Source organism: Prosopis cineraria, unplaced genomic scaffold, assembly GCF_029017545.1.
Source record: "Prosopis cineraria cultivar Desert tree isolate PC_DT_omini unplaced genomic scaffold, ASM2901754v1 PC14, whole genome shotgun sequence".
Lineage (NCBI taxonomy): Eukaryota > Viridiplantae > Streptophyta > Magnoliopsida > Fabales > Fabaceae > Prosopis > Prosopis cineraria.
The window spans coordinates 2,486,410-2,546,100 of NW_026555345.1; the positions used below are offsets into that span (position 1 = coordinate 2,486,410).

General features: G+C 31.7%; 7 protein-coding genes across 8 annotated transcripts in view; all 7 read right to left on the reverse strand.

The window, feature by feature from the left end:
- Window positions 1-2,798, reverse strand: part of LOC129292705 (CDPK-related kinase 5-like) — a 5,746-nt gene extending 2,948 nt beyond the window's left edge. The window contains exons 1-4 of one of the 2 annotated variants that reach the window (XM_054930315.1): window positions 1,848-2,785; window positions 682-812; window positions 393-434; window positions 179-287 (exon numbers count right to left, since the gene is read on the reverse strand). In XM_054930315.1, the coding sequence (XP_054786290.1) occupies window positions 179-287; window positions 393-434; window positions 682-812; window positions 1,848-2,402 (837 nt within the window). In that variant the 5' untranslated portion in view covers window positions 2,403-2,785. Of the gene's footprint in view, window positions 1-178; window positions 288-392; window positions 435-681; window positions 813-1,847 lie in introns of both variants that reach the window. The other variant, XM_054930316.1, reaches the window with a different exon arrangement.
- Window positions 2,799-15,508: 12,710 nt separating this feature from the next.
- On the reverse strand, window positions 15,509-16,495 carry LOC129293874 (uncharacterized). The gene is made up of 2 exons (XM_054931994.1): window positions 16,122-16,495; window positions 15,509-15,995 (listed from the first exon to the last, which is right to left on the reverse strand). Exons 1-2 carry the CDS (start codon window positions 16,372-16,374, stop codon window positions 15,727-15,729), a joined length of 522 nt encoding a protein of 173 aa, XP_054787969.1. The 5' UTR covers window positions 16,375-16,495; the 3' UTR covers window positions 15,509-15,726.
- A 3,256-nt stretch (window positions 16,496-19,751) lies between these two features.
- On the reverse strand, window positions 19,752-20,796 carry LOC129294004 (uncharacterized). Its single transcript, XM_054932177.1, has 2 exons — window positions 20,429-20,796; window positions 19,752-20,299 (listed from the first exon to the last, which is right to left on the reverse strand). The coding sequence occupies exons 1-2, from the start codon at window positions 20,685-20,687 to the stop codon at window positions 20,031-20,033; spliced, it is 528 nt and encodes a 175-aa protein (XP_054788152.1). The 5' UTR covers window positions 20,688-20,796; the 3' UTR covers window positions 19,752-20,030.
- Window positions 20,797-23,360: 2,564 nt separating this feature from the next.
- Window positions 23,361-27,734, reverse strand: LOC129293161 (peptidyl-prolyl cis-trans isomerase CYP40-like). Its single transcript, XM_054930961.1, has 9 exons — window positions 27,244-27,734; window positions 25,596-26,096; window positions 25,261-25,348; window positions 25,090-25,142; window positions 24,807-24,911; window positions 24,148-24,223; window positions 23,940-23,977; window positions 23,784-23,845; window positions 23,361-23,613 (listed from the first exon to the last, which is right to left on the reverse strand). The coding sequence occupies exons 1-8, from the start codon at window positions 27,412-27,414 to the stop codon at window positions 23,792-23,794; spliced, it is 1,086 nt and encodes a 361-aa protein (XP_054786936.1). The 5' UTR covers window positions 27,415-27,734; the 3' UTR covers window positions 23,361-23,613; window positions 23,784-23,791.
- A 6,855-nt stretch (window positions 27,735-34,589) lies between these two features.
- LOC129293163 (uncharacterized) lies at window positions 34,590-35,540 on the reverse strand. The gene has a single exon (XM_054930962.1). The coding sequence runs from the start codon at window positions 35,286-35,288 to the stop codon at window positions 34,896-34,898; it is 393 nt and encodes a 130-aa protein (XP_054786937.1). The 5' UTR covers window positions 35,289-35,540; the 3' UTR covers window positions 34,590-34,895.
- A 3,741-nt stretch (window positions 35,541-39,281) lies between these two features.
- Window positions 39,282-41,807, reverse strand: LOC129292588 (peroxidase 10-like). The gene is made up of 3 exons (XM_054930162.1): window positions 41,474-41,807; window positions 40,254-40,445; window positions 39,282-40,156 (listed from the first exon to the last, which is right to left on the reverse strand). Exons 1-3 carry the CDS (start codon window positions 41,747-41,749, stop codon window positions 39,575-39,577), a joined length of 1,050 nt encoding a protein of 349 aa, XP_054786137.1. The 5' UTR covers window positions 41,750-41,807; the 3' UTR covers window positions 39,282-39,574.
- A 3,633-nt stretch (window positions 41,808-45,440) lies between these two features.
- Window positions 45,441-49,428, reverse strand: LOC129293809 (la-related protein 6C). The gene is made up of 10 exons (XM_054931919.1): window positions 48,826-49,428; window positions 47,914-47,995; window positions 47,731-47,825; window positions 47,570-47,641; window positions 47,408-47,487; window positions 47,228-47,306; window positions 46,930-46,977; window positions 46,775-46,843; window positions 46,551-46,682; window positions 45,441-45,927 (listed from the first exon to the last, which is right to left on the reverse strand). The coding sequence occupies exons 1-10, from the start codon at window positions 49,126-49,128 to the stop codon at window positions 45,676-45,678; spliced, it is 1,212 nt and encodes a 403-aa protein (XP_054787894.1). The 5' UTR covers window positions 49,129-49,428; the 3' UTR covers window positions 45,441-45,675.
- Window positions 49,429-59,691: the final 10,263 nt, after the last annotated feature.

The following is a 59,691-nucleotide window of genomic DNA, read 5'->3' on the forward strand; positions in this document are numbered from 1 at the left end:
TATTCCTGACTCTATCTAGTGCCCTCTCAAAATTCCAAAATCCAGTCAGCCAAAAACAAGATATAAAGCTATGACTCATTGAATATTCTAGCATCCAAACAGATATGGTATTTGCAACTCCATCCTATGTAGACTAATGCTTCAGTTACAGAAGAGAAAGGCCAATGTACATGCTAACCTCCGGCTTAAGATCTCTGTGCACCACGCCCTGAAGATGACAGAATGCAACAACATTCAGTATTTGTATTATGACAGCTTTTGCATCATCTTCTGAGTATTTCCCTCCTCTACAGAAAGATTAAACCATGTCAATTAGGGAAAAGGTACATCCCCAAAGATAAAGGTTTTTTAAACCAAAAGTTAAAGCTGATGTAATAAGAGATTAGAATCACCTTGAAAGAATTCGATCTAAAAGCTCACCTCCTTCACATAACCTAAAACACAAAAGCACCTAGTTCATATCCAAAACCTAGAAAACTCCTAAGTAAAGTGCAGAGTGAACTCAGGTTGATAGAATATTCAAAATTGCCATAAAAGAAACTTAGAATCAAGACCATTGAGTGAATACAGATAGATTATAGTATCCCATCAAAAAGTCCGTAAAAAAAAGTCTCCACTAAAATACCATCAATGCTGCTATTATGATAAAATCTGAAAGCGCAGAAAATGTGCCAAACTTACTCCATTACAATGTAGACATTATCTTGGTCTTCAAATGCATCGTAGAATTGTACCAGATTGTTGTGTCCAGTCAAGGCTCGTAATATTTTCACCTCCCTTCTAACATCTTCAACTGCAATTGCTGTTGACATCTGGCAACAAAAAAGGTGATATCATAAGTAAGTTGTAATATTAGTCATCCCATATATGAATATCATGTATCATGCTTTGTTGAAAAGTGGTATAGACAAAAGTGACATAAAGAAGTGACAACTTAAAAAACAGTTCTATGATTGAATTCAAAAATTGAAATTAGCCCCATAATGTAGGAATAGAATTGAATATCCGTTTTTATTTTATAGCTACATTTTCTTAAAATAGATTAATAAAATTATTCGTATCTATGGTTTCAACCCAATTGCAACTTAGTTCCAATCACTTAAAAAGTTTGCGACTAGATCCTTATAGTTTTTTAACTTCTTTTTTGGCTAACTTCGATAGTCATAAGGCATGAGATGTGACAATATGTCACAATTCCTATAACGGTTGTTTTCGGGCAAAAGCTATACAAGTAGTTATTGACCAACTAACCCCTTACATGACAACCATTCAATCCAATCGTGAGCAATCAACTAGCTAGAAAATCCATCTTTGCATTTTTACATTCAAATGCCAAGGATTGAAAATCTTCACACACGAGTCAATGATTTGCAGCTGCTAATCATCGACTTGGGATTTGGATATGCTAAGTCAATGCTCTATTAACATATTTGTCGTAGATTGTCATTGCGGAGACTCAGCAGCAAGGTCTCAAAGTGTAATAAAATATTAGAAATTGATAAAATTAAAAGAACTGATTGAGTAATTCAACCAAAGAAATAAAGTTAACCACTTTCTCTGCAACCCAATCAAAATTTCATCGAAGGAAGTTTTTTATCAGGCAAAATTAGACGGTTGGACCATTCTGACATTAACTAGCCAGAAGAATCTTCAACAGTAACCCTTGAAATGACTAAAATAAGACTTCAAAATCTCAAGCTTTATCCACAAAGTACCCACAATTCCGACACCAACACCGTTTGATCAAAATGATTCATAGTCCTCAGTATAACTTTCAGCAAAAGCAATTATAAGGGAATGTGAGATAGAGAAAGAACAATATATACGATGAGAACGGTATAGTTGACCTTAGCTTTAGGAATGACCTTCACCGCCACCTCCTGACCCTTACGTTCACCTTTCTTGAACCTAGCAGAGCATGTATACCCAAAATGCCCTCTTCCCACCTCTTCTCCAACCTCCAATCTACTGGTAAACTCCTTCGAGAACCCAAACCTCTTGTCCAAATCTCTCGATTCATCATCCTCCCCCTCTTCGGGTATCGCCGTCGCGGCCTTCCTTCCCTGCCTCCTCGCCAGTACAGCCTTTATGTGCTTGGCCGGCGACGGCGGAGGAAAGGGCCGCCGGAAAAACCTCCTTGGCGTGGAACTCGTACTCTTGCTCCCTCCCGGCGTCGACAAGGGAGAATTTTTGAGAAAATGAGCTGGACTGGGACTGTGGAAGGGGAATAACGGAGACTGCTTCCCTGTAGTGACGTCATCTTTCCGGTGGTAGTTGTTGGGGACGGGCGAAAGAGGAGATTTCGGGATTTGAGAAGAAGCTTCATACGGATCGTGGTCTTCTTCTCTTTGCCTAACCCCATACGGGTTCGGCTTCGATGGCTTGGAGACACAAACTCCCATGCTGGGTTCGATCAAAGAAGCCGGGCTACCATATCACTGATAATTCATTCATGGCATTGCGTAGAAAGTCCAGAATCGATGGCATGAGAATCATTTCGGGGCTTCATCAGCGAAAGGTTCAGACAAATGCAGAGGAGCATGGAGAGAGAGAGAAGAAAAGTAAGAGGAGAAGACTGAGAAGTGAAAAATAAATGCAGCAAGAGAAGAGAAGATCAGAGTAGATAGAAAAGGTGGATTAATGGAGAAGATGAAGGTGGGACAATCCGAGTGGCCACGTGGCATGCAGAGGATTGTGGAATTGTGGGGGTGTTTAACTGTTGATGGAATAATAATGTGAAGAGATGAGATGAAAAGAAAAAGAAAAAGGGAGAGAAATTGAGAAATGCAGGAAGTTGGATAAGGACAAGAGGAAGAAGATGCATGGGAAGATGGTGAAGGAGGATTGTTGTATTGGTTGGCATGGCTTTGGCTACATGGTGCCGCCTCTCTTCCTTGTTTCCCTGGTCATCGACAAGGCAACAATGCGCAATCCCTTCACCATAATTTTACATCATACAAAATAGACATTTCTCATAGAGCTTAAATTGCAGGTAAAGAGCCTCTTTTTTTTTTTTTTTTAATTTGAAATGCGTTTTCTTTCAAAACCACCCTTATTTTGCTTCTCATAACGTCTGTATCGTATATTGATGATTTGAGTTAAAAGAATATTTGAAGTTCTAAAAGTGCCATAAAATTAACTAACTATGCAGTTTTTAAGAAAGTAGTTAATATATTTACATTTAAAAAAATTTGACTTTTAAATTCTATCCTTCATTCAAACTAATAACAGCAATAGGGTGGGTCAATAAATTTAAATTTAAAGTCGACCGACAACTTAGTGTAATTAAGTAAGAATAATATTTTTAAAAAAATTAACTACTACTTACTTTATTTTAAATTATAAAATATTTTTGAATGAGATTTAACATGTTAAAATATAAAATATTTTTGACGAAAACAATATTTTATTATTAATATTTTTTTAATATTATCCTTTTTATTATATATTTTTTTAAATGAAGTAATAAATGAAGAGTATTTTTAAAAATTTATATTTATATTTTAAAAAATAAAGTTTTAAAGTGTATTTAATAAACTTTATTTATATATGTAATTTTGTTCGAAAACATATTATAAATTGAGATAGAAGAAATACATTTTTATCATATATTTAGGACTAATCAAGGCTTCAAAACTTTATTACATAATTAAGATCACCAGAGTAAATTAATAGGGTTAAAGTGTTAGTTTTCCTATCAATTTTTTTTTTCTAGTGGACTAGGTACCTTCAAGTCAAAGGTGATACAATTTTGCCCCTCATGTATTAAAAAAAGGAATAATTTTGCCTCTCTGTTGAATCTCTATTAATTTAACTGTTAATTGATCCAAAATATTATAAAGAATGACTTAAAAAATTTTCATAAAAGAATGTTATAAGAAAAATACTAATAGACTAATGTTATTTCCTACTTTTATAAAAGACCAAATTATCATTTTAATTAGTTATTGGTAATTATCATATCACTACTGCTCGCAACAAGGATGAGTAATTAAAAATATTATCTTTATAAATAACATCTTATTACAATATGAATAATTTAATATCATGATGTTGTTTTTTTTATAATTTTTTTAGATCATTCTCTATATTTTTTTTTAACTCAATTAACAATTAAATTAACGGATATTTAACAAAAAGAATTTTTCGACATATTGGGACAACATTGCGCTATCCTTGACTTGAGAATATCCAGCACATAGATCAGAGGCAAATTAAGATTTTAGCCCAGTTAATAATGATATCAAGGAATGAAGCTGGCAACACAAAATACAAAAGTGGTGCGCTTTGTTACCTAGGACGCAAGTACTAATGATTGATTGTTAGGAGTTCAATACGAATAAAAAATGAGATCCAACGAGTAAACAAGAACACGCAATGTTGATGATATCCTTCTTGCAAATTTCCAATTGACAGAGTAGATGATGTTATCATGTCTAGGGAAATAATTTCATACTGCGAGTGCCATTTGTTTTCTTCATCGAAAGAGAAGTTAGAAAATGAGGCAATCAACACACAACAAGATAACGATAAGAATGAAGTGTAGATATAAAATAACTTAGAGTAAGGTGGAGTTAATGATATATGTTAAATTCAAATAAGAAGCAATAGATCAAATATTTGAAAATATATTGTGTTTGAATTAACGGGACCTAGATCAAATTCCTTTTCAAATACATAAAAAATATTTAAATTTGAATCAAATTTACTTTGTACCTAATTCTTTTGAAATTTTAGACACTTCCACTATCTTGTTCTCTTTGATTGTCCGTGTTTCTTGCCATTCTTGTCTTTTACTCTTGTCTATTATCAATTGAATATAAAAACAATCTTGCCATTCTTAATATTTTGTTTTGGCTTTGAATCTTAGCTTGCATTCCTTATTTTTGCAAAAGGTAAAGAGAAAATCTTTTATGCTATCCAAACAAAAAATTTAAATATATAAACTTTAAATTTTCCAAATCTATGAATGTAAACACTGCATAAAAAGTTTTTAAAAAATATAATTAGAATGAAAAGTCTGTATGAAGACACTGATACATAAGTAAAATGTTGGACACCAACAAAGCCTAGACGTTGCAAACCCATGTGCAGGCGTGTAGATAAAATTATCCCAGCCACTAGGGCAGAGTAACTCACAAGCAATCCCTGCGTTTCTCCATCATGATCCATCCTTTTTTCCATTAAAGGAAATAATGTTATTTTGATCAGTTTTTAAACTCTCCTTGTAGTATTTAATAAGTAATATAAAAACAGCTAAGAGAGCAGGCTGTCAGAAGCCGAGCGTTAAACGGCTTCGATAACTTGGCTTGCACTTCTTAGTCCGTATTTCCAAAGACAAGATATAGAAATATGTACAGATGACTCTTTCAAAATCATGGCCGGGCAAGTTTTTAACTTTCCCGAATAGGACTTGTTTGTGCGCGCACACATATGGTAAGCTTATCAAACATGGTGTTAGATATTGAGTCATCCTGATCAACTAAACCAGTATCTGATTCAATAAATATTTTCCTTATGGCCAGTCTAATCAATTATGGTTTGACTATAATTGTAACGGGTGAATCAATGTTTTAATCATTCTGATAATTAATCCAATCTTTGCAATCTGAGAAAGAGTGTAATGATACTGATACATGAATGAGTGCTGGAAAAGTAACCAGCCTCGGATGGGGTGTGGTTAAACTGTAGGGTCATATCAACAAGGACATAGATACAAAAGCATTGGTACGTAGGCTGTACAGCAATAATAATTGGAGATGGTGGAGATCCGTAATTATATTATTGGATTAGTTAACGTTTTGCGAAGAAGGTGTTGTATTTCAAGACCCACGGGGAACAAGGATCCGTGGATTTGTTCTATGCCACAGCCACACACACTCCTCTGTCATGCACAACCATTGCAGGTCTTTTTGTCCGGAGGTGCATGAAGGATTGGACTCAAAATATGATCACTTTTGTAAAATAGATTGGATTAAATAACTTGTAGTTCGATATGATTCAATTGTAATTAAAAAATTAACGAGACTGAACTTGATTTATAAAATTAAGAAATTGATCTTAATAATTCAATACTTAGCGTTTTTTTTTCCTTTATGAAAGATAATAATTATCATTTTGATAAATTTAATTAAGATAATAAAAATATTTATAATCATAAAAAATTCATAATAATATCCAACAACAGCAATAGAAGTTACAATTTAAATTGTTCAAATTCATAACTTCAACAACAACATCAATAACATTCAACAAACTTCAGCGACATATCTAATCTACATTACAATAATAATTTAGCAACAAGTTAAATTAAAATTATATTAAATAGAAGGATGAAATGTGAATGAAGGAATGACTGTATTTAAACTTCAAACTATTCAAATATATTAAGATATTTTATAGGACTGGATTAGATCAAATGATTTGAAAACTTGCTTTTTTATTTGTTCCAACTCGAGTAGTTAGTCTAGTTTCTTTGATTTCTTTAGTCCTTTGGACCAATTTTTTTTACTGTACTGAGTTTATCCAATTTGAATTGGGTTAGCCAAGACAACCGAACTTTTACAAAGCTTTACTTTTGGCCCCCTGCCATCCTCCACCGTTTTCTTCAATAACAACAATCTTTGGTATTAAGGGCATTTTGGTCTTTCTAGTATGTTTAATTTTCTATTTTATCATTAAGATATTCATAATTTCATTACTTTTTTAATTATATACTTTGCATGTTTTTATTAAAAACAGGGTGAACTTGTTTGATAATTGAACCAATACTTTGATCTGTTCAATAGGACTAATTTGACTACAATTCAAATATAATCTTAATCATTAATTTGCAAACTATTATCTTGACTAGCTCAGGCACAGGTTGATTTAATTTTCCGTCCCTTAGTTCTTAAAGCTCATCCATATTCTCTTTCCAATTCTCAATCCTTGAAAACTATTATATATGCCAAACCAAATGAAGCTTTACCCCAATATTATATCTAGAGGATTGGATTTGGCGGGAGCCATGGTTATGAAGCTTTCATACATTTCATATTATTATATAGATATTACACATTTTCAGTTGTTCAAAATTTATACAAATAAAACTTTAATTTGTATTATGTATACGTTTGTCAATCCCGAGCCCTTTTGTGTATATAAATTTGCATATTCGTCGCATGCGATCACTTGTTGGAAGCTCTCACGGGGAAGATTGGCAGGTTTGCGTTGGAATGGTTCAACTTTTCTCAATTTTTGTTCAGTCCAATTTTTAACGGAAAGGGATTACTATCTCAATACTATCTTTTGACTTTTTTCTCCCTCCAATCCAACATTAATTGGGACCAACCTAGAGAGAATTCGTTTCTTTCCTCTCTTTTTTCCATTTCTATTTATCACTTAGGATCGTTAATTAGAGCTAGCTCGACCTTAAAAAATTAATTCTTGAAGGATTAAGATATAAAGTGGTTAGCCCTGTTAAGTCTGATTACATTTTAGGACTCCATTTTGGCTATACCAGCCCTAACCCTCAAGGCGGCCCTTTTTTCCTTTTTTTTTTAATTTAAAAATTTAAAAAGTATATTTAAAATTACAAAAAAAGTTACTATGCATTAGATTAGGTCCAGAAAAATAAATTTAAAACAATCTACATAATAATAAATTGAAGCTTGATAAAAAAAACAACACTACAAAACCAGCACCAATAACAATTAAACTTTGCTAACATCATTGTCATCAACATCGATGCAACTTGATTCTTCTCCTTGGGTTGAATCCTGAGAATCGATTGAAAGGAGAAGGAACGACAACACACTTGAAAACAATGAAATGAAACTAGGGTTTTAGACTTTTAGTGGTGTTTGATTTTTTTCATATTAAAATTAATATATATACGTAAGAGCTTAAAAAGGTTAGTCCTTTTAAACTCGATTTATCATTTTACATATTAAAGTAGCGACCTTGCCTTAAATTTTTTGATCTTAAAAAGGCAAAGCCTATTCCTAATTGACGACTCTATTTATTAATCAAATTTATTAGTGGTTTTCAACTAACTAGTAACCTGGTAAGCTCGGTCTTACTTGGGAGATGGGGTTGTTGGTCATGGTAACCAAGCCGAGCTAGATCTCGACTTTAGTCTAAACCCACTCCTACCCGGCTTGCTCTGTATGTGTATATATGTAATTATAAATATTTATTAGTATTAACTGATTTTATGATATTATTTTTTTCTTCATAGGTCATACCTAATAAATTACTTTGTTGTTATTATGAAATATTTTAAGAAATCAATATATTATTTTTATTTAAAATCTTAATTTTATTTCTTAACTTAATATTCTGTAAGAACAATCTATGTTATTTAAAAAAAATATTGCTTTCAATCATAATATTATTTTACTGGGGGATATTTTAAATGGACATAATTTAATATATAAAATTTATTTGTTATTTTATTTTTAAATTTATTTATTTTTTCAATACAAGACCAAAACTAATCTTTTAATATCGGGTTGTCTTGGTCTTAGTACATAAGGACCAAGCATCGAGTTGATCACTAACCTGATATTGCTTAATCTTTGTGCACCCCTAAAAGCTATTGACTAGCTCTAATTAAGCTAGTCAATTTACAATATATTTTGAAATCATATTATGATCTATTTGGCTCAGATTTAATTTTCGAAACATTCGATGAATGTGAGGGCTAATTAATTCATTGACATGCATTAATAAAATTAGTCAAGTTAGTTACTTGTAAAAAAAAAAAGTGTGCCGGTTTTTCTAAAATAATTTTTCTTTTTAACCATTTACTTTGAAGTATTAATATCAATAAAAAAACTTATACATTATACAAGATCTAACCACAGACATATAGCTTGGGAAAATGTCTAAATAAACATGGAAGACAAAAGGTGATTGAGACCTTAATTTAATACTTACTACTATAAAATAAACTCCCGTAAGTAAAAATAGCTCCTACATTTAGCATGGGAAGAAGCATTTTTTTTATGCATTCTACCATCTTTAAAATTAATTAGGTGAAATAGGATAATTTTTTGGAGACTCAAATTTCAACGAGTTACAAAAACTAACTATCATTAAATTAATTTTTATCAAATAAATTTTTGACATGAGCTTTTGCAGACAAAAAATCATATAAGCACTAAAATTATGCTAGCGTGAGTGTGTACCCCACAAAACGACATTGTGACGGCATAAAACACACTTTTGCATTCACTGTTAGGCAGCACTTTGTGGTGGGTTTAATCAATTAATTAATGCATTCATTCATATAATCTTAAGTCTGCAGTCAAGCTACTTCAAGGAATAAAAAGACGTGTGATCCCACATGCATTCTCAATTAATTCCCTCCCCTACTTTACTTATTCAAAAAGCTAAGGGATGAGCTTTCCATGTAAAACGTAGTACAAACAAAAGGCTTAATTTATGGAAATATTTATGGTAGTACTTCTTCAGTACCATTATAAAGTTGAATATTATTAACCCTTTCTCCATGAAGAAATATATTTGGGAGGGTGATAAAGAAATTTAAAAAAAATCAATTAATTCAAGTTAAGTCATAAGTATTAAGGTTTAAAAATTTATAAATTCATATTTTAATTTTGTAACTATGTTATTATGAATCTATAATTTATTTTTTAAATTTTAATGTGATTAAAGAATAAAAAATATTTATTTTTCATGTTAAATTTTAAAATATAAGTTATAAATTTATCATAATAGAGTTACAAAATTAAAAGAATGAGTTATAAATTTCTGAAATTTAATATTTGAGACATAACTTAAATTAATTGATCCTTTTAGAATCTCTCTATCATTCTTTTAATGTTTGTTAAAAAATATAATTCAATTATAATTTTGATATATTCTTATAATTAAGTCGTGTGCAATAATTTTAGTTCAAACTCGAGTCCCCCCTTCAGTCAAGTCTAAAAAAAATTCATTTGTTTGAAATCTACCCTATTATTTCTAATAAACTCAATACAGTCAAAAATACTTTTACGAATAAAATAAATAGCCAAGATTTTAATTTTTTTTTAAATTTTACCTCTAATATAACCAATTTTGTAGCAAAGAGATTCACACATGCACACAAATATGTTAATAATTAGTTATCTTAGTGGTAGCACTGTCTCCATCACTTGGAAGAAGTCAATGTTTCATTAACATATTAAGTTGTTTTAATGATCAATTTAGTCCATATACTTTAATTTGTAACAATTTAGTTTCTATAATTTTTTTGACTCAAAAACAATTTAGTCCTTATTGTTTTTGATTCGATACAATCTAATATATTTCTATAATTTATTAATTTAATAAACTACAAGAATTAAGTTATATAAAATCAAAATTCAATGGCTAAATCGAAAATTGAGTAAAACTTTAGGAATTAAAAATTTTGCTATCCCAAAATTTCAAACTCCGTTTAATTCAGTTGATTGGTGCGAAATAAAAAGAAATGAGTTGAATCCAGTTTAAAGGCTAAATTTGAATGGTTGGATGAATTAACTCTTCATTTCTATTGTTAGATTCAAGACTTATTAATATATTAAACATTTGGTTAGATAATTGTAATGATCAATTAACAATCAATTGCATACACGCATCTTTTTATTGGTAGCCGCTGCTTTCAAAACAAATAATGAAATCCAGAAACAGAATTTACGGGCACAGCTTTATCATATTGCTGAGTCCACTAGTTTGCAAATTTCTTTAAAATTAATAATCAACCTGACATAGAGAGAGAGGAACTTATATATATGTACACAAGTTATTAGAAATTTTCAATTTTTCTCTTGCTTGGTTAGGTATATAAAACACTAACGATTTAGATTTGTCATGAATTTCCAATGAGGATAAGTACCCACCTCCCGCACGTAATTGAAAACGACGCTTATCTACGTTGATGGGGACGCCCAATAACCAAATTTAGGGGAAACCATACCTGTAGTCCAAGAAAAATTATTAAATATAAATAGGGACCATAGTCTTTGCATTTTAGAAATTAATTATTATCAAATTAAAGGCCCTGGTATTTAAAAAATAAAATAAAATATTTGTCATTCCATGCAACTTGTGATAACCCAAAAAAAAAAAAAAATCACCACCGCCAATCATACACTTGTGTACGTCAATTTCAGAAGGTGGGGCTGAAAATTTCATACAAAGCTTACAAGTATTACAGAAGAGATTCACAATTGTCATCCTCAAAATCAGTAGTCGATATTTTAGGGTTAGGGGCTGAAGATCCATATAATTTTTTTAAAAAATATTTACAAGTGTTATAGTACCTCACTCTAAGTGAATTTGAAATGTGGAATTGAAAATTTCAAACAAGTTTTTTCAAAATAAAAAAAATTAAAAGTTGAAACAACTGAGGTTCACAAATCATGTGCAACTGCCATTTCGATATCCACAAGTCTATTTTAGGTGTGGATTTTCAGCCACCCACCCCTAAAATTGACTTGTAAATTTGAGAGTAACAATTGAATCTCAATTATGACGCTTATAATGAAATTCGAAAACCGCCATGAAAAATATAATGAATACATGTATTCTCTTCATTTAAAAATATAATGTATTTTTAATTAAATTTTACTTCTAATAAAATTATTATATACTTTTCAACTAACCTTATCTTATCATATTTATTCTTATTAAACACTCTATAAAAAATATAAAATTATTATTAATAGGGATACTTTTGAAAAAAAATAATAATTACATATCAAAAGACTAAAAATGCCTTATATTTGTGAACATTCAATTTCTCAAAAACTGTCTTATATTTTTAAATGGAGGGAGTATACATTTTTAAAATAGGTTTTAGACGGTAATTTTCAAAATTTGAGATCCTTTTATTTAATATTATTTCTAGTCTTGCAAGTGTCATTTTCTCCAAAATTAACAATTGGAGGTGGTCGTCATTATTGGGAGTAGGAAAGGGAGCGATAATTACTAATTAATGTCCCAAAGTGTGGAGCACTATTGCATGTGCCCACATTGAGAGGGCTATTTGTGATGTTCAAGTCCTGAGAACACAAGTCTCACTCCCTTACATCATAACTCGTATTTTGTTTCCATTCTCCACTTGCTTATCTCCCTGTCCTTTTCAACTTACTTGCCTTTGATGAAACTCTCCCATGTCCATGCCCTCCGTTGTTTATTCATTGTGTGCCCACTGATTTTTTCACTCACATATGCATCCCGACTCTGGCTTTGCTCCACAATAATTGTCAATTTGTCTTCATTATGTAAATCACTAATCACGTTTAAGATTTTTAATTAGCTATATTGCAATTGTTGTACAACTTTTTGCCTTCTAGTACTGCAACGTTTACTCCGCTCTTCTTAAGAATTAGAGAGGAGCAAATATTAACGTAACATCCTGAATTTTTAATACAAATCAATTTATAAGCTAATTAAAGATAATTTAGTAAAATTAGTGAATTTATTAAAGTTAACTATGTTTTGGATTACTAATTAATAAACCTATTGGATTACTTGAACAGCTTTAAAATAAGCCAAGATGGTAATTGGGCAGACCAAGCCTTAATGGAGGCTTAAAATTTGGAGGTAGGGTTGATAAGTGATCTGTTGTGGTGATGGACGAGGCCAAATTTCATTAAATCAAATGCAATCAGCATTTGAAAACAAAAGGAAAGGAAGGGAAGAGAAAGAGGAGTGACGAAGAAGGGTTGTGGGTTTGTTAGGATTTTAATCCATGGCTTTGGACATCTAATCTTCTAGCTAAGCTTCATATCTTCCTCCTTGTCTTTCTACGTGAATTTCTTTTGGTTTTGTGAATATGATGATGGTTTTCAAGTTAGAGGAAGGTTTGGCTTGAACCCTTGGCTTATATGGAGCCATTAGAAGCTGATTTAAGTTTCTATACCTAAAATTTATGGTTTTTTAGAGTTTTAAGGTTGGGGCTTTAATGTTGGACGAACCCTATCCTTGAAATGAGAGTTTTGAACTTATGGAAAATCATAATTGATATTATTTAACTTAATGGAAGTTAAATAGAGTAAATGGAATGTTGTTTTGATTTTAGTTATGATAAAGAAAGTATTATGGCTTTAGGTCAGCTAAATTAAGTTAAGAAGCGCTTATGTTAGAGTTGGATTTGATAGGTTAATGTCTAAATGTGTAGATTGTCATTGCTTGGAACCTCTTTGAGCTAGAAGAGGGTAAGGAGCATTGAAATATTCATATGTAACCTTTTTTGATAATAAAATGATTGAGTTAACTAGATAATCTATCATGTTTACTTGCATGTTAGATTGTTTACAAGTCTTTGTGAAGGAAATGATTATTTTATTTTCCCTCCAAGAATATAAAATATATTGTTTGAGCTGATTTTAAAATGGGATCCGAGTTTCAAATATTTTTATCTATAAATGTTTAGCCTTTTTTATTATAGTAGCCAAAAGAGGATTAAACAAAAGCTTATTTCCACAATAGCATGTTTATGTGTGGTATGTGTTGATAATATCATGTAAGACATTACACTTAACAATTTGAGGTTATAAGTAAGATTAAACTCCCAATCTCTCACTTATAAGGAGTTTAAATATTATTAAACTACAAGGCCATTGACACCCTGCATGCTAAATAATGGTTTTTTTACTAAGGGAAATTTGATTGAAATAAACATGCAGGTGGCTTCAGCCGAGTAGGACATATTTTGTGAGGAGGAGGAAGAAATCAAAGATACCCTCTTTAAAGTGAAGCTAAATGGTGAGGCTTCGGATATTTGGCAGCTAATAACATGATAACATGATATTATGCTTGGGGATTAATATGAATTGATGCATCAGAAAGGTGAATAGATAGGCCACCAAATATGCATAAGACGCACTGTACTAGCAACTCTTTCCAACCATCAATATGTTTATAAAGACAGTGTGATAGGCCACCAACTGGGAGCTTTACAAAGATTTGGTACCTTGAAAGTATTGGAAAACAAGATTGTGAGAGGACGGAAGATTTGATATAATCGATATGTGAACCACGCTTGATTCTTGGATGTGTCTGTATCATCCTAACGCAACCATCCAAGGGAGTACTTGTCTTTACTCTATGGTTGGTATCTCAACACAGTATCCTTGATTTGATATCAAACCTGGGTTTTATTTCTGAGAGTTATGTAATGTGTTTTTTTAGGAAAAAGAAATTGTTTGGATGAGTGTTTTGTACAAAAATATTTTTACAACTATTCTCATTTTTTGTTTTTAAAAACAAGAAAATAGAAACATCGTAAAATTATTTTTGTTTTCTTCGTTTTAACTATATTTGACCAATTAGAGTCTTTTTCACTAATCCCATATTGTGGCTACTCATTGTTAGCTTGTCACATGCCACCACTAGGCTTTATCATCAATCATCACTAGTGATTATCGTTGATCCCAACTAGCAGTCACAATTTGGCACTAATATTATCTGATATTATTAACTATCACTATTAGCTACTACCCATCATCACCATGACTATTAATTATCACCAGTCATCACCCTTAGCCACTATTGACTTATCATTGTCTGCCATCATCATTGCCACTAATCAATCAATCATCACCACCTATTATCACCATCTACCAATCGATGGTGGTAGTTTGTAAGCAGTGATAGCCGAATGTGCTTAATGGTCATCGTTGGTGCTGGCTGATAATAATAATAGTAGCGCAAAAGAAGGCAGAAATGGCCAATGATGATAAGTAAAAAGTGGCCTACTGATTGATGGTGGAAGACATTTTTCAAAAATATGATTTAAAATAATTTTTTAATTCTAAAATTGTTTCATAAAAATTAATTTATAAAATATTTTTTAGAAAAGTAAACTTGGTAACAAAATCAAACAAACCCCAACTGTCACTTTATTGTATTCCAAAAATGTATTATTGATAAATAATTGAACATGTAAAAAAAAATAAAACTCATTAAAAGAGATATACATAAAAAACCTTGATAAACAAAATATAAATTTATAGGTTGAATCATTTCTGAAATGAAATACAAAACGCCTGAAAGGTACAGTAGTTCCTACTGTAGAAAAATATGTATAAAAACTTGGACTACTCTCTTGTTGCTTTAACATAAGACAAAAGCCCTTTTTAATTTTTGATATAAGTTACAGTAATTAATATTTTTTTCCAATTTATCCATTGTTTATTTATTATAGTTTAAATTCTTAAATAGAAATTTATTATAGTTGTTAATTATAAATAAAGGTAAATTGAAAAGTTACATATTTTTTTATAAATTTAAAATTATAGCTAATATATTTTAATAAGCGTGAAATTAACTCGAGTGCTGATATACTAGTGCGCACATGTGTGAGGAAGGAAGTATTGAGGAGTGCTAGAAAGTTGAGAAGCATGAAGGATCAATTTTGTTAGCCCCAATGCCCATTGGGTAATCGGAGCCGCCCGCATTGATCTCTTCTAGATTGGGCCTAATGTATCCCCTCCCTTGTTTTCAATACTCTAAAGCCGAAAACAGAGGGTTTTCAACATATGCAAACAGTTTATAATATAAAAAAGTTCACAAATAAAATTGGCATGATAGATAGCTCAAAACTAAACTTTCATGGTAGCATGGAATCCAGGGATATTTGTTAAATAAATAAAAATAAACCAAATCATTTATTTATCCTATATATGCTTTCATTTAACAGAAAATAAACCAGAACCATATATATATAATGCTGCATTTTTTCTTATATCAAGGCAAAGGGAAGAAGGAGCGAGGCATGGGCATGACAGCGAAACTCATGCCACCATTTGTGCAGTGAAAGCCATTTCTCTCTCCACAAGCAAAGTAGTAAGGTTGCCACCTCTTCAACACAACCTTGAATCCCTCTCCCACGCCTTGTGTTACATTCGCCAGCATCTTTGCCCTTTTCAGATCACACTTCAAGAAGCTCCAAAAGTTTGAAAACATGTATACACTGTGCGGATGTGTGGTGGCGTTCGGAGCATCGTACTTGAACACTGAATTCAACATATACGCAAACATGTGAGCATTTCTACATATACAAGCACGTACAGTGAACAAAATGAGACCACACTTGGTTGTTCACGTGAAGATGTATAGAAAAAGACGAGGAGCTAGCTCACCGAGAGCGTCGTTGAGGTAGAAAGGGCCATTTTTGAAAGCCCAGTCAGAGTAGTTAAAGCCGAAGTGCCAATTCTCTGAGCCACCCACCGCGATTGTGTTGGACTGAGGTTGAGTCTTGTTTGGTTTCTGATATCGGGACCACCAGTCTGTGTAGTTAAAACCAGAGAACCAGTCCTTGTTGGCCGCGCTTACTCCAAACATTGAAGCGATCAGGACAAGAACAGTGAGTGAGTGTGCAAACTTGGAAGCCATGGTGCTCCTCCTATTTGTGTCAAAAGATCGATGCTTTGATGATCAGTACAAGCTAGATGGAAGGTTATGTGTGAGGTATGATTTGCTTATGTGGTTTGGTTACAACGTATAGGGGTATATATATATATATATAGAGGAGGGGGCAGGCATGAAGTTTGAATTTTAGGTGCATGGTTCAAATGGCCAAATGAAACTTCTTTAACTTTGTTTATAGCGTGCGTGGGTGGGTAGTTAGCTAGGGTTTGAAGCAGAAGAGTGGAATATCTATGGATGCACCTGTTTCTTTTGTTTTTTCAAAGTGACACCTCAAAGTCTTCCACTTTCTTGCAGAGGCTTTTTACTCATACGCTTGCTGGAACATTGGAAAGCTAAATGTAAGGAGGTCTTTTCTAAAGAAAATACTCAAGATATATAAAAATATTACATTTTCTTACACCCAATAAATAATTAACAATTTGAATTTTGGGTCAAGAATTAATCACTTAATCAAAGAAAATGTCAGATATGAAGTTAAATGATGTCTTCAGGAACTAAGGTGAGTTAGACTTTACATTGACAATTCAAGTTAGCATTATTAAAATTGCTACTTGTGGAGATATGCATCACCTGTGATAAATAATAAAGGAAATTGAATTATGAAATTTTTTAAATATTTTAAATACCAATCTATATCATCCTAATATAATAATAGAATTCATGTATGCATTGGAAGGTCTTAATTTTGGTTGGAATGTTAAATTCACTAAAATCAATATTTATTTTGACTCCATGAAAGCTTTATTACTCATTTATTACAATTTCTCTGAAAGTTATCCCTTCTTAAAAACTATCAAGAAAATTAAGGATTATACCTTGAAAAATTAGACGATCACATTCCACCATATGTTTGAAGAAGCAAATAGATGTGTCAAATTACTTACCCACCAAGCATCTTGCAACAACTTAGATATTATAAAATTCAATTATATATCCACTACTAGGATGCAAAAAACTTATCGATCTTAACATGACTTGATTTTTTTTTCTTTCCTCTTTGCACGGTTTTCTATGGTATTGCACATTAAAAAAAAAACAGAGAGAGAGTCTTCCACTTCCTTTCATTTTTCATGCCCAGAATAAATAAAACCCTGATTTCCAAACAAAAATGGGTATTGGCCTGACTGTGAGCGTTAATGACCAAGTCTCAGGAACATTTATTTCAACTAGACAAAATAAAAAAAGTCATATATGTTGAATTACTATTAAAAGGATGTATAGGCTCAGTTTGTGTTGTTGGCTATAGAGAAGCAGTGTGTGAGTATATACGATGCTGTAATAAAAATGCTTAAATTTTATAAAAGAGAGGGCTTGAAGTTTGAAAGAAAAGAAAGTTATATAATATGCGTGTTGCGAACGTACCTGATTGATGGAAGGTGGCTAGTGGGATAATGTGGGCGCCAAATTGGACGTCTCTGACTTGGAATTGATATTTTCATACTCATGACGCGAAAGAGCGTTTACACGTACGATCAATGATTCAATCGAGTCGTGATGACATGATGACAGCTTAATGTCGCATTATTTTACCCCGAAATATATATATATATATATATATATATAGGCCTTTTATCTTCCTATAATAATTTTTTTTTCTTTTCAGTTATAAAACTTTGCCAAATTTGGTGGATGGTAATCTTTTTTGACAACTCGGTTTTTTTAGGATAAATTACATACTGTCTCGTGTAACATATTTGAATAGAAATAAATTTTGTAAAATTTAGAAACCTCTCATAAAATTTGAGTGTAATTTAAAACCAGAGTACTAAAATAATATTGTCATTACTTATTAGACGTAAAAAGTTATGGTTGTAAAAGATTAAAGTAATAGTGATAAATTACATATTAGGTAGTTATATACAACTAATAGTAAACTTGTAACACATGAATAATTTAATTATTGTATATGTAAAGTTACAATTATAAAAAATTAAAGTAATAGTTATAAATTATTGATATAATATATTTTTAAGATATTTATTATTGTCTTTGCACCTGAATTTTAAATTACATTATGATCCCAAAAGAGTTGGTTGTAATTTATGAATTTTGTGAATTTTTTTTGTAAATAGATAAGTTCCACTGGACCTATATGTAATTTTTTTATTTCCCTCATTAAATTCTTGTTGAATTTTATAACTTCTACTTTAATTTTTTATGATTAGCATAAATTATGTGTCAACTAATTTTTTCAATTATTGATCGAGCTTTAAGATTGCTTCGGTTTCCATTATTTGCATAGATGATTAGTATGGGCATTCGAATTTTGTAAGTTATTAATCAATATACTAAAATATTATACACTCATCTGGTGATCATCTTCTTTGTGAGGAGATAGGTAAATGGGGTGGCAATTTATAGTGCAGCCAATCTTCAATTTTGGGATTATAAATGATGAGGTGTGTCTTGCGAAGCAGCGTCGATGACAATGAGCATCACTCAGTCAACTTTTATGTTCTAATAGATCAATAAATTTGTTTTAGGCTCAGTCTTAATTAAAGTCTTAATCTATTATTTATACAGGCCATAATGCATACTGAGACCCATTATCTCATGATCCATTCTTAGACTCATCAATATAGAGATTCTATCTTCTAAAAATATTTTGAATGTAGAAGATATGCTAGTTAATTAAAATGTCAATATGAAACAGAGAACAAAATGTAGGAGCCCTATATGAACTATTGTAAATTAGGGTGGGATATCTCAATGCAGTATGAGGAACGAATATAAGAAAAGTTCTTCTATTAATTTTTTTTTTAAAAGGTATCCTTCATATATGTATATCTAATCGAGTCATATTTGATTGGGGGGTTTGTTTCAACTTATTTTATAAAAAAATACTTATTTTTTTAAAAAATTATTTTATCAGTTTTTATAATTTTTGTTTAAACTGTTAAAAATAATCAAAGTTGAAAAAAAAGCAGATTTTTAATTACTTTAAGAAGATACCTTAAGTAATATGGTAGATGAGAGATAATGTTTTAAAAAGGTAGGATATGCAAAAATATCATAAAAATTTAAAATAATAGAATAATAAATTATTTTTATAAAACAGAAATTGAGGAAGATATTATAAAATTTAAAAATAAGTAATTAATAATCATCATTTTATTAGTGTAACCAAATGTAAGATAGTTTTTACTTTTATAAAATATCAACAAAATAAATCTTTTTTTTATAAAATCTCGAAACTATCAATATCTTGAGCAAAAGGAAATATTAATATATTACAGTTCACATCGTTTCAAGCAGCAAGGGTCTTAACATAGTCTTCCAAAAGTGTTGAAAATGTAGATCTCAACTAACGATCAACACAAAACGAAACCACACCACGTACGAATGTCTGAAGAAGGTCATGAGTCATGACATCTGATAAAAATATTACGATTAACACCGCAATCAGAACACCTAATTCTGCTGGTCAAGACGAAACAAGCAACTTTTACATTTATTCAGTCTGCATATCTTTTAGCAGTATTTTCTCAAATGCATCACAATATGTAGAAAAACAACTACGAAAAATGAAACCTGTTTTCATTTTGTATAACATGTATATCAGAGAAAATAAAAAAACTATAACACAGAAGTGGTTCTGCTGCAATAATATTGTAGAATCATCAAGGCCAAGGGAAGAAGGAGCGAAGCATGGGCATGACAGCGAACTTCATACCACCATTTGTGCAGTGAAAGCCATTTCTCTCTCCACAAGCAAAGTAGTAAGGTTGCCACCTCTTCAACACAATCTTGAATCCCTCTCCCACGCCTTGTGTTGCATTCGCCAGCATCTTTGCCCTTTTCAGATCACACTTCAAGAAGCTCCGAAAGTTCGAAAACATGTAAACACTGTGTGGATGCGTGGTGGCGTTCGGAGCATCGTACTTGAACACTGAATTCCAACATATACACAAGCATGTGAGCATATATTCATATACGAGCACGTACAGTGAACAAAACGAGGCCATGCTTGGTTGTTCACGTATACATGTACAGAAAAAGAGAAGGAGAGCTGGCTCACCAAGAGTGTCGTTGAGGTAGAAAGGGCCATTTTTGATAGCCCAGTCGGTGTAGTTAAAGCCGAAGCGCCAATTCTGAGAGCCACCAACAAGGATTGTGTTGGACTTAGGTTGAGTCTGGTTGGGTTTCTGATGCCCGAATCTGGACCACCAGTCTGTGTAGTTAAAACCAGAGAACCAGTCCTTGTTGGCCACACTCGCTCCAAAAATAGAACCCAGAAGAACCACAACAGTGAGGGAATGTGCAAACTTGGGAGTCATGGTGGCTCTTAATTGTACTGTCAAAAGATTATTGAGGCATTAATTTGATCAGTACAAGCTAAGGTAGAAGCGTTCTGAAGTATGATTTGCTTGATGTGGTTGGGGTTGGAGTGTGTGGTGTGTATATATATATATATAGTAATAGAGAAGATGGGGAAACGCGGGGCATGAAGTTTGATTTGGAGGTGCAAAATGGCCAAACGAACCCTCTTTAATTTCGCGTTAAGGTGGGTAGGTATGTTCTCTATGTTTTCCCCCCATATTTCAAGCATCCCACTTTTCTTTTGCACACCCTCCTTGACCTTACAATATTTTCCTGGCTCTCAATTTTTTTTTTTTTGAGTGATGAATATATACACTCCTTCCGATCTTAAATATAAAAAAAGGGAGAGAGAAAATACATTTTACCTCAATTAAGGACTATTAATAAGTGATGGTCATGTCATTAACTTTTTATTTCAAATTTATCATTTTACCTCCATTAAGTACTACTCATGAGAAAAAAAAAACATAATTAAAGTATGTATATTTAATATAAAAAAATTAAAAGATTATAAATTTTTAAAAGAGCTAATGAATTTTAAGGGTTTTTTCTCTTGACGAAATATATTAAAAGAAATTTATAAATAAAAATTTAAAAAACATGCATAATGCATTTTTCACACTTCTTTCCTTATATCCGAGGGCATGGTTGAAAAAAAAACAAAGAAAAAAAATAGAGAGGACTTTTAAAATTTTATTAAGACATTCGAGGAGTTTTTAATTCTGCATGTTTAAATTTATTTTGCATATGATAAATACTCGTTATTATATTTTGAAAAAGTCACATGCAGTCCCTTCAAAAAAATTAATCACAAATAAAGTCAATGCACAATGGATTTTCATTAAAATAAAAATATGAATTGTTTTTTCTTCAATAAAACTTGCTTATCCTTATTTGTGATTAATTTTTTTAAAAGAGGACTAAATGTAATTCTCCTATCTTTTTATTCTGTGAACAATCACGTTTTCTTGTCTTTGATGATTGTAGAGTTTGACAATAAAACCGTGGAAAAGTGAGAGAAAAATTAGTTTTGACGTATGATTAACTAGCTTAAAAGGAAAACAAATCTTGTGTCGTTGACTGTAATTAGATGCAATGGATTTGTTGAAGTAGTAAACATAATTTCTCACTATTATACATTAAAAATTGGTCAAGTTTGACCTCATAGGGTTGAACGTGGTTCGAAAAATGAACAGAAAAGTTAACAGTGTCAAGGTACAATAGTGCAGGTTTAACAGATCGATGGAAAATGAACTAGTGCGCCGTATTGGTTGCAAATTACGTCTAACTTTTCAGATCTTTCATACTTCACATGTTTAGTCGACAGACGACGTAATGATGACTGCTCAATGGCGTGTTATTAACTCCATCCTGATAATTTGATAATTTCCATATTTTAAATTTATCTTAATTATTAATTTAATGTCTAAAATTTAGTATTTTATAATTTAATCCTTAAAATTTTATAATTATACACAAGTAATCCTTCCAATTTGCAAAAATAAACATAAGAATTAATCATGCACAGTTATAAAATTTTAAAGACCAATCACTAATTAAAACAAAGTTAAGAAACTAAGGACTTATTTATTTTCTGTTTTTAAAAATTATTTTTTTTGAAAAAAATTTAAAAACTTGTTTAGATAATTATTTTTAAAATTATTTTTATTTCTAATTTTTAAAAATAAAAAAATTGAAACAATTTTAAATTGTTTTTTTATTTTTTATTTTTAAAGTATATTATATTTAATTATTAAAAATTATAGTTACATTACTCAATTTTTATTATTAATTACCATCATTTACTATTTATAATTAGTATTATTAATCTATTTTTAATTTCAAATTATTTTTGATTAATATAACCATGCGAATTTTATTTTTTTATTTTAAAAAATGTATTACAAAATAATTTTTAAAAATAAAAAATGAAAAGAAAACAAATAGATCCTAAAAAATTTAACTATCTCGTTAATTTTTTATTATATTTCTCATAAAATTATTAAAATTTTCTTTTGAATTTTCTAATTAAATTTTGAAATAACTTTTATCATAATTTTTCACTTGAAATTTTAAGAATGAGGAAAAATAAAAGGTCAAAAATCAGATTGAGAACTCATTTGAAATATTAAGGGTGCATTTAGATTCTTCACATTTCACATTTTAAATCTATTTTTTAACATTTTGAGATGTTAGATGTTGAGTATTTTTTTCATGTGAATAAAATAACTTCTTAAAAATGAGTTTAAATGTTATTTTAGATTTTTTTTTTACATTTTTAAGCATTTCTAATATATTATACTTATATAATAAAAAATTATCAATTATTATAAATCAATATCTTTTTTAATTATTACATGTTTAAAAATACACTTCAAAAACATAAATCATCATCAATCTAAACAACTTTTAATTTATCAAACTAACTTTTAAAAAAAATATATACAAACATAAATTTTATTTTAACAATTAACTTTTATTACACTGACTTTTATTAAATAAACTTTTAACAAATACATTTTTGACAAACTAAAAACCACACAGAAAGTGAAATTGGCAAAACAAGATACTAATTAAACCCATATATATTAAAAAAAGAGAGAGAGAGATAGTATTGGCGTAAGATAAGATGATATCAATGAGAGATAAATATATAAACTTACCAAAATCATAAGCATTACAATATGTGGTCCACCAGATAAAATCACCACTGTTTCCAAGAGGAATACAAAAAATATTTCTAGAGGCTTAAGAGTTCCCTGTAAAACAATGCAAAAAATCTTTGGCTGAAAATTCGATCATTTATAACACAACCATTTCGTTTGTCTACTTCCAATCTTTCACATTTGTATTCGCTGTGGTGATTTGTTTGCGTCCCTCCCGCTGTCAAGGAAACATAACCCATTAGAGAACAAATCAAAAATCAATCTATGGCTGATTCATCGGAAATTGCAGCCATTGTAACCTCAAAAAAGGAACACGATGACAGTGTAGTACGATATCCTATAATAACAAGAACAACAAAAGATATCAAAAATCTTGTTGAAACATACCAGAAATGTTATTGAAACATCTTGCTATATGCCTTTTTCTCCTGATCACGCCTATCAGCAATCTGTTAAGGTTAAAAGTACAATCAGTTAGACCATCCACAAGTGTTTGATGCATGAAAAAGCGATCTTATTTAGATAGATATGCCCATGACTCACCTTCTTCCTGGCAGCAGCAAGTTCCTTTTTGATTCCAGCTGAAAATCACCAGACATTAAAATGGCCTTTTAGAGACTTCGGATTACTCAACTCACAAAATTTTAGATTGAGGCCCAGTTTACTTTTGTTGCATATTGTTGCATATTCCAGGTTGAATCAGGAATACCAAAGTTTATGACGAAGACTTGGAACTAAAATCATAGCTTACCGTCATTTGGCTCCAAAACCAATGCCTTCTTCAAGCTTTCAACTGCAGCATCAATGTCATTGAGTGCCATGTACGCCTGCTCAAATGGAAGCAACGCAATCATTAGAAGACTTGTACATACCGTCAGGAAGACAGAAATTGGTACTTAACTTCTGAACATTGGGGTCAAGTGTCAGTAAAAACTAGAAAGAAGACATACATTGAGTAGAATAAGAATGAAGGTTATATCAGTCTTAATCTTACAACCAAACTACAATTACATACAAGTTTTACTCAAAACAATTAACTAATCTCAGGTCCATTAACAACTGAGTTTAGGAGACTGAGATTAGTTAATCATCTCCTAAACTCTGTTGTTAATGGACCTAATATTAGTTAATTGTTTTGAGTAGGACTTTAAAGTAATTATTCCTTATTAAAATCAACCAAACTAATAAGGGGGTTGATCTAAATCAATAATCTTGAGTTTGAATCTTACAACCCAATCACATTAGGTGGGGTTAATTACATGAATTGAACGATGTCATTGTAGTTTGGATTGAGAGTTAGTGTTGAGTCAACTTATTTATTTCTTTTCAAAGTTTAATGGTTTTCTCCAATGTCTGAAACTCTCTTGATCCCTCAGTAAATTCTAAGAGTTCTTCAATTGAGATACGTGCCTGTCCTTGACGGAACAAAGCCTTGACATTGTTGTCTCCATCACGCATGGCAAATTCTGTATCTAGCAATGCTCCTTTGAGATCCCCCAATTTTAGTTTACAAGCCTAAAATGTAAAATAGCAGAAACAGAATACCTCAGTAAAAGAGAAGCACTTGGGAGAGAGCAAGATCAGTCAGATTAGTGAACAGGATTCAACAGAGTTTAATGGATAACTGTAATCGTAGAAATGGTGTAATTTTTAACTGCATCACAGTGCAAAAGCAAAGTAGGTTTCCACTTACAGAGCTATTTGTAAAAACCTGAGACTTCGTTTTTCTCAAACTTAAACTCAACTCTGAAAAGGCACAAAAAGTCATAAACACATTGTCATATGCAAAGAAGTCAGGTTTTTGAATTTGTAGCAAAGTTACTGTGCAATCAAGCAAAATAATTGCTAATAAAATTCAGCATACCTTCATCAATCCCTTCCTTCTCCCAGCAAATATCCAGGTAGCGTAAAGCCTTCCGATACTTCCTGAGAGCCATTTTATAGTCTTGTTTCTATCAGATAAAAACATTTTAAAAAATAAGTACTTCACCAGGGAGCCAAAGAGAAATATTAGCATCAGCACAGAATAACCATTAACAGGCCCCAAAAAATATTGCATTTGTTTCTAGCTGCTTTGATAGGTGCAATTGTCGTGTCTCACCAGTAATAGTACTCATGAAAACTTTTGGACCATTCTTCCCACAGCCAAAAAAAGATAAATGATAAGCATGCGAGATTGACTAAATAAAGCTCTTATACCTTGTAGTACTCGTTACCAAAAGTTTTGATGGAGTCTACCGCACTCATCCACCATTGAAGTTCACTAGGGCTCTCATCAAGGTCTGCTGGCCAGTCAGGGTAAGTATCACCATCTTTGAAAAAGTTAGTTATTCCATCGTCTGCTCCTTGAGGGATTTCTCCACAATCCACGATTTTAACAGCTAGAGTGGGGCAGTCATTGTCACCGGTTGTCACATGCTCAATTGAACGGACCACTCCCATTCCTTTGACTACCTTCCCAAATACAACATGCTTGCCATCAAGATGCGAAGTTCGGGTTGTGGTGATAAAAAACTGAGACCCATTTGTGTCAGGACCCGCATTGGCCATAGATAGCATCCCTTTCCTTTCATGCTTCAACTCAAAATTCTCATCTTCAAACTTCAGCCCATAAATAGACTCTCCTCCGGTGCCATCTCCAGCAGATATATCTCCTCCTTGGATCATAAAGCCTTTAATAACACGATGAAAGCAAGATCCCTAGAACCACATCAGAATACAATATGAGTCCAATAGTTGAGCTTAGTATTTACATTGCACGTAACAATTTTAAATATGAAATATTATATCTCATGCTACATGAAAGATTTTGATCCTGCTGTCCTGCATTCACATACCAGTTCCCCTTAAGAGACAGATAAAATAGAAGAAATGTATATCAGTTATCATGACATCCTAGCATATCAAGTATAAAACTAATACAACGCATGCTATACAAAGTACAGATGAGCACCATACTACTAGAGCCGATAGGACTGCCTCATAGTCATAAGCTAGCACAAAGCAGAGGCCACATAGTGTACTGTGTTACATCCAAAGACACAGTTCTTCAATTCACTTTCAGCTTGTTATATGCAATCATTGATGCACTGAACTAAGAATAGACGCTGTCCAATAATTAGCTACTTGTGCTTATGTTTTTTTGGGCCAAAAACTACTTGTGTTCATGTTTGATGACCATTATTAAAGAGAAAGTAGATCCAAATGTGTTTCACTCGAAAAAAGAAAAAGAGAACATTTCTATATGAAGGAATTTAATGCCTTTAAAGACCCCTTGTCTAAGATAATGGCCATAAAAATCCACTTTATTGATAACTGCCAAATGAAATTTGTATAGATACAGAACCAATAAACCTAAAAGGCTAAAACAGACATTCACAGTCAAAATGATAAAGGGCACAACCGCCTTTTCCCCAATCATCGACCAAAAGCAATGAGAGTGATCTACAATCCTTCGATTACTGCAAAGTCCAGAGTTTCCAGATACCAAATACTCTCAAAAACAGGCTCCCCATTGGAGCCTCCGTGTCCACATAAAAAACGAATTGAAAAAAAATCTGATAAACTAAAAAGATATCATTCATAAAGAACCATAAGCCATATTCATTCCCCAAACATCCTTCTTAAATCTGCACACGGCAACCCCGTTAGTCGAAGAAAATCAGACCCATCCCATTCAAGCAGTCATAGAACAAAGAATTCCCAAATTTAGACAAGAATCACAGCATGAACAGCACTAAAAATTGATACTGCCCAGTCCAAAAATGACATATCAGCCAATCGGTGACCCGAAACGACTAAGGAATAATACAGAAAGAGGAAAAGAAAAAGAAACAGAGAGGGGGACCTTGAAATGGAGGGGCACCCCAGTGTTGGGACCAATGCCCTTTTCACCAGTACAGAGAGCCCTGAAATTTTCAGCAGTTTTGGGAGCGACATCGTTGTAAAGCTCAACCACAATCCTCCCTTCAAGTTCATCTCCTATGCTAATGTCCAAGAAGCACCTTGGTCTCCCCATTTGCGTTGTGATTCTCAGTTCAGTAAACGAAAGCGAGAAAGAGCGTCACAAGTAGAGTCTCGTCGGTAAACAGGTATAAATATACAGGTTGGAGGTTCTAGACTCTTCTCTGAGCTCCTCTCAGAGTCAGAATAGAGGGAAACAGACACAGATATTCAAATTTATAGCTAAAATAATTAAAAAAAGCAAAGGCCTTCAGGATCTCCCTCCCCTCTCTCCCTGATAAGTGATAAGTTATGGCGCCTAAACTTCTCGCTCTTCAGTTCCTAACATAGCCATTACCCAATTTCAAGTCAAACGCCTCCAAGTTATCAACTTGATGAAGCAACGCCCCACTTCTTTCTCCCCTGAAGTAAATAAATAAACAAGAAAAAATTAATAATAATATCTTTTTGGGTTAACTTGTAAGTTGCCTTCCTGCCTTGGTTGTTGAGTCGTGGAAGAAAAAGGTGGAAGTTATATACTACTTTTGACGTTTTATTTAATTTTTATAATTTTATTTTTTATTAAACTTTACTATTTTTGGTTGACAAAGCCAAAACATTTATTCTTATTTTCAAGGAAAAGTATCATTCAGGACCATAAAAAAAATAATATTAATAAGTATAAAAAATTAAAATATCAATGCATAATTAAGAGATTGATTTGAAAATAATTTTATATAAAAAAGACAATAATACCCCTACTTTAAAAAAAACTTGTCATCTAGTAGATATTTTTTGTTAAATGTGAATGAATATTTGCTAATTAATAAATGACTACATATTAAAACATAATTTATACTTATCTTTTTTCATAATTAAGTTCTTTTAAGAAGTCATTTATTAATACACAAGTTTAAAAATTTTAAAAAACTTGATTGTGAAAAGGAACATATACAAATTATGTTTTAATAAATAGTTATTCATTAATTAATAAATATTCATTCACATTTAATGAAACACTATCCATTGCAAGTGTTTTAAAAAAAAAAAAGAGGAGTATTATTGCCTTTTTCTTTATCTAAAATTATTTTTAAATGTATTAATATTTTAAAATTTTTTAATCCTTAATTAAAATTAAATGCCCGCAATAGTACTTGAATAAACTCTCACTAGCATTGCTAGTTTGATCCCTGCTAAATAATGATTCACCTAATTCGCATTTGACCACTAGTGATTCATAATTACAATTCAACTTTAACCATGTTGACATTTTAATCACCTTTCGTTGTTTGATGGGATGGGAAGCTAAAGCAAACTGTGAAATGATAGGATTCTGAATTGTTTTAGATCGAGAAGAAATAAAATTAAAAAAAGAAAACGCAATTTGATTCAGAATACGTGATTTTTTATTAAAAAACTGACTGCGCTGGTTAATCATTATGAATGCATAAATGACACGATTGTAACCGGGCATAAGGTGCTTTGCTATTTACGAGAAGTTGACAAACTGGCCTTAGATTCTTCATCCCCAGAACCAGAAGTCAGATGTCTCGCACATCTTGAATTCACGTGAGTTTTTTTAATCATTTTATGTAGGTTTTATATTAATAACAATTCTTTATGATTAATATATTCTTTCACTTTGCACTTCTTCAAAATTAAAATTAAAATATACTCCCTCTTATTTGCAATACAGGACACTTCCAACATACACATTTTAAGAAAATTTAATTTTTAAAATATCATAAAAGTCGACATATTTTTTAATTAATTGTATCTTTGTCTACAACTAACACTCATAATTTTTTATGTATAATCATTCATCCCATATCAACCACATAGGTATAAAAAAATACTTTTTTTAAAATTACAAAATATTCTACGTTTTAGACCAACATCTTGGAGAAATATCCTATATTACATAAAAAATGAAGTAATTAAAATCACCCCATTAGAAAGGCCACTTAGAGTAAGGTTGTATCTTTTAGGTCGTAAAATATCACCTCTTGTTTTTTTTTTTTTCAATTACAATAGATGAGTACCGTACATTAGTTTGAGAAAGAGACATGTAATTGTGGCATTTTCACGTGGAAATAATTTAACTCTGTTGACTTTGTTTGTTTGTCGAGATAATTGTGGAAGGTACAGAAGAGGCCAAATGAGAGTGTGGGGCACAAATATATTATGAACGAATATATAAATATAAACATGAACTGGACTTGAGTGGGCATGACTGTTGTGTAGAGGCGCCACTTGGATCCCAAAGTGGAATTAAGCCTTTCATTCATCCCTAATAGCCCATTCCATCTTTCCATTTCATTTTAGTTATGATAAGATCCAAGCAATTTTAAACAAAACCATGATATGTATTACCGGTATCCAGTATCTACCATTATTTATGTATAATTAAATTAAGATCAAATTAGGATCACCACCGATGTTATATTCCCAAATCTCAAACTTGAGCTCTCAAACTAAGTCAGTACAATTCTTTTACTAATTGAATCAAGTGTCTATTAACAAATTTATAATGTGGCTGTGAGTGGGGAGGTGAGGGAGATAAATTGGAATCACGTGAGATAAAAATATTTGCAACAATGTGATTCCACCTTTTGTCATGTATGTATAGAAATCCTTCCAAGCTTCTTCTCTTATTGGATTCTTGGACATGCATTTTTAGTTGGCAAAACTAGATAAAATAGTGCTTTACTGTATTCACTGCTCTTTTCATATATGTTTTCACGCAAAGGAACATGATCATATCTCATTTATGACAGGATGAGAATATACTGGTGTCCATATCATATAACTTATGCTTCTCACTATTCAAAGTGATTCTACTTTATACAACAAGTATGCACCAAAGAGCCAATGGATGCTTCATATCCTCTCGGATCAGTGCCCTCCTCTTTGTGTATCTTTTTGCCCTATCTTTTCGTTGAATTTCTTTCAGTGGCGTGTGTGTGTGTGTGTGAATCCGCACTTGTATATAAAAGTGTCCGTATACTTTTTCAACTATCAATTATACTTAGAGTGGGCACATGCATTTAGTATAAACTATATTATATGTTGGCCAAAAAAGAAGATGAACGACATTGGTGACCGCCCACAAATAGTGCAACTCCCTATACCTTTTTACACTTAAGTAATTAAATTAATTAGGATAGATCTTTTATATGCAAAATATATTATTACGATTGAAGAGTTTCGGTCGTTTTTAAATGGCTGTCATTAACTTTTCATGGAAACACGCGCGCGCGCACGTATATGAGGAACCTGTTAAAAGAAATAAAATATATCTCAAAAATGGCCATTTGAATTGTATGGATCAACTAACTAATATCTATAATCCACAACACTTTTAGTCATTGGGAAAAATTTTCTGAAAATTTTAACTAATAATATTACAAAGTTAGATATTGAATAATATTATCTATAAAATCCAAAAATAATTCATTTATATGGTCACATATTAAAACTAAATTATATTTTTCATGAGGAATTAATACTTAATAGGAAAAAAACTGTCTAGTGTCCACAGCCAAAAAAAAAAAGGGGGACAGTTGTTGAATGGAAATTAGTGTAATCGGAATTGAAGGGCCAAAAAATATTGGGCTTGAACGATTCTTCATTTGAACTGGATAACGAGCAGATTACTAAACGTGGCTCAAACTCATAAGTTGATAGGTCCATGATATTTAGAAGATGCATGGCTTGTTAGTTGCAACTGGGAAATTATTGTCACAGTAATTTAAAAACAAAAGAGCACTTAGTCTCCTTATCTTTTAGGGAAAGCAATGTTACTCTAAAAGTATTAAAAATGAAACAATATCACTCTTTTTTAACCTCTGACCAACGTTTGATTAACAGAGGACTAGAAATTTTTGATGTGGTAAGTCAAGTGGCAGCAACAAATCGAGAGAAGGAATGAAGTCAGAGGTTGTCATGTCGTCTCGCTCTCGGTGTCTCACACCTAGAAGTTGTGCTCTCAAATTCAAACCAAGAAAATATGCCCTAAACAAGGGAAAATATTTGAGATAGGAGCTCACCACATCTCTTGATCATTTTTTGCCTCACTATCAACTAACTCGTGCCTTGTTTACCTTCCTCTTCACCTTCTGGATTTTTTGTCCTCCTCCTTTCTTCACATCAGTGGCTTCTTCCTTTGAGACTACAGAATTGTTGCATTCACCCCTACAAACGAATCTTCTTCGCGAAGGGCTTAATGGTTGGGTCTTTGCTTTCCTACATTTTCTAGAATCTTCAAGGCATGCGGAGCTTTTTCTGGGTAAACACTCGAACTTGTGGTCAATACTGAAGCCCCCTCGCACTGACGTGGCACCTACCTTTGCTTACCCAAAAACTTCCAGGCTGATTTGGTCTCTCTGATTAACCCATCATGGAACTAAATCTAATTTCCGTGGAATCCGTTCAAGTGAGTTGGAATGATTGCTAGGTCAAACATAACCCAAGTCTAAGGCGAGGTCAAGTTTCTACTTCTACTTCTAGGGTTGTGAAGAGGCTCACAAAAAGCTGTAGTGATGAGAGCAAATAAAAGGAGTCTTTGCCATATCAAGGTCGTTGGTCAAAAGTTAGAAAGGGCGCCATTACTCCACTTTTAACGCTTCTAATGTTACTCTTTTTAAAATAAAAGAATGTCCAATGCTCTTGTAAAAAAATCTTTAAGATTTTTTTTCCTCTAAACCTATAAAAAGTGTTGCTTGGGTCATGTGAAAGTAAATGATTTTTGTGGAGTTCATGATAATTTAAGCTTGGAAAAACCACGTCGAAGTCCCCCCATAAAACACATGCAAATAAATTTTGTGAAATTGAGAAACTATAGCCAGGTTCATTAGGATTGAAGTATAATTTGAAATTAGAGTACAAGAAAGCAATAACGACCTTATTAAAAATACACTACATCAATCAAATAATTTACAACTTCTTCATTATTAATTTATAAATATCATTTTAATATTTTACAATTGTAACTTTATATGTCCAATAATGAAAATAATCATGCATTACAAATTTAATACCTTTTATATACAATTACTAGATTAATAATTTATAAATATCACTTCAATATTTTACAATTATAATTTTGCATATCTAATAGTTAAACCAATCACACATTACTAATAAAGTTTAATATTAATTATTCATCAATAATTTACACTTATTATTTTAATATTTTGTAACTATAACTTTACATATCTGATAGTTAACCATAATACATATGGACAATATTATCTTTTTATCCTAATTTAAAATTGCACTTAGATCTTAAGAGATCTAGCCATGATTTTTAAAATTTGCAAGACTTATTTATAAAGAAGTCTATTCCATATTTCCATAAAACCTATACCTAATTTTCCCTTTAAGTTTTATTAGTTTCCTAATAACAATGGTCAACTATGGTTAATTAATAGTGATTACTTAATTACTCCCTCCAATCCAAGAAACGATAGTTAAATTATTAAATGTCTTTAAATGAAAAATTTTCCCAACTTTACCCCTGTAAAAAATGGAGGAGATATACACAGAATATGATGTGTTTAAAAAATAATTTTATAATAGAGATAAAATTTAAAAATGATAATAAATAACTCCGTATATCTTATATTAAGAATTAAAAAATCTTGCTAGATATGCTATCATAGATCCAAAGAGAATATATTGTACTGAGAAGAAAGAAAAGCAAAGCGAGGGGCCAACCCACAACCGTGACAACATATAGATTTTTTATTTAATAAAAAAGAAGATCCTGGATCGTTCAAGAACTTGCGTGCAGGTACATAGATGTTTGATATTGTATCATTGTATGATTTTGATTTCACTCAGGACCACCTTCTCTATGCTAATATCAAGAAGATGAGGAACCTTCTTGTTGGAGATTGGATGATAACTTATAGCCAGAAAAGCAAATAGATATGTAAATTTATTTGCTCGTTGGCTTTCTAACAATAATTTGAACACCATATAATTTTTGTTGATCCGCCTCTAGCTGGAAGACACCTCATGTGTTTTGACGTGAATTTATTATCGTGCCTGACACCATTTTACCGTGACCTTTTATTAAATAATTAATTAATAAATTAATTCAGTGATGTTGCAATTGAATGTCAATAATAATGTTGGGGGATATGCATCGACATTAGATCATGTGGCTTTTATGGTTAGATAGTTTTACTTTTAATTTTTTAATTTTTTTTAATATTTCCAATCACTAAAAAAATAAAAGTTATAGGGACTTAAAAAATAAAAATTATCCAATATTTTTAAAATTATAAGAACTAAAAAATTTGAAAAAAATTACAGAGACTAAAAATAAAATCTGATAAAATTATAAGGAGTAAAAATTTTGTTTTTCCAAAAATAAAAGAAAAATCTGCATTCAAGAACTTCTTAAAGAGATTATTTATAAATAAAGATCAATAATAAGATACTATTTAAGAAAAAACAAGTTATTATTACTTTTTTAATAAGAAATAATTTTATATTAATTATTGTTTGTGAATAATTCTCTTAAGAAGTCCTTGAATATGATTCTTTCAAAATTAAATTGAAGTAAAGAGGGTTAAAAGGTAATTTACCTACTAAATTATGGGTTGAATAGTACTAAATATTCTAAACTCATTTGTTGTACAATTTATCTCCTCAACTTTTAAATTCATAACAAACCCTCTTAACATTATGTTAAGTAAATGACTTATTGGTTTTGACATGAGGACAAACTAACAGGTCCCACCACTGTAAAATAACTTGCATTTTCCTCTAATTAATATAAGACATATTGCAAAATAAATGAGGTTAAGATATCAGATAGTACAAAGCCTTGTTTGGATTAAAGTTGGATTGCCCCAAAGTCTGGAAGAAAAAAATTGTATTGCATTCCCTACTTTCTTATTTATCAAATCAAGAGAAAATGATTATTTTATCTTTTTATGTAAAGCATGTTATTAATTTTTTTATCACAAATTTTTTATTCTAATTTTCATTAAATATTAATAAAATAAAGTACATTTTGTTAATCAAAGTCAAAATTTTAAATGAGTTGGGCCTAAACTCTAGAGCTGCTGGACTTGAACATGCCCTTGTACTTAAAGTTATACAAGTATTTACAGATCTTCTATTAGCAAGACCCTCACCGAAACATTTTATAAGTTAATATCCAAATTCTTGCGGATTGAACCATAGTTCTTAACAATAAAAATATATGTTATTAAAACATACAAGTCTTAATATGTTGAAAGTGTCAAATAAATAAGGCTAATGAAAAATGAGCAAGAGAAAAAGGCATGAAAAAAAGCTGAGAAGGGTAACATGGAACGTTGGAAAGGGAAGCAGACAGAGGACAGGCACCCAAGGGCAGCTCATAATGGCAGCCATTACATTTGTCATTTGTTAAACCCATTCCCTTTTCCATTTCGATTCGATTTCTGTATGTTCACACTTCAAACACAAACTACATTCATTCACCCAACATACCAATTCGTGAATCATACAATGCTCTTATATATATATATATATATATATATTCCTACTTCGCCTCTTCTATGACTGTGGCCCACCTGCTGTTTCTGCCTGCGCTTCTTGTTCTTCATCTTCTCTTGCCTCTTGCACCGCCGCCTCCTCCTCCGGCGTCCCGACATCTTCCGCCGCTGGCTGCGAGGGCCGCCGTGGAGGGGGAGAGGGGATTCTACCGTCGACGCAGGACGAGCATTTGGTCTCCACCCAGCTTTCCATGTCGTACTCTCCCACGCCCATGACCCGGCGACCCGAACAGAGCCTGCCTATCATTCCTGCTATGACTCCCAGAACCGTGATGACGGCCAGAACAGCGATCACGGGCCCCACAGACCCGTGAGGAGAACGAGTCGGGTATGTCTGCTGGCTCAGCTGCATCTGGGGAGGTGGCTGATTCGCCATTGGAGTGGTGGAGGACATGGCACGAGGTTTGGAGGTTTAAGCTCTGAAACAGAACTCACAGAAAACATAAAACAAATAAAAAAGGCGTGTATGGTGGGAATTTATGGTTTGGGGTCTTGAACAAATGCTGAGGAAGAAGGAAAGTTTTTGTGGGTTTAGACTTTAGAGGAAGAAGAAGAAGAAGAAAGAGAAACGATGGAGTGTTTGGAGTTGAGACAGAGAGAGAAGAGGTGGGTATGTTGTGTTTGCTTTTTACTCGTGGGCTCGTTTTCCTTTTACCCAAATTAATAAGGTGGTGTTGATAATAAGAATAAGAATATATGACACCGGTAAAGTGCAATTGAGTAATTGTCCTGAAAGGACCTAAACCCTGTTATAAGTGTTGGGGTAACTCCCAAGGAAAAAAAACAGCTTTTGATACAGTCTTACAGAGACTCTGATTGTTTCCTCTCCTTCTCTTTTTTTGATTTTCTTTTAAAAACAAATCAAAACTATTTTTATAGTTAGTGTTAAGTCTATACAAAAGTCTTCCTATTTGATTCAGTTCAATTTAAAATAATCTTATTATATTTGATCCTTATAAATATTAATCATTTAAAATTTTAAAAAAATAAAAATTACGTAATTTTTTTGGATTGGATTAAATAGATGATTAGATATTTAGACCACTTGGTCTAGTCAAGTTCTATAAATTTATTTAATATAATTATAATTAATTTATTTTTAACAAATGCTTCAAGTATAATTGAAGCTAAAGAGATAATTGCATAAAAATTTATTGAGTTTGTTTCTAAATTATTGTTATAATATACTGTTGTTATAATTTATTGAGTGTTATTTTTGTTGAAGTTAAACTATTTAGAATGTAGTTGAAATATTTCTTTCTTGTTATTGGAAATTGTTTTGGATTTATTATGATTATAAGTGATTTTATTACCTTAATTGAATCTATTAGATTTAAATGAATTATTGCCTCTCATAAAAAAATAGTTAAATAAGTATGGGACTAACAAAACCAATCTTTCAATCTTATAGATTAAGTTTGGTCCTGTTAATTTTTAAGTTATCATTGAATAAAATCAAACTACGGGTTATCTAACTTAATATTTTTCATAAAAGAGATCAAATTTTGGGTTAGGTTGAAATTCAGTACCTTCCAATCCTAATTGGTGTGCTATCTCTTGAAAAAAGGGGGTACACTATCAAATATTCAGATTTAGATATTCTTAAATTTGAATAGAAAGAAGAACTCTCAAATTCAATATCTTAGACTTTATCAATAAATATATGAATTATTTCGTAATGTTTTGATTCGAACAAAAGAAATTAGACAAGTGGAAGAAGTTGTACGGTATGTAGAGCGGATTTGTTAAAATGATTTGAAAACAAATTAGGGAGTTAAAAAAAAGTGAAGGCTTTCCGCTTGGTGAGTGGTGAGGAGTGTAGGGGGATCGAAGGGCGAGTCGGAGGAATTCGGTAGAACTGAAGGAGTGAGAAAGGATGTTGCGATGCAAGCTTCCCACTAACAAGAAGTGACCTTTCTACTTTACTTTTTTGGCCCTCCAAGATTTTATCAAGTACCTTATCATGCAGACCCAGGATCGCCAGATCTCAAATCTCAATCACTCCCATATTTTGATAGGGGCGCAAGTGATTTTCACTCTTGTTTTTACTGGCACGCTCCTTTCTGCTGGGTCTCGTCATTTTCCTCAACTTAATTATTCATAATTACTCTGCTTCTCCCACTCTCTTTCTTTCAGCAGAAAAAAAGAAATATACGCACCCTCCTTTTAAAATGCGAAAAGACTGAAAATATGAGGACATTAAAAATTGAAGAAAAAAGTATTCTCACCTTAATATAAAGTTTTTTTTTTATGTTTTCTCTCATTAGGGGAAAAAAATAGAATGAAAAATATATTTTTCTGCTAATTTTTCTTTTCCATTCTAAATAAAGGCATAAAGTTCAAGTAAATTGTAGAATGTACCAGTCGTCAATGCAGAATCAATTCAAGGGGAAAAAAAAAAGCCGTGCGGTGCAAACTTTTTAAACAATCAACACATGAAGACCAGCTATGAGAGCATTATGGTTGATAGATGTCATCAATTATTGTTTGAAAACTAAGTCACCATCGATCAGAAAGAAAAGCAATAATAAACATCCTGTTTCGTGGCAAAATTTAAAAAATATCTAGACATTACTTGAGAGAATGATGCTTTTTCTTTTTTGGACGTGAAAGAACATAATATTGGAGAATCCATATCATGGAAAAACACAACAATTCGGAAGAAGTCTCGAATAGTTTAAAAGTAAATCTTGTAAACATCTGTAAAAATTATGGCTACCATCTTAAGTTAGAACATGCAAGATGTACCGAATGGAGCATAAAGCGAACAAGGACAACAGAGGAGCTTCGCATGACGAAGCAAATCATGAAATACTGAATTCTCTCGGCTACATTACATAGGGAAGAGAAAAGCTCATCAAGCTTTTGGCCCTTTGAAGGTCAAAAAGTTGAACATCATCATCATTATTGTTCTCCAAACAATTCTCAATTTTCAAATAACAAAAGGTATAGTACTTCAATAATCAATAATACTTCAAAGTTTGAGGCCTCTCTCTTTTTTGAGATACGCACTATGCTCTAATTGGACCACCTCCCCACCCACTATTTCCATTATTCAGCTCTATTATTATCTGCTACGTACAAACTGCACTAAACAGACTCGTTCTTATCCGCTTATTCTTAAGAATATTTATGACTACATTTTGGACCTAAAATCAAGCAGAATCAGTTGTGCAAAATGCCAAAATGAGATACCTACGGGCCCGGGTAGCTATTTTCAGAGTTCAAGTAGAATAGATAATAGAAATTGTGTTCGGTGAGCGAGTTGATTAAAATCGAGGCGACTCTACAAAAAGCAAATGGGGGCAGGGTATTGACTTTTGAATAAACTCTTTTCTGACTCTGCGCACAACTTGTCGGCTTCTTTTCCGAATGCATTCTCTGATGCTTTTTTGGCATCACAACTCTCTCTGGAACATGGAGACATACGAAAGCAGAGACGTGACTCTTCTAACTTCTTCACTGTATTTATGATATACGTATGATGATATAATGAAAATGGAAAGGACAGAACGATACCCGATAAAAAATCCTTTCCAACGGCACTTGGAAAGACAGATACATAATAACAAATTTTATACATTGAATAAGATTTATTCTTGTATTTTTGTCTCTTAAATTATGCAAACTGTGCTAGTGTGTGTATATTGGAAAGGAACTCGGATTGGATTGGTGATGTTGTTTCCCATTGGCCCAAATTGTTCAACAAGTGTGAAATCTGGTCTGTTGGTATATACTTGAAGATTAAGGTTCTGTTGCCAGCGTGTCAGGGCCTTCAGCCATGTTTTCTATAGTTTAGATTATTAAATGAAAGAATTATATATAAATCTTACTTAAAACAATTAATTACTTTCAAATCTATTAACAATTAAAAATTAATTACTTTCAGATCCATTAACAATTCAAATCTATTAACAATTAATAATTAATTACTTTCAAATTCATTGACAACTTGTTAATGGATCTGAAAGTAATTAATTATTTTGATTAAGGCTTTAAAGTAATTATCCCTAATTAAAATCAATCAAAATAATAAATGGATTGACCCAACTTAATCAGTAATCTTGAGTTCAAGTTTTAATTATGCAGTAGTAATTAAATTATTTATAGGAGGTATGCCTTTTAAAAAGATACTCTCAATTGCCAATTAAATTAATCTGAGTCAAAGATCTGAAAAATTAGAACTCACCCAAAAAAAAAAAAGCCAAACTGCAAAAGCTATAGTGGGGTATTATAAAACTTTTATTAACATTTAAAATTGAGGTATTGAAAATCCGCCTTGATTAGTTCAATCAAGTATTAGTTCTAGAGTTGATGATTTAAAACTACAGTTAAATTGTAATTAAACTGGTCATAAGCAAAATAATTCATTCAACCGGTAAAACTATTGATTTAATAATATACTAGTTTGACTAATTCGATTTTTCATATTACATTAAAACTCCCCATTTAGCTAGCAACGGATCACAACGGCTGTATATTATATTACAGTTAATTAACAGGGCCTTTTATGGTACCCTGATGAAGCACTTAATTTTCTACAGAGTCGAGCACACGAAGGCTACTCCACCAGCAGTATTCAAAGTGATGGGTAATTATCTACCCAGCAGAGTGTGAGTGTGTGTGTGTGTATTAAACTACTATACACAATCAAGTGATCAAATAGAGAGGCTTCTGTTTTTAATATTGATTAACGGAACCACACTTGAGTCTGACCTGGCCATTCTGGCCCGTGAGAACCCCGACACTACTGAGCTTAGCCATGGAGGCAGCGAAGTCAATGAAGAAGGCGAACTGGTCGAGACTATAGTAATTCACCAGATTAACAGTGGCGGGATCTGCCTTAAGAACTTGATCCGATTGAAGGAGGCCAGAGTTCTTGACGAGGTTGGTGTAATAGGCGTTGTCGAATCTGGAAAAGGAAGCAGCATCCAGAGGAGCCAGGTTCCTATTGGAAGAGTTTCTGTTGGGACACATTCTCCGCAAACCCGAGAGAAGAGCCGAATCCATCCCCGGATCCGGTTTGCCCGACCCATCGAAGTCGAAGAGCCTCCCTTTGAAAGTGAAGCACTGTGCAAATCCAATGGTGTGTCCTCCTGAGAGCACAACGACGTCCCTCAAGTCAAGACCTTTGGAAGTGAACTTGGCGGTGATGTTTTGAAGAGGCTCGAAAGGTGTGGGGATCTGCCGATTGGCCGCGTCCATGCTTGCAGTGACAGAATCTCTGCGGCCTAATCCAACGGGCCAAGATGGCCCTCCAGCCTGATATGTAATATATGAGATTGTGTTATATATATATATATATAAAATAAGTTAACCATGAGATGAATGAACGCCTGATCAATGAAAAGGGAGGAACCTGGAGGACAGCTTCTCTGGCAGCGAGGGCTAGGATGTCGGCACAGGAGACAGTGGAGGGACAGTAGGTTTCGAGGCGGGCTTTGATGGAGTCGATGACTTGAAATCCTCGGAGGGAATTCTGGTTGGGGCCGGCGTTCTTTTCTCCTTTCATGTCCTCCGTGTCATCCAGCAGTACTGATCCATCGCATCCCTGCACCCACACATTATCCTCTTCTTCATCATATCATATCCTCAGCTTTTTACACCCTGCTTCCGTTTTCCTCTTTTCTTTTTCATTCTTAACTTGAACATGTCCCCTAAATTATATTTATTCGCCATTTTGTCTTCATATTTGTTTGTGATAAATATAGGAAGGGACTTTTTTCCCCCCTCAAAGCACAGAAAATATTATAAAATTTTGTGCGTGATCTTTTATTTTAAGAATTTCATGCGTGGCTGTTTGGGGTATGGAATCTTGATGCAACCTGCAAAGTATAGACAGGCCAGGCACTGGCAGGCAAGTGAGCACGCACCGCTATAGTAATGCTGCATGTATCGGACAAAGTCATGGATCTGTTTTTTTCCCCCCTTAAATATTTTTTTGTATTTGCATTTGTATTTCTTTAATCTAATCTGATCTTTTCTCAAATTAATACTATTTATCTTAGATTTTTGTACTCAAAGAAATCGCAAAATAATTCAACAATATTCAAGAACATACCTTCAATTTCAAATGAGAATTTTCACAACAAAATCCCACTACATGCCAGATAAGTAACATAAACCTTTTTAAACAGAATATATCCGTCTTTCATTCTACAAGTCCACTCATACAATTAAAAGCGTACGTTGACCGAAAAAATCATGAGAACTGCACAGGGGTAGTTTTTGGCATGGCGATTTCATATATTAGCCCATAATCTTAAGTATATGTGTTTTCAGTCTAATTATATAACTGAGATGCGGGACTTCTCTCTCTCTCTCTCTCCATACCAAGTCAAATCTATCCACACTTGATATATAAAATTTCAACAAGTTGAATTAGAATTCATGGGAAATGATAGATGAAAAAGATGAAATTTTTATTTTTTTAATAAAAAAAAAAGAAAATTAACTAGTATGCAATTACATGCACATAATAAAGATGAAGACGGAGAAAGTTGAACTATAATAAATGAGAATATTAATTAAAGCACGCACTAGTTATAAGAGAGAGCGAGAGAGAGCGGGATTACAAACATTGACAATACAATCGTGGAAGTGAAGGCGAAGGAGGGAGGCAGCCATTCTGGGGTCGTTGTTGATGGCAGACCAGACGGCAGAACGAACAATAAAGAGCAAGTTAGGGCATGTCGTGCCGTAGAAGTTGTAATCTAGGCTCTTGTCTTGGCTTCCACGGGGAGGATAATCATACGCAGGAAACGTTTGAACCTTGAGGGGACACAACCAAACACTGCACCACATGAATATACTCATGAGGTACCACCACACGACTGTGTTATTGGAAGAAGCCATGGCTTGAGTTAACGGTTCATAAGTCCTGCTTCCTCTTTATTCGTAAACATGCGTCAGACTTCAAGGTTGCTCATATATAAACACACACAAACTACGTACCAACCATTTTCATTGAATTAAACTATGTTATTGTTCCTGTGCAGAACATTCCAATGTGTACAAAGCATGACAGAATGTCTGATTCAACTCATTGGTTTATCTTACAAGTGCTCCTTCCATTATCATTGCTAAAACCTAGCTAATTGCTCGTGCGCAGCCAAAACTTTTGACATTATTCTTACACGACCATTATTTTATTAGTATTTTCTTTTCTTTTGTTTTTTTTTTGTGATCATCACTATAGTATTCAAAACCAACCTAGACAAACCATTGCTACCTCAATAAAGTGTTTTATTTATGAATAGTTGCACTAGGGTTTGATTACAATTTTAACCATTAACTCTTTAATGGTTTAATAACCAGTTTGTTTTTCAATATATGCATGATATGTCTTTGAGCTTTGAACGCAATTTCATAATTACTATGCGTGGGAGTATGGATGTGGGCTTATATACTTATTACTTGTAAATTTCAGCCATAGAATTCTCTTGATTTTATTACATAAATTTCACTCAATCTCCATATTTTATTTACATTTGTAATGGTTTTTATTTTATTAAAAGTATATTGTACATTTTGTAAAAAATAAAAAAAAAGATATTTTCACCCATAATAATTAAAGAAAGATAATTACTTTATGGACTAAAACTAATAAAAATGTCTTGTACACTATACTAATAATTATTTAATGAATGGGAAAATGCAGATTTGTAAGTTGATATGACGTGAAATAGCAATTGCAAAACAAAAAGGTTGATTGGTAGAAAATTTTCAGAACTGAGAATGACTAGGATCTCACATTTGAAAGATAATTGGAAAAAAATTAGCTTGCTCAAGAGTAGACCACGCACTGTGTCCGCACTATGCACTGTGCATGCTTGAAGATAAGATAAATCTGATCTTCGTATTAATTTAAGTGGGATTCACTTACTCCGGCAAATAACAGTAATTTAATTACTTTATAGTTTACAATTTGAGTTTTTTTTATACACTCAAAACGTAAAATATATATTTGGAGATATTAAATAAATATAAAGAAGAGGTGTTGATATACAGTCATGATTTTTTTTATAATTTTCTTTAAATGAACGACTAGATAAATTAAATGAATTAATTTGTATACTCACATCACACATGTAATTTCTCTACCAAGTTCATTATTTTACTAATTACACTTGATTTACTTTTATCATATTGTCGTATTATTATTATAATTTTGAGGATAGTTGACAATATAATATTTCACGTGACAATGGTAATGGAAGTCATTGTGCTCTCATTCAGTGAACTTGGAAGATGATGAACACCACCCCCACTATTCTCCATTAACTTTCCCACCTCTCTTTTCATTTCTGTAAGTTTTTTAAAATTGAAACCCCAGCTTCTAATTATAAACTTTAATTTGTAGTAATTTTTTTAGGAAATTGGCTGTCATTTGTTAAGATTTTTTTTTTGTCATTTTCTAAAGCGAACTAATCATTGTTTTAACTTAACTAGCCACTATAATTTCGGGAACCCATTGATTTAAACACTGATGAAATAAATTTCACAGGAAATTAATTAGTTGTAACTGGATAATTGTTTCTTGACATATGCCAAAACTACTTGCGTTGACTTGACTTGACTAGTCATTTACCTCTTCCAATAATTCTCCGGTCTCTGAAGCTCCATTAGTTGACAGTGTAACATCTGGCGACGAGTGGTGGTGGAACTTTTTTTTTGGAATGGACAATATGATCTTTTCTCCCAAAAAAAAATAATTTCATAAAGTACTTAGAAACTTCAAAATAATTAGCCCAATTTTATGATTCATTTTCATAATTTATTTATTTAAAAAAATTCTATCATTCACTCTAAGATATAGGCCTCAAACATGGGACCTCATCCAATTTTCTGACAAACAAGCCCATCCAAGTCTTGAACTTGCAAGACTTGCGTTGTTATTGTTATTAGCACAACGCTCTAACCAACTAAACTAATAGATCACATATTACTTAATTTAAATTAATCATATATAATAGCATTAATTTTTAAATGTTATAAACAAAAAATAAAAAAGAAAAATATGGCCCATGCAGGTCTCAAACCTGCGACCTTCGCGTTATGAGCACAACGCTCTAACCAACTGAGTTAAGCTCATAGGCCACATATTTATTATTTTTAAATTATTCATGTATAGTGGTATTATGCTTTAAATGCCATTAACTTTAAACAGTATTTTTTCAATTATGAGCATCAATTTTTTTGAAATGATATTTTAAAAAACCGTGATCCACCTACTATAACTTTTTTTTTTCAAATATTTCTTTTTCCGGTGAATATTTTTTCAAATATTTCCAAAGGCGGATTTCGAACATATAACTTTCGCATTATTAGCAAAGCAATCAATTGGAATCATTGGCCACATATTAATAGTTTTAAAATTTATCATACATAATGGTACTGTTCCTGTATGATAATAAGTCATTGATATTGTTTCTTTTCCAATGATAAATGTTCAATTTGCACAACCCATGTTTTAATTACAAAAATTTTATGAATCTCCAATAAAATATTAAAATCTAAAACATTAGAAAGCTAAGATTAAAATTCACATGATTCAATGTTTCAAACATAGCAAGGCACGATTCAGTGCATCAAGTATTGGCCCAAATAAAGACTCCAATTACCAAAAAAACCAATATTGGACTCCGAGTGTATGTGTGAGTTCGATTATGATGGCCTAGCAAATGAAAAGGAGTCACGTAACATGACAAAAGAAGATGAGGCGTTATTCAGTCTTCACTGGTTTGAGTACTCCATACTATTTTAATTATAAGTCATATTTTAAAAAGTCATTTTCTTTTGATTTTTTTAACCTTTAATGTATAATTTCAAAACATCCTCCAACAAATTCTAAAAAGCAGTGCAAGAATTTATTTTTTTATGAAAACTCTTCCACATATTAAATCGTTTTTTTTAAATTTAAGGAAAAAATTGAAAAGTGATTTATTTTTAAGACAATTTTATTATTCTAACTAACTTTCCTTGATTTTGATGAGTTAATCATCAATATTGGTTTTAGTGTTGAGGAGTGAGACTCTCTTTTTAGTTTTTTTTTTCTCCCACAACTCCAGAATACCAAATGCTATTTCAGAGGATCAAATCCAACAGAGAACAATCAATCCCTGGCCACAAGCCATATCAGCTCTCAGCACAATTCCACAATTAGCAAAAAGGTAAGTTATGTTCAAGCCATTTATTATTAATTAATAGGTAAGTTCATAAAAGCATGCATACTCTGTTCAGGAATCAGTCTCTGCCACACTCTTTTAACAAATACAGAATTTCTTAATACATGAATCATAAGTTCAAGTCTTCACCATCATCTCGTGTCATGTTTCAAGCATGTGCTTTAAGTAGTGGAACCTTCAAGACACCGAGGGCATGTTTGCCCTTATATTTTCTTTTTATTTCTTTTGTGATAGGAATCAAACTCATGATATCTGCCATCCAATTCCAAACTCCAATCGCTCAGACACCTAAATATTTATGAAATTTAAAATATACTCCAACAAATATGAATAATGGAAAAAGTATAATCTGATCAACCTTTTTTCTTTCATTTCTTTCTTGATGATAAACGCATACATTGACAAGTCCAGGGGTTATTTAGCATTAGGAAGGCATATAGAAAATTTGTTATCCACTGCTAAAATAAAGTGTTTACAATGAGTAAAAGAAAATGTTACAAAAAAAAACAGGAGTATTAAGAGTAAACAATCAAAACTATATCATGGAAGCAGAGAGAAGAGAACAAAATTTGAGCAAGAGCGCGTGGGCCATTATTACTCTTGAGATGACCCTGGTAGAGCAGAAGAAGAAGAAGAAGTGGTTGGCTTGCCCCTTCCCATGGTGAAGCCTCTGGTGCCATCGGGCATTCTGGGGCCCTTGGTGTTGGGTTTTGCAGAGCCTCCTTCACTCACTACAACAGCAGGGCTGCTACTTGGTTGACATGGCAGAGCAAGCAGGCCACGTCCTCTTCCCTTCCCACGTCCTCTTCCCCATCCTTTCTTTGATCCCACTCCATTTTCTTCCACCTAACCAATAAAAGCAACTTAGATACGCTTCATTCAAAATGTTCAGACAAACCCAAGTTCAATTTGGAATGATGAGATGCAGGTGGAAAAGAAAGTTCTGCTCTTTCTTATGTTTGTCATGATCTTATTATTATTTAATAACACGTGTCTTTTCCTTTTACATTAATAAAATAAGGATAAGATTATTTCTCATGCTATCAAACGAGCTGCCAAGTCTACACAGTAAGGGGAGAGTTTTATTAAAAAGTGCAGCTGACTTGGCTATGTTACCTTTTCCTAAGCGATTTGATCTACCATGCAGATTTACCTATTAGTTTCTTCAATTCTTGAGGTTTTTTTTTATCGGAATTTTTAACTAATTATAGCACTTGGAAAGACTCTTTTGGAAGAGGCAATAATGAGAGGCTACTTTCTTAATGTCCCAGGGTTATATTGCATTATATGTTTTATTTTGGAAAAGTTTTGTTAACAAGCGTTCGTCAGACGTCCTCTTCAGCTAGTCTGTACTTTTTTAGAGATCTAAGTTACTAAGTATTCCCAACATTTATTTTGTATTTAACATATAAGATAAGACATACAGTTAAGAGTTTAGACTTTGAAGAAATGAGCAAAATGACGCTTACGTTAGTCTGAACTATCAAATGGTCAGTGTTGTTTGAATGAGAAGAATCCTCAGCAGGTTCAGAATTTAGCATCTCATTTTCCTCAAGAAAGCCGTCGAATTCCAACTTTTTGCTCTTCAAAACAGATCTTGGCTGCAAATGTTACATGAAATCCCATCAAGAGGAGGAGGAGAAATTCAAGAGCACAAGATATGAAACAAGATTTATATATCAGGTATATGTACCGAGCACCTAAGCAGCAGCCTAACTCGCATCCCATTTCTCCAATTCCTATCATCTTTTAGCTTGTCAACCTGATCGATCAAGTAATTCCTGTTAAAAGAAAAAAGAGGCGTATACTATGCATCTTTACCCGAAATATCTAAAGAGTGTAACTCACCGCTTTCTCAGCTACATATGGTGTCTCATACTCCACAAGTGCATGTAGCTAAGAGATGCACAAGCAAGCAAAGGTAAGGAAAAATCAAGTGCCTTCTAGCCACCAAATCAACGAAATTCACAGGTAGATTCACCAAGCCAATGAAGAATAGACATATAAGTATGCCAAAGGTAAGTTTTGCAAAATCATTCATTCGTCTTACATGTCTATTCGTGAATGATTTAGACTGTAAATTATTTATATATTTATCTACCTCAGAATTTCTCCAAGAAAACATAGGATGGTGTATTCTCTATACCTTGTTACTAATGAGGAGATCACCCTTTGGTCTGGGAGAACTAGATTCCTGGGGATGGCAGATTCTGATTGTTTTCACACTGTTCACAGATGAAGTATGAATTGATGTCTTTATTAGATGAAAGAAACAGAAAGAATGTAAGTTCAAAGATTAAATGCAGTGTTGGCAAATGAAATCCACCTTCCAACGACACTAAATATTTTCATGAGATTTTCGTGGGAATGGTCTTCAGGTAAATTCTCAACCACAACAGTACGAGACTGAAAAACAAAATGAAAATCTCTCTGTACATTAGCCAGTTTAAGATGAGCCAAGTGAACAAAAACCATGTCATAGCTTCACCTGCAAGTCCTCTTTCTCCTTATCAGTGAAAGGTTGTTTACGTTTAACTTTTTTTCCATCAGCACTTAAAACCTTCAAAAAAGTAATTGTGAAGCAAGCTGAAGAGGACCTAATAAATTCTACATCTTGACACACATATCATATCCATTCAAAAGACTTACAAGTTTTGAAGAAGAACGAAGTGCTTGGGTAAGTAGATGAATGTTTCTAGTGAGGGACTTCACCTTTTTTGTGGAAGCGATAAGGGATATAGGAACTGTTGAAAAATCAACACCCACCAATTATATGAACTATCTACGAAGGAAAGGAAGAGTTTTTGACAAATGCCATTCTAAAATCCTTACCATAACCTTCAGGGTCCTTATTCATCTGTTTCTGGAAAGATTCGTTTGCTAGCAAACTCATGTCACTGAACTGATACTCAACCTATATATTATATCCACAATATTTATAAATTGATAAGCTGCATAGCTCAAATATTATATCCCCGGCATTATTTAGTTAATGTAAATCAATTTCTGAATAACATAAGAAAGAGAATGTAATAGAGAAAATTCATAATAAATCCCAAGATATTAAAAAGGAAAGAAGAAAAGAAAGCAGAGAGGCAATGCATATAGGATCGTTATGATAAACGTTATCCAAAAACAAAATAGAACAGATGACAAATGTTGAAAATATTCCAATAATTCAACACTAACAGATGGAAACCCCCCAAAAAAAATTTCTTCTAATTAATTCTAAAATCCAAGACAGTAAAAGGAAGGAAGAAAATAAGTTTAAAAGCCAAAGCTAATGTGGTCTTAATGATCATCAAGAAACAAAACCGAACAGAAGAAATAAGCCATGAGAAATCAGTTAGAAAATGCCGACGAAGACGTCAACAAAAAAATGAAAGAGGGCCAGAAAACCGGTTTGATCTTTTACAAAAATAAAAGATTCAAGACAGTGAAAAGAAAGAAGAAAGGTAAAAGTTAAAAAGACGATGGATATGGCGTCCAATGATAAAGATCATGCATAAGCAAAATAGAACAGATGACAAAGGCAATAAGAAGAACGTTATGAAATCAAGACCAAACAATACGGAAACCCAAATCTCAAGACAGTGGAAAGGCAACGCATGCACGGTCATATCGATAAAGATTATTCCAAACAGAAAATGCCAGAACATATGGCTAATGTATTAAGGGATACTGCGCAAAATCAATAACAATGAGACGGAAACACAGAAAGGTGAGGAAAGAGCGGAAGGCAACCTGTTTAACGATTTTCTGCTGAAGATCATGAGTGAGGACATTCTTCGAGCAGTTGGGGAGTGCCACATTTGTCGTGGATATTAAACGGGAGGAAGGATCCTGATCGCCACCAGGGAACCAATCAGAAGCACCAGCCCCGCCGAGAATATGAAAGAAGGGATAGAAATAACCCGAAATCGGCATCTGGGAATGCGATCTGGGCACAAATTCAGGTGCTTGAGCATTCAACTTGAAGGTGGGACTGGGCGTTGTAGTTTCTTGGATATTGCTCTTCTCCTCCTTTAACGTTTGTGCCTGTGCCATTTTTGCCTTTTCTTCCCTCTATTCTATGTCGTTCTATCCTCTCTCTCTCTCTCTCTCTCTGTATGTGTGTGTGTGTGAGATTATGATGTGATCAGAGAAAGCAATCCTTGATTCTTTGTGAAATGTGGAAAGAAAACTTATCTCTCTATCTCTCCCAGTCTTTTCCCTGAAGTTAGTAACTGTATTTCGATGTTAAATCCACGTTTCGCGCCCAAAGTGAAGGGCTCACTCTTATACCGTTACTTGTGGGCTTGACTAAAATCTTGAGGTTGTTATTCTTCCAGCGAGGCCACGCTTTTTTAATTTCTTCTTCTTATTATTCCTTGCCCTAGGCCTCGTTAATGCCCATTTCTCAAACGTGCAAGCTCACGCCTTGCTTCTTATCATCACCATATGTAGAAATTGCTGGCTAAAAAAAGTCAAAATCTTTACGTTTTGTACCATTTATTTGGCAATGGTTATTTCTTTTATTTTTTTCTAATAAAAATTCCTTTTAATTATGATTAACTACCAAAATCTGAAAAAACCGCATCCAAGGACTAATTAACAACATTTATCATGAAAAAGTACCTAAATTATCCTTCATATATATATTTTTGTTTTGGAAAAATTTTCATCATTATCACCGACTGCTGAAACACACACCAACTATAATCGGAGCTAAACAAGTTGCTGACAACTAAGGTTTTGATGACAATTAAATTTTCAAAGTAGCCAAGAGGGACTTGAACCCACAATCCTTTGATCACCAAAAGGATTAATTGCAATAAACTATCAATATTTTTTAATTATATAATGCACAAATTTATGTATATGATTAACTTTGTTTTTAGTTTTCAAATCAATACTTATGAAGATTCAGGAGCTTAACACGACTTGTCATTTTAGAAATAATTATTTGTGAAATCACTAACGGAGACTTGTTAAAAAATTTAATATATATCAATTTTTGTAAATATAATACTTACTTGTTAAATTATTAAGAGAAATTGTCAAAGTTAATAATGAGAATTTGTCAATGCAAAAATGGTTAGTGCTTCTTAAATTACTAATAGTGACTTGTTAAAAAAATAATATGTACAAGTTTTTATCAATGTTTATTTTTTTTATTGCCAAAAGTTTTTTTATGAGTTTCATAAGCTTTTTTATAAATGATTACAAGTAACATTACTAAAGATAAATTGGCCCATTGATCGAAAAAAGTCTTCTATGTAAAAAATATGAACTAAATTTTTTAAAAATTGAGAATGTGGCTAATTCTCATTAACATATAAAAGATTTATCATTAATATATAATATTTTTTTATTAATATATAATGGTATATTATTGACAAATATAATAAATCAGCTATAATACAAAATATAATATATATTTGGCTGGTTAATTAGTTTGATCTTATAATATAGGCTAAATTTGCAAAAACTCCTTGCTAATGTTTGAGTTCATCAAACTTCTCAAATTTTTATTCCTTCACCACAAACCAATTAAGCTCAAATCTCAGTCTTCCTCTCCCTCCATCTTCTTCCTCCATGATTTCATGATCGCCTATGGCCGTGGAGCATCCGTCATTGTCAGAGCTTCTCCTTCTTCCCTTATTCGGCCGTAAGGTTCTCTCTTCTCTCTTCAAGCAGCAACATCGTCCAAGTGCGTCACTGTTCTGGCATGGCTGTGGAGTGTGTTGGACTCCTTCCTCCCCTTCCTTGTTTGTGCACTTTCTTCTTCGTCCTGCTTCTACCATTGCTAATCTGAGGTGAGGGTCTTCTCCCTTCCTCCTTGCTAATCCTGTGTGTGTTATTTGGCTTGGATGTGATTTCTTCATTTTCGTTGCTGCTATGTGTGATAGGAGGGATAAATGGGGTTGGATCAAATCGAAACTTGAGTTAAAAACTATGATTTTCGGTAGATAATTCAACTCTTATGTTGGTTATTGTAGAGGAAAAACATTAGACTTAATTTTCTTTGAGTTTAATTGGTTTGCGTTGAAGGAATAAAAATATGGGAAATTTGATGAGTATTGGAAACTATTGGAAAGAGATTTGATGATAGATTTAATGTGTGTATGAATTAAAAAATTTATAACTTAAGTTAGGATTCAATTAAGGTTAAAAAAAATGTCTGTAATTTTAACGTGATTTTTATTTAGATATTTTTTTTCAAAAATCAGTTAGATAAATTAAAATTTATTTAAATAATTTGATTTAAAAGTTAGTTTAAAAGTATAACGATAAAAAAAGACATAAATTTTATTATATATTTTTATGATTAATTTAGTTTTTTTAAAATATTAAACTTTGTGATTAACCAACATTCTGTTTTAAAAAATTAAACTTTAAATTATAATTTTATTTAAAAAAAGAGTTAAGAAATCTAAAATAAATTAATATATATTAAACAGGTTAATTAATTAGAGATTCTTCTTCAACCTCTCTCCTACTTTTGCTGGTAAAAAATAAGAAAAAGCTCTCCCTCTCATATTGAAGGCTGATGTAGAAATAAATAATAATAATAAAATCAAACGGATTAAATGCTTTTAATGCTCAACACTGAAGCAAAACCCATGAAAATGAGCTTTGAGAAAAAAAAAATTCTCAATACAAACATGATTTTTATTTTGTAATGAGCTTTTATTACTCCTAACCTCAATTTGAAGTTAATCGAAATATAGCCTTAATAATCAGACAAGCTTTCATGCAATTTCTTTTACATTTGATATGAAACGTTACTATAAAATTACAGTTGTTGTTCTTGGTAGAAGGAGTTATAATTACTTAAACATGAAGATTTTAGGTTTAAGTCCATACAAAAAAATACACCAAAAAACACGTATGATTTTTTGCTCCAGTGAAGTTATTAAAAGTCAATTTTTTTTAAAATTTTAGTAAAAGTATATAAATTTTCTCTCTTTATTTTGAAAGCCATGTGGAACTTCCCTAAATTTTGCACGCTTATCTATTTTCATAATTTAGGCATAACTCTTGCAAAATGAAGACTAAAATTATACCCTTATTGTTTTTCTTGTTTCGAGGCTCCACTCGCATGTTTGAGTTTCCAAAAAAGAGTGAGTGTTGGAAGTTTGTGCACATGTCTAAATTCCAAAATTGCGCTAGCCTTGATTCCAGCATGAACTTGTATCTATCACACCATTTAAAGCTTAAAATGAGACTAGCTCAAATCAAGTAGACAAGAACCTCTTCAAGATGGAGGAACTTATAGACTCACTTGATGTAGAGATTGTTAGAATATTCAAGTATGAATAGCTTAAGTTGATGTAAAAAGTTTTACATTAAATAAGATTAGGCTTAATAATATATAATATAGTTGAGAGGTCTATAAACTTGAGTATGAAATTTTAAGTTAAAATATAATGGCTTCCACTAATCATAGGTCATTTAATTTGGTATATATCTTCCCTTGTTTTTGGGTGATTGCTCCCAATTTCCAATAAATGATACGGGAGTCAAGTTTTACTCACAATTGTATGAACCAAATGATGTTGAGAGTTTGTAATTGCAAATCATTTAAAACCCATAATCGCACAATGTTGAACGCCTATTATTGCTTACATATTAGAAACCTATATGAAAAAGATGATGCTAGAAACTTGTAATTACACAATATTAAAAACCCATGATTATACACACGTTTAAATATCAATTTCTAATAAATGGTATTAAAGTCAGGTTTTACTTATGAAAAAGAGAAAGCTCGTAATTATACAATAATGGAAACCCATAATTGTACACACATTTGAGTTTCAATTTTTAATAAGTGATATCATAATCAAGTTTCGCTTGGAAGTTGTGTTGCTAAAAGCCTGTAATTGCACAATGTTAGAAGCAAATAATTGCACACATATTTAAGCCCAATTCTTAAATAAGTGTTATTATAGTCAAGTTTCACTTGGGACTTCTATGAAAAAGAGAATGTTAGAAGCCCATAATTGCACATTGTTAAAAACTTATAATTACACAATGTTGGAAGCTCCTAATTGCTCACATGTTTATATCATAATTCCTAACAAGTGGTACCACAGTTAAGTTTCAATTGTGACCTGTATGAAAAAATGGAAGCCCATAGAACCTGAAATTCCACAATGTTGAAAACTCATACTTGCACAATGTTAGAAGCTTGTAACTACACACATATCTAGACTCAATTCCTAACAAGTGATATCATAATAAAGTTTTATTGAGGACCTATATGAAAATGACAATGTTGAAAGCCTATAATTGTACATTGTTAAAAACTTGTAATTGTACAATGTTAGAACCTCTTAATTTCACAAACACTTAAGCCTTAATTCCTAAACAGGCAATATCACAATCAGGTTCCATCTGCAACCTATATGAAAAAGAAGAAGCCAATAATTGCATAATGTTGAAAACATATAATTGCACATGTTTAAATCATAGTTCCGAACAAGCGGTATCACAATTAGGTTTATCTTGGGACTTAAATTGGGACTTAAATAAAAAAAAAAAAAAGGAAGCTCATAATTGCATACTGTTAAAACACATAATTGCAAGGTGAAAGGCTTTTTTTTTTTTTGTTTGGTTTCAAATAATATGGAGTTCTCCAATCTCCTCTTGACCCTAATATATAGTGAATCAACCAATATTGTGTGTGTGTGTGTAATTCTAAGTAGTACTGGAACCACCTCCATCAACATCAAGTTTTTTTTTTCATTTATTATAACTGTGTAGCCGTGAATATATGTGATTGATGGTTATTTTACATGATATGGTGAATTGGTCAGACCTCTTGCATCGTTTCCCAGTTGCAGTTTTAGCTTATCTATATTTATAATGGGAGTAGTGCAATAAGAGTAGAAACAAAATAGGACGCTGTGCAAAATCAAGCAAAATCTTCCACACAATATGGTTTAAACATTTTTGTGTAACTATAAATCAATGTGGTTACTTGGGCCCTTGCATTACTTAGAGCCTTGTGAATTAATGTACTTCATACAGATTTAATCAGATATTCATCGTGTTCGTATGTATTGCTGATTGTTTCTTATTAATTGTTGGATACTATTTCATGATATGAAGCAGCTTTTTTCGTGATTCTTATATAAGAACCATTAATGGATTTTTGTCTGGTTTCACAAGCTGGAATAATCTCTGTTATTAAAAATTACACCAATTTAACCACATTTTATCAGTATGTGTGATTTTATATATCCGATGGCTTTTACTCACAAGTAGTGAAGTCTGAAAAGTTGAGTATTTAAAAGGAAAAAAAAAAAGGAAAGAAAAGAGAATAGGGAATTAGATGGGAGGAGGTGACACTGACATATGAATGTGAATATGTGATGGAGCACATCGTAGGTGTGGGTGTGACATCTTGAATTTTAATTTATAGACTAAAAGAGATAATTAAAGAGTAATTAAGTAAATTTCGTTGATGTTGATGAAGGAAGGAGATAATTTCATGTCACTTGTACGGCGATTATGCCGTTGAAGCTTGGACATAATATAAATACTGTGAAAAGTTGCCAGAGTTGATGGTTTATTATCCAATACGCACAAAGTGACAAAATACTATCAAGATATTATCCCACTTTTATCATGTGAATACAAAGTCCACTATTCTTGGCAATCGTTAGAGATTTACATATGTTTTTGGGTTCCCTCCAAAAAATAGAGCGTTACAGATGTACGTTTCTAAGCTGCATTCTTAAATCTGTTATTCAGGTGAAATAGAACTAACACAGTTCTCCAATGCTACAAAAGTACATTGGGATCCCAAAGTTTGAGGAGAGTACTATGACTAGGACCCTTATGTTTAGTGAGGATGCAGTGACACAAGATATGGAAGCTCAAAATTCTGCACTGGATTGACAAGCAACTCCATTGTTTTATCTCATTTATTATTAATTTTTATTGTAGTTGTTTGTGGTGAACTTAATTTGTGATGCGGGCATGCATAAACAATCATGCCATCCTTTTACAATGATTGGTGTACGTTTTTTTCTTTAATCTTTACGTTGAGTATTATATTATCTTATCTGAATTTAGTCTTATTATGTTTTTTGGATTTAATTGATTCAAGTATCTAAACAAAAAAATGCAACAATTAGTCATTGTCTTCTAATAGTGTTCATTCAATTATGGATAAAAATAAATACTAAACAATAGAAAACATTAATTAAAATTGAAATACTTTTTGTTCAATTACTATTTTGATGATAGAATTTCATTATTTATGAAAGCATTATGAATATTTGAAATATATTACCTAATGAATAAATTTATTAAATTATATTGGTAAGGGAAAGCTTTAAGAAATTGCTCCGTGCAACGCACAGAGGAGTAAATGTTAGTTTCTAAAAAAGTAAAATCACAATTAAGTTTTATTTTGGACCTGTATGAAAAGATGCTCGTAATTATACAATATTGAAAGCTTGTAATTACACACATGTTTGAGTCTTAATTTCTAACAAGTGATATCACAATTAAATTTTGCTTGGAACCAATATGAAAAAGACAATGAATAATGCTTGTAATTGTATAATGTTAAAAACTCATAATTACACTATGTTAAAAACTCATAATTGTCATGTTTAAGTCCTAATTTTTAATAAGTGATATTACGGTTAGGTTTCACTTGATACTCGTATAAAAAAGATGATATTAAAAGTTTGTAAGTGTATAATGTTAAAAACTTATAATTGCATAATGTTAAAAGCTCATAATTATATATATATTTGAGTAGAAGTTAAAGAAGTGTTCAAAGGTTTTTAAAAAGAAAGAAAGAAAGAAAGAAAATGAATTGATGTCTTGAGGGAGAAAAGAGAGTTCAACGTTTGAAAAGTTACATCCAAAGTATTTCCTCTCAAAGAGAAAGAGAAATGGAACGTGAAAGAGAGACAAACGATGGAGGTAAGAATTGACAAAGGACAGAAAAGATTTTGAAAATTGTACTTCTTTATTGATTAAATACTGTGTAAGAAGATTTTGAAAAAAGAATCCAACACACATAAATAATATTTTAAACACATGAAAAAATGTCTGAGAAATTCAACCGCAATAATTTAGAAACGAAATTAAAAATAAATGAAAGTTGTACTTCTTTATATTTAACTAAATAATCAGATCGGAACATAAATTCGTAATGTAAAAACATAAGATTTTATATTAGAAAATAATAATTAAAAAATATATAACAACATTATTAAATTATTGCACAAAATGAAATTAAATTTTTAATGTATAGCACAAATATTTTTAAAAAATGCGAAACTAACTTATAAGTTATATATAAAACTAAAATATATTAAATAAATGAATTATTTACTTGATTTTATAAAAGTGTATAAATTAGATATGTAAATGAAACTATTTAAAAATAGTTTACTGTCTTTACCAAAATAATTATAATAAGATAATTACATACACTATTCTCTTTTAAATTAAGTGTTAATTAAACCCAAAATGTATACTTTTGTTGTTTTTGGAAAGTCAACGTGGTGAATAAATTGAATTTGGAAAGAATATTTAATGTGTGTTTAGTTTTTCATTGGTTAAAAGTTAATTTATCAAAAGTTTATTTAATAAAATTTAATTAAATAAAAGTTAATTTTTGTAATAAAATTTATATTTAGGTAATTTTTGTAAAGTTAATTTAGTAAACTAACAACTATTTAAATTATATATAGTGAAATGTACTTTTAAATGTACCATTGCTAAAAATAGATATTAATTTATAATTATTTGTAATTTTTATTAATCAAATGTAATATATTAGAAATATTTAAAAATGTAATAAAAATTTTAAATTAAAAATTATATATAATATAAAATTTTTTATTTTGAATAATATATATAATAAAAAGTGTACTCCCTTCGTTATAAAATGTAAGGTATTTTTAAAGTAGTTGGACGTTAAAAAATATAAAGCATTTTTAGTCTTTTAAGATGTAATTATTTTCTTTTTTTTAAAAGTGTCCCTATTGATAATGATTTTATATTTATTATAGGGTATTTTATAAAGATAAATATAAAAAGATATGATTAATTTGAAAATAGGTAACTATATCTTATATTTTTAAATGGAGGGAATATAAAATAATATAAAATTTAAAAAGTTGGGAAAGAATTTATAATAAAAGAATGATAAATAATAGAAACATTTGTTAAAGAAATGAGGATATGGCATCGGCTTTAAAGTTAAAAAGATGTCTAATTTTGTGAGCTAGTAGAGCAAAAGTCCATTTGATCAAAGTTAAAAACACATGGGTTACATTGGCTAAATGAACTTTCAAAGATGTTTCAAATGTAATTCAAATGTGCTTCTGATTTGATAATATTTTATCTAAACAATATTCTACATTTGAGAAATGCTTTAAAGTGGAAAAGCACTTCCCAAATGTGAGAAGTTACAAAACCAAACAGGCCCTACCGATGTTATATGGTGTAGTGATAAAATAAGTAGAAGTGAATTGTGAAGTTATACATAGGGGCAGAACTAGCTTGAGATTTCAAGGTGATCAAAGTTAGGTTGCATAATTCTAAACAAATGACAATACATTTGCATATGCATTTCATCTATATTTTTTATAAAGCAATTCTAACTTGTTTTGTTAAAATTAAAAAAAAAACTTAAAAATTATAACCTCTCCCTAAATATTTAATAAGTTTTTCAACTTTGCTCTTATTTAATAGACAAACTTTATTATTGAGTTTTCTCTTACCAACATTTACTCTTCGTTTGGATTAAAGGAAAAGGCTAGGCAGAAAAGTAAAAGGAGACAAAATCAAAAAATTCCTAAAATAGTAAAAAAAATTACAATTTTTGAAAGTTTTTTCTTTTAGTTTTGCCCATCCCTATTTTCTTTCCACATTTTCCTTCATCTTAATGGGGTAAAAGATGATATGCCTATAAATGAGATTAAAGAAAAATCATTTTATCTACCTTATAAATAGAACCAGATAAAATATAACTTAAATCTTGATAGCTTTTTTTTTTAATCTCAACTTGCTCTCTCTCTCTCTCTCTCTCTCTCTCTCTCTCTCTCTCTCTCTCTCTCTCTCTCTATCATATCTCTGTTGATACTAGCTATTTATATACTCTTCTTCCTCCCTCTCAACATGCTTGAGTCTGGATTTGGCTTAAACAACCTCTTTTTAGAATTGACTTCCTCCTCTCAAAGCACTGCAAAACGTGCCAAATTCACAACAATTATTACTAATAAATCTTGCCCAAAAACACCTAAAAAGCCCCTTCAACTAAACCTAAAAACCTTTCTAAATGGAGCCATAATTGAGAGACATGCTATAAATATGGGACCTATATCTCTTCAACAAAAAAAAATAGAAGAAAGTAGCCCCCTCCACCCTCCACACATGACCTAGTTCTGTCCCTGCTGTTTGTGGCAATGATTAAAAAAATGGAATGAACTTGGCTGATCAAATCGTTGATCGATTAGGTTAATAGCTTAGTTAAGTTAAAAATTTTGGGAAGTTGGATTGAATTGAGCCATTTTGGATTGACAATCAAACCGAAAACTAAGATCAAGGTAAAAACTAAATTGTTCAAAAAAAAATACCCTTTTTCTTTTTTGTTGTTATTTTTTATCATTTTTTTAAAAAAATAACTAATTTTTTTAATCATTTGATGTTATGTTATATTATTTAAATTGTTAAGTTATGATAAACTTAAAATATCTAGTCTTATTTTTAAGTTAAGTAGCAATTTTATATTTATATTATATATATATATAATTTTTTTAATTTGATTATTTGGTCGTCGATTAGACTATTAATCCAATCTGGCTGGATCATGCAAACTGTAATCACTAATTTTTTTTAGTTCAATATTCGATTTAATTTTGAAAACATTGGCTGGGGGACAACTTTCTTTCTAGTTTTTACGTTTCTAACTGTGTTAGCAACAGTAATAATATTAAGCCACATAACTGGGCTTTCGAATAATCTTCTTCTTGAGGTGTAGGTCCATAGTCTTTTGGGCCTCGTCAAAATGGGCCTATTAGTTATTGCAGCTATTTTGGGAATGACAAATTAAAGGATGCAACACTCATAGCCAGCACACACGCAAGCTCACACTCACGTATATATAGTCGGTAATGGAAAAATTAATTCAGAGTAATTATAATTTCAGCTAACCTTGGTCTTTGGAATCTCAAAAATGTTTTTTAATGTCATTTACCCAATTATATTTTTAATAATTATTAACACTCGTATTAATCTATTAGACCTGCATTGATTTTGCCCCTAACTGAATATTTTTGATTCCGTGACTCCATTTAAATATGCAGGTGTAAGATTTAATGAATAAGCATGTAACGGTCATGCCATGTAAACCTAAATAATTGCATATTACTCAAAAAAGCTAACATAAGCCCAATCCCACAAAAAGAAGAAGAAAACACGCGCATACATACTTATGAAGTGATAACCAACGAGAGTTGAGTCTAATAAAAAAAATTAATCCTTCACAATGTGACAAATTAATATTTAAATTTTTAATGAAAGAGGCATCTACATTTAGTGTTGTACCATGATAGGGTTGTTTTCAATAAAAGGATTCTTGTAAGCAAT

Coding starts and splice junctions, on each gene's coding strand:
- LOC129293809 (XM_054931919.1), bottom strand. CDS start 49,128: ATGGCACAGGCACAAACGTTAAAGGAGGAGAAGAGCAATATCCAAGAA. Junction 47,307..47,407: donor ATATTTAGTGTCGTTGGAAG/GTGGATTTCATT, acceptor ATCTGTGAACAG/TGTGAAAACAATCAGAATCT. Junction 46,683..46,774: donor GGCTGCTGCTTAGGTGCTCG/GTACATATACCT, acceptor TAACATTTGCAG/CCAAGATCTGTTTTGAAGAG.
- LOC129293161 (XM_054930961.1), bottom strand. CDS start 27,414: ATGGGGAGACCAAGGTGCTTCTTGGACATTAGCATAGGAGATGAACTT. Junction 24,224..24,806: donor CTTTGTTCCGTCAAGGACAG/GCACGTATCTCA, acceptor CCATTTGAGCAG/GCGTACATGGCACTCAATGA. Junction 23,978..24,147: donor GGTTTTGGAGCCAAATGACG/GTAAGCTATGAT, acceptor GGTGATTTTCAG/CTGGAATCAAAAAGGAACTT.
- LOC129293874 (XM_054931994.1), bottom strand. CDS start 16,374: ATGGCTTCCAAGTTTGCACACTCACTCACTGTTCTTGTCCTGATCGCT. Junction 15,996..16,121: donor CTACCTCAACGACGCTCTCG/GTGAGCTAGCTC, acceptor TGTTGAATTCAG/TGTTCAAGTACGATGCTCCG.
- LOC129292588 (XM_054930162.1), bottom strand. CDS start 41,749: ATGGCTTCTTCCAATAACACAGTCGTGTGGTGGTACCTCATGAGTATA. Junction 40,446..41,473: donor TCCACGATTGTATTGTCAAT/GTTTGTAATCCC, acceptor GTGTGGGTGCAG/GGATGCGATGGATCAGTACT. Junction 40,157..40,253: donor CCAGAGAAGCTGTCCTCCAG/GTTCCTCCCTTT, acceptor ATTACATATCAG/GCTGGAGGGCCATCTTGGCC.
- LOC129294004 (XM_054932177.1), bottom strand. CDS start 20,687: ATGACTCCCAAGTTTGCACATTCCCTCACTGTTGTGGTTCTTCTGGGT. Junction 20,300..20,428: donor CTACCTCAACGACACTCTTG/GTGAGCCAGCTC, acceptor GTTGGAATTCAG/TGTTCAAGTACGATGCTCCG.
- LOC129293163 (XM_054930962.1), bottom strand. CDS start 35,288: ATGTCCTCCACCACTCCAATGGCGAATCAGCCACCTCCCCAGATGCAG.